The 72089-nt window shown below is 42.4% G+C and overlaps 3 protein-coding genes across 3 annotated transcripts in view; 1 reads left to right on the top strand and 2 right to left on the bottom strand.

Moving 5' to 3' along the window:
* Positions 1-21069: 21069 nt before the first annotated feature.
* On the bottom strand, positions 21070-54771 carry cd109 (CD109 molecule; the record flags this gene model as incomplete). Its single annotated transcript, XM_084314252.1, has 22 exons — positions 21070-21086; positions 22111-22213; positions 25017-25170; positions 25604-25740; positions 30225-30290; positions 30616-30771; positions 36721-36911; positions 37484-37655; positions 37831-38059; positions 38152-38233; positions 38335-38511; positions 39418-39559; positions 41485-41703; positions 42185-42298; positions 42396-42513; positions 43389-43494; positions 43579-43648; positions 44482-44634; positions 46502-46564; positions 51990-52115; positions 52760-52996; positions 54655-54771. 22 exons carry the CDS (start codon positions 54769-54771, stop codon positions 21070-21072), a joined length of 2949 nt encoding a protein of 982 aa, XP_084170378.1.
* Positions 54772-63065: 8294 nt separating this feature from the next.
* On the top strand, positions 63066-65351 carry naa20 (N-alpha-acetyltransferase 20, NatB catalytic subunit). The gene is made up of 6 exons (XM_084315216.1): positions 63066-63160; positions 63397-63421; positions 63567-63657; positions 63987-64122; positions 64612-64757; positions 64943-65351. The coding sequence occupies exons 1-6, from the start codon at positions 63108-63110 to the stop codon at positions 65026-65028; spliced, it is 537 nt and encodes a 178-aa protein (XP_084171342.1). The 5' UTR covers positions 63066-63107; the 3' UTR covers positions 65029-65351.
* Positions 65352-65552: 201 nt separating this feature from the next.
* Positions 65553-72089, bottom strand: part of crnkl1 (crooked neck pre-mRNA splicing factor 1) — a 12347-nt gene continuing 5810 nt past the window's right edge. The window contains exons 9-12 of the mRNA XM_084315217.1: positions 69056-69295; positions 67418-67519; positions 67063-67311; positions 65553-66882 (exon numbers count right to left, since the gene is read on the bottom strand). Coding sequence (XP_084171343.1) covers positions 65860-66882; positions 67063-67311; positions 67418-67519; positions 69056-69295 — 1614 coding nt within the window. The 3' untranslated portion in view covers positions 65553-65859. The remainder of the gene's footprint in view (positions 66883-67062; positions 67312-67417; positions 67520-69055; positions 69296-72089) is intronic.

Consider the following 72089-nt stretch of genomic DNA (forward strand, 5'->3'; position numbering starts at 1 on the left):
AAATGCGAATATTATTTTTGTTTGGCGAGTGATTCATGAAGAGCACTCGCCACACTGGCAAGTAGTAAACAAAACCAAAAAAATCATTCTGCAATCTGCTGATTCGCTCACTGGCACAAGCCGAACTCTGACTCCCCCCTTATGATTCCTCCCATTTGCGCCTCATAATAATCCATAACCAATGAACATCATCGTTCTAAGCTCCTCCAATGAACACTCGTTTTCTAGAAGATGCCGCCCATCTAGGGGAAGTGGATAGACAGGGGAGGAAATTAGGCCATTTTACTTGCCAAATGCCAAATGACATACATGACATATTACAGATAGACAGTACTGTTCCATCCAGACATTTATGACATACCAGATCTACAGAAATACAGCACTGTTTAAGAGTACAACGCCTGTCACATAGACCCTGGCGTTGGAAACTCTGTTTAAGAGACAGAGTTTCTAAAAAGAGTACATTTGAGGGGGAAGAAACTGTACATTGGAGGGGGTTGGGTAGGTGGGGTGGGGACTGGTGGTTACGGTAACATCAGTTTAACAAGCTAATAATCACCCATTTTGTCTCTGCAGTTTAGATGAGAAGAAAGGGCTGCCGGTGGGGGACACATACGCAATTTTTTTTGGCTGGTAAAAAATCTGTTTGGCTGGTAAAAAAAATCATCTACCGCCAGTTGGCTGGTAAGCCAAAAAGTTAGTTTCCTCCCCTGTGGACAGATAACTGCGTGCAGACCTACAGACTCCTGTCACCGGCTTGACAACATAGACAAAAACACACATCAGTGGATGAAAATAATTGCATGTAGAGTCGTCGCTTTCGGATATAAGTGCGGTCTGTCTGACATGGGGGCGAACAACAGCACGCGATGCGTCTCCTTCAAGTCGGATGAGAATGACAAGTGGGCGTGAGGCTCACTCAAGTCAACCAGCATTAGCCGGCTAGCTACCTAGCATGTAACAAGCTACCATAACGCGCGTTCAACATAGTGGACTATACTGAGCGGCTTTGCTTAAATGCAGCCGAGTGACATTTTATTATTACCGAATTATTATTTCCCCCCATATCACCACTCGCTCATATGCCCTTCACAACGGTGATGTTGTCATACTTGTCATTCTTCAGAATACACCTGCTGAACCCCTAGCGTTGTCATGAGATTAGATTCCAATGTATTGTCATCATACAGCACAAGTACAGTACAACCAGAATACGTTTGCATCCGATCCAATCAGAGTGCAAATGTAACAAGTCAAGTTCAAGTTGTTTTATTTAGCTATTACATTACAGTGAAATGCTTGGTTCTTTCACTGCCCAGCCCAGTCCAGCCCAACCCAGTCCAACCTAGACCAGCCCAACTTTCCCTGCCCAACCCAGTCCAGCCCAGCATCTTTCACTGCCCAGTTCAGCCCAACCCAGTCCAGAATAGTTCCCTCTTTCATGTTAATATGTGATATCCTAATATTTTGAAGAGTAGAGACGGTGTGATTAATATATGTTTTATGCTAATATTGTGAAGAGTAGAGACACTTATTAATGTTTTATGGTAATAAATATTTTAAAGAGTAGAGACACGGTGTGATTATTACTATGATTGAAAATCAATTTAGACGAAGACATACAAAGAAGTAATTATCACAATTAGCGATTTATTTATGGCTGGTAAAAAATCTGTTTGGCTGGTAAAAAAAAATCATATACTCGCCAGTTGGCTGGTAAGCCAAAAAGTTAGTTTCCTCCCCTGCTCAAACCTATTGTTTCCCGTATACACGAGTATACACATATACACGAGTAATTGCGATCGCCGATGGGATCACTGGGATTATTCTTTTTGGAATACCTTCTGGCTAAGGTAAGGTCTATTCTATGTCTATTTTACTGAACCTGAAACATGTTTCTGTACCAATCACAGTGTCGTATTTTACCGGACATAAACCATGCTTTTGATAACGATCGCATTTTCAGGGTAAGACTACCCCCCCCCCCCTTGATGATTTTGTGAAGACACATATGTATATGGTATATACCTTTGATTTGGAAGTATTTGGGGTTTCAGGCGAGCAACCCGAACGATTTGGGCATATTGCATATAACGTGTCATATCTCGCAATCTATGAAAAAATACTGGATTATTTTGGAAAGGGCCGATGTTTAGCATGTAATAGCGCACAAACTACAGTATGTAGAAATAAACTGGTTAGTCAGTGATGGACTATGAACAATGCCTGTCAAATGAGCCATACTATTGTCTCCATAGCTATAATACAGAACACACGATGGGTCCGCAAAACATCACTAAAATGGTCAATAACGCTAGCGCCATTGAGTAAAGATGGGAAAAGAGCGTGGCGCTCAATGAGTTAAGGGGAAGGGATGATTAGGTGGCCTTGATGTCAGAGACCTGATTGGGAATTTGGCCAGGAACGTCGAGGAACCCCCTACTCTTTACTATAGGCATCCTGGGTTCTTTTAACAACTGAATTCAGTCACTGTAACAGGGGCATTGTTACTGACAAGTCCAGAGGACAGAGTGCCCCCTGCTGGACAACAACACCACTTTCCGACAGCAGCCTTGACCGGGGCTCGAACCGGTGATCTTCTGATCATGAGTCCGGAGCTCTACTCACGTAGCCACGCTGCCAGACACAGCTAAGAAATGCAAATATATTGTAATCTGCCCTATTTCTCTGACCACGATTACGTTCCTTTTTGCCTCCACTGGCGCACAGAGTCTGACACCATTTCAAATACTCTAAATCTCTCTTGTGAATGTCAGGTTATTGCTTTTAAAGACACAAATGTAAATGCAAAAATCACTTTGCTGCCGACATGGAGCCTTGAGTTCTGCATTCCCTGCCTACCATATAGGCCCTACTCATGTCACATATAAGATTTACCTCAGCTACTGTTGGCTGCAGGAGTCCGTATGAAGGTATGTTTCCTGGAAGGGGTAAATCCTCTTCATGGAACAGGTGAGTCCTATCCCCCATATGCTGCTGAAGAGGACAGTATAGAGCCACACATGGTAAGAAGGTGATACATTGGCCAGTGGCCACATGCTTCTTTGGCGTTTACTGAAACTGTCCAGAGCCTTTTTCACTCGACAGGGGTTTGATATATAAAAAAAACATTGTCTTAGTTTGTCTCTCTCCCTTACTATTTATCATTAGCCAAACTGTTTGAACCAACCGCTGACAAAAAAACAAATCATAAAGAGCGTGATTAATACCATACTGCGGAAGGCATCGTGCCCGTCTGGATTTTTTAAAAGGTCGAAGATGTCCTTTGAAAAGGTATAGCCTTACAGTAAGTATGTGGTTTAAATGATTCCCATATTTGACATGAGGGGAAACACCTAACTCCTCATGTCAAATTGATCACAAGATAAGACCTGCCTTAATATTACGGCCCACTGCATGACATTGATAAAGTAAAATACTGTCTCTTACAGCCCACTTAAGTTTGTACATAAGCACTTGTCAAAAGACTGATAAGAGTTCACGACCACATAAATCTATAGGCTATAATAGGCATGCCTTCTCTACAGCTAGCTAGAAGCGAAATACCTACATTAAAGAATACAGGGACGGGATTCTTCAGGAACAGATGTAAGGTAGTCGCTATCAGTGGGTAATCTGTTGATATATAACGAGCATATGGAGTATGGAGCATGTTAATTGTACTTCTCCATCAAGTCTTAACATAAATCTTTAGTTGATGCGGGGAGTGAATGTGTTCATTGAAGGGGGGGGGTATGCCATCTGAAAGTGTTCTTATGCATAGGATGAGCTATGTGTTAAGTAGATTTAGCAGAATTTAAGATTCACTCTTTCCACATGACTTCATTTGTTTTAAGTAACGCTCACATGCACGGCAGATGACACGTGCCGCCGAGAATAAACGCTGCGGTCTGCTTCTCATTACTCTAATTGGTGATTGTACCAGGAGAGTGTGTGGCAGCTGTCTAAATCTGTGCATATAAACGCCAGGCTGAGCTTAAGCTAAGTATAATGAAAGCTCTTCCGATCATAATATGAATCTGGCTTGAATTGTGTCTCTCCAGTGGTTTCCATTGTCTGGCAAAAACTGTGAACTTGACAATTGTAGGTGTTAATTTTTTTCTCCCTTCCTGAAAGTAATGTCACAAAGTAATGTCACAACTCTCGCATGTGTCACTCGGAGTCCAGGTTGTATTTTACAAAACGCTCAGACTCAGGCAGTTTGAAGGGCAGGGGCGAAAAGAAAAAAAGGGCACCTACTGCACAACATGGGACCCCATCAGTGAGCAAAAAGCTATGATTCGTCATGTATGGTGAATTAGTCTTCATCCTTGATTAAGATTAACATTAGAATAACATAGACAATCCAAATTAATAGTATAACCACACCTCTATGATAAAAACACAGGGAACAATACACCTTTAAAATGTTTATTTCACCTCATTGTCATGGTGTTTGAAAAGTAGATTTATCATGGTGTTTGAAAAGTAGATTATCATGGTGTTTGAAAGGTGGATTATCATGGTGTTTGAAAGGTGGATTTATCATGGTGTTTGAAAAGTAGATTATCATGGTGTTTGAAAGGTGGATTATCATGGTGTTTGAAAGGTGGATTTATCATGGTGTTTGAAATGTGGATTTATCATCGTGTTTGAAAAGTAAATTATCATGGTGTTTGAAATGTAAATTATTATGGTGTTTGAAAGGTGGATTTATCGTGGTGTTTAAAAAGTAAATTATCATGGTGTTTGAAAAGTAAATTATCATGGTGTTTGAAAAGTAGATCATGGTTTGATTTGATTTGATTTGATTGATGGATTAAAAACACACAACAAGGATCCAAAGGATAACATGAGAGAGTAAAACCCTTATTTCCGTCATGGTCCCAGGTCTGTTAGGCCACAACAAAAACACAACAATAACACAAAACACATACATTTAAAACATTAGAAGACTAACCTATAGCTAAAATTGTATACCCCACAATAACAAAAAACTGATTGGAAACCCAAACTATTCCTCTATTCTGTCCATGAGCCACTTCCTGACGCTTCTCTTGAAGCTGTGGAGGCTCAAGCTCTGCTTGATGGGGATAGGCAGCTTGTTCCAATCCTGGGCTCCAGAGAAAGTAAGGGAGCACTGGCCCAGTTTGGATCGGAAAGAAGCAGGCTTCAGGTTTGCTATGCTTGCTCTAGTTCTGTGGTTGTGGGATTCGTTGACCGGGGTGAAGTAGTTCTGGAGGTATCTAGGGGACCTTTGGTTTATAATATTGTGCACTATGTTCACTCTGAGCTGGGTAACTCTGGCCTCCACAGGAAGCCAGTTTAGCTCCTGAAAGTGACTCCTCCCTATGTGGGTGCGTGGGCCAAGACCCATTACCACCCTTACCAGCTTATTTTGGGAAACCTGAAGCTTCTTTTTTATGGTCACTGTCAGGCCCTCGAACCAAGACACGCTACCATAGTCAAAGTGGCAGAGTACTAGGCTATTTGCTAGTAGCCTGAGGCTATCTCTGCCAAGGAGGTTGGCTTACCTAGCTAGGTACCTGGTGCGGGCGTTGACTTTGCCCAGTACTTGGGAGGCCATAGCCTCCCCATCTAGGCTCCCATCTATCATACAGCCTAGATACTTCACTTTTTTTTGTTGTTTTAGGGTTACAGCTCCTAACTGGATGTTAAACTCCCATGCTTTCCTGAGCTTGGGCTTGGAGCCCAATAGTACTGCCTCTGTCTTACCTAGGTGAAGAGAAAGCCTGTTGTCCGAAAGCCAACTGCTGACCCCTGCAAGTTCTTCTCCTAGCATCTGTTCTAGTGTGTTTTGATCCTTGTGTGAGACTAGCAGGGATGAGTCGTCTGCAAATAAAAACAAGTTACATGAGCATGCTGCTGACATGTCATTTATGTACAGTAAAAAAAGGAGCGGTCCTAGCATGCTTCCTTGTGGGACCCCATATACAATGGGCTTGGCCTCTGACATAGTGCCACTGACCTCAACCCGCTGCACCCTATCAGAAAGGTAGGAAGAGAACCATCTGACCACTGTCTCAGACATACCCAAGGCCTTAAGCTTGGAGAGCAGTAGGTCATGGTTCACTGTGTTGAAAGCCTTCTGTAGGTCTAGAAGAACTAGCCCACACAGCTTACCTGAATCTATCTCCCTCCTGATACTGTCTGTAAGATAAAGAAGACATGTTTCAGTAGAGTAGGACTTCCTAAAGCTGGATTGGAGATCGTACAGGAGGTCGTGGCTGCTTGCATATTCCTGGACTTGTTCATGGACTATCTTCTCTAGGACTTTGGATAACACACTTAAAATTGAGACTGGTCTATAATTGCTGGGGTCAGATTTGCTCCCTTTTTTATATATAGGGATGACTTTGGCATTCTTGAAGTCGGTGGGTACCTTGCCTAGGTCCAGGGAGAGGTTAATAATATGGGTTACTGATGGAGCTATAACTCTGGCTGCATCCCTCAGAAACCTGGCACTGATGCCATCTACACCTGTGGCCTTCTTGATTTTGAGCTCACCCAGCATCACAGACACTTTGACTACTGACACCTTGCTTAAGGAGAATGAGTTTGCCTTGACCCCTCGTTGGCTATAGTAGTTGGAAACAAAGTCATCACCAAACTGCTCTGTCTTGGGAGGTAGGTTAGAGACAAGCTTACCTGCTACCGATGTAAAGAAATTATTAAAGATTGTGGCTACATTCTTTTTATCAAACTCCATTCCCGTGTCTGTGGACAGGCCTATGTTGGACTCAGTAGTCCTTTGGTTGGCATCGCCCCCACAGCCTAGCTGCTTGAGGGTTTTCCACAGTTTAGTTGGGTCATTGCTGTTCTCCTTGATGGTTTCTGCAAAGTATTCTCTCTTAGCTATCCTGATCTTTTCCTGAGTCTGGTTCCTGAGTCTTTTGACGTGATCAAAGTCAGCCTGATCGTGGTGTTTGAAGGCCTAAACCATTGCTGCCAGTGGTACATTTCTCAATGCTAAAGATATCAGTGAGGAATATAAATATTTGGGAAACAGCGTTTTAATATGGTCTGGGTTGAAAAATAGTGCACCCATTCTTTAAATTTTACATTTAAATTTACAACATACGTATATTTTAAAGGATATAAAACAGTTTAACAGTTAAAGTTAATTTGAGTGCTGTTGTGCTTCTTCCTTTCTCTCTCCTAACTCTCCTTCTCTCCTCCCCTTCTCTCCTCATGTCCTCTCCTTCTCTCCTCCTGCCCTCTCATTCTGTCCTCCTATACTCTCCTTCTCTCCTCCTGTACTCCCCTTCTCTCCTCATGTCCTCTCCTTCTCTCCTCATGTCCTCTCCTCTCCTTCTCTCATCCTGTCCTCTCCTTCTCTCCTCTATCTCTCCCTCTCTCTCTCCCTCCCCCCTCTCTATCTTCCCCATTCTCTCCATTAAACTTAATAAATATATTGTACCTGGATACTGGCTGGATCAGTGGGATATTTTAACAACAGGAGAGCATTCAAGTTATTTGTTGTTGTGTCGTTTGAATCATTTCTCTCCCTATCATCATTTTCATCCCCACTTTCTTTAGCATCTCCATGACAGTCTTCGTCATCATTTCTCTCCATATAGCATCATCTGCATTTTATCTTTCCTCAACTTCTTCATAATTTCTCAGTGCAGATTGAGAAACATCAAAATGTTAGCTAGATATTAGCCCATCGGTTTCTTGCAAAAACTCAGAAAATATTTGCTAATGGCCATATAATGTGTTTAGAATATAAGCAGGGTTTAACTATTTTGCAACACCCCTAGACTGTCTACATCAAGGCACCCACTTTGGGAAAGCCTGCCCTAGTAAGCGGCATCACATTTTATCCACTAACAGAGCAGTCATTAAGACACGTTATTTAATTTTCTTGCTATGTTTTCACCACTCAATAGGGAGCTTTAGCATGACGTTTTTCAACCGTGGGGGCACATGGTCAAGTTTAGACCATTGGAGGGGCACCAATAGGGCACATCCTCTCATTTCCGCCACTCAAAATGGCATTTTAGCGTGATGTTTTCAACTGTGGGGGCACATGGTCAAATTTAGACCATTGGAAGGGCACCAATGGGCACGTCCTCTAGTTTTTTCCACTGAAAAGGGCACTTTAGGTTTAGCGCAATGTTTTCAACTGTGGGGGCACATGGTCAAGTTTAACCATTGGAAGGGCACCAATGGGCACGTCCTCTCGTTTCTGCCACTCAAAAGGGTACTTTAGCGCATTGTTTTCAACTGTGGGGGCACATGGTCAAGTTTAACCATTGGAAGGGCACCAATGGGCACGTCCTCTCGTTTCTGCCACTCAAAAGGGCACTGTAGCGCATTGTTTTCAACTGTGGGGGCACATGGTCAAGTTTAACCATTGGAAGGGCACCAATGGGCACGTCCTCTCGTTTCTGCCACTCAAAAGGGCACTGTAGCGCATTGTTTTCAACTGTGGGGGCACATGGTCAAGTTTAACCATTGGAAGGGCACCAATGGGCACATCCTCTAGTTTTTTGCCGCTCAAAAGGGCACTTTAGGTTTAACGTGATGTTTTCAACTGTGGGGGCACATGGTCAAATTTAACTATGGGAAGGGCACCAATGGGCACGTCCTCTAGTTTTTTCACTCAAAAGGGTGTTTGCATGACATTATTTAACCGTGGGGCACATGGTCAAGTTTAGACCATTGGAAGAGCACCAATGGGCACACCCTCACATTTTTTCGCCACTGAAAAAGGGCACTTTAGCGCGCGTTTTTCAACCGTGGGGGCACCCCCCCCTGAGTCCGCCAGTGGCTCAGACATGGAACAAGAAGGTAGAAGCATTATATTGCATCCACTGCATTGAGTATTAGCTCTGGAAGTGTGGCATGTGGTCCCCCCACCTACCAACACATTCGATTAGATTCAAATTTATGTACAGCACAATGTACAGTACAACGAAAAGAAGTTTGGCATCCAACCAGAGTCCGTGCACACTGCACACACACACACACATTACAAGCAGAGACGTCATATTATATTGTTATTTCTTTCTGCACAACGTCCCTCCTCAAAGTACACACACACACACACACAGGCACCCATCCCTACAGTACACTGTAATTTCCCAGCAGCCTAAATGTATCTTGAGACGCCTGCTGAGAACCATTCTCACTCCCAGAGACCATAAACTGACCTTCCTCACTGTACATGTCGGAGGATGACTTACAACAGACTGCCTGCATGGTCTGCCTGCCAATCAGCCATTTTATCCTGGTGTGAGCTTAGGGGGAGGGCCTTAAGAACCTCCCCTTTGACCTGTCGCTAAATACTTTTTTTTTGTCTTCAAAGATACTGGGGGGGGGTTACCTTGTTATAGATTACCTACTTTGCTACTTTGGCTGCATTCATAAATCACTCGCAAAACCGTGTGCATACATCACAGTTTACCACAACTGTTATCAATGAACTTCATCGAGGGTTGTGACATTTCCACATTAAAAAACACTTATTCTTCCTACCGCTGATTGTCCGTGGAGGAGTACCAACATCGTGTCTCAGACCACTTATAGCTCTTCCATCACAGCAGGGTTTGCACACCGGGTTCCCTGCGAGCGGGAGCCAGTGGAGTTGGGTTGGTACGCTTGGCCCGAGTCGAAGAGGAAGTCCAGACGGCCTTTTGTGTGAGTTTGCTGGTTTGGAGACGAGCTCTGGGTGGGAAGAGAGGCAGAGAGGGTGGAGTTCTGCCAGGCGGATTGGCAACGAGCCAGATTAAGGTCATGTTTGGTTGCAAAAAATATATAAATGACCCCCCCCCCCCCCCCCCCCCCCCCCCCGAACGGGCTATTCCAAGACAGTCACGATGACATCATCTTGGCCCCGGGCCAAACAAAAAAATCGTTCCGTGCGAGGGCATGACAGATGTGGTAGCCGTTATTATAACTTTCCTGCCTTCCTGCACACACAGCAGTGGAAGTTGGAACCGTCACTATTTAAAAATGATGAACTACTAATATGTGATGGAATTGTCGACTTTGGCCAAAGTGATGTGGCAAATAGTTTAATGTGTAATGCAACAACTGCATTTGATGGATAAATTGTTATTCTTGATCCAAGCTAGACATGAGATTGTATGTGTGTGATTTCCAAGTTTCCTACAAGGTTATTTCAAGGAGTTGCAAAAACACGGTAATAAATCTAACAAACTACTTTGGTTGGTAGGCCTACTTTGGTTGCTTATGTTTGTCACCCATGATAAACATGCCTATTGTGTACAGTAAGTGGGCATTTGGTGTAAATATTTTAATCTGTCTGTCCGCCTGTCTGTCTGTCTTATCTATTGCATGAGCAAACACAATTTCCGCTGGCATAAATTGTTCTCTTACACTATCTTTTCCTTTAAACTTGGAAGAGCAAATTTTTTCTGATACAAATCACATGTAAGTGATTTGCTGAAAGACAATGTTACATGTTATGTAAAGTTACCTCAACGTCAATGGCGTCATGACATCATATATCACATGATTAACAACAGAATCTGCGCTACAGTGAACAATAGAATAATCACAAACTGATGGGCTCTCATTTTCTCATATCAGGCCCCATGGAGCATTCTGTGAAAGCAGCATCCCAATATGTACAGTAGTAGTACCACCGCTACTGAGACACCAATAACGTCGTTCTGATTATCTATCTCTGACCTGCCCTCTGAGACGACATCAGAGCAGGCCACAGTGGGACGTCATCGCTCTGAGATGACATCAGAGCAGGCCACAGTGTGACATCATCTCTCTGAGATTACATCAGAGCAGGCCACAGTGAGATGACATCAGAGCAGGCCACAGTGAGATGACATCAGAGCAGGCCACAGTGAGATGACATCAGAGCAGGCCACAGTGAGATTACATCAGAGCAGGCCACAATGAGATGACATCAGAGCAGGCCACAGTGTGACATCATCTCTCTGAGATGACATCAGAGCAGGCCACAGTGTGACATCATCTCTCTGAGATGACATCAGAGCAGGCCACAGTGTGACATCATCTCTCTGAGATGACATCAGAGCAGGCTGTGTGCTACAGGGCTGCTGTGGCTCAGTGCTGTAACAGAACTCCCAGAGTAAACAGCCTCTGTGCCTGAGGTTATTAGTTGCTTTGTCCCGAGTCCCACCCACTCCCAGGACCACCAAACACCAATGAGTGATACAAATCACCTCCAAAAACAACTACTATTGGGTTAGACCTATTATCAATGTATTTTATATTCAGTGTGTGTTAGGGTCTACCCCAACCCCCTGGATCATATCTCCCTTTCTCTTCCCTCTCTCTCTCTCTCTCTCTCTCTCTCTCTCTCTCTCTCTCTCTCTCTCTCGCTCTTGACTCCAATCGTCGCTTTCAAGTCAATGATATTAAATTCACACTTGAGGAATGTAGCATGGCTGTGGCCTGATATAATCTCCTCCAGTCTTCTGGAGCACTGCCTCAGTTCCACGGTGTCCAACTGCAAAGCGGGTTGTAAAAAAGCAAGACTCAACTCTCCCTCTCAGCGTTCAGCTCACTCTGAGCGTTTAATCTGAACAGCACCCAGTAGGTGCCAACATTGTATTTTCAAACAGGGCAAACAAATAATTTAATCAGTTTGTCTCCCCCTGCACCACAAAACCTACAGTAAATTATATGGTGGCATGAAAGCACTTTTTAAACAGTGTCAGAGAGACGGCTCATAACAAACAATCATCTGTGTGTCTGCGTGTTGTGTGAAACTCCACAGTGATTGCGTATTTTATTCATTATTGTTTTGCATGTGGTCCAATGAGAGTATGGCAGCATTCCAGGTCCATCTGCCTTAGATTAACAGTGGTAGCCAGAGCGGCTATATTCTCACACACTTTAACTTACACAGCCAATGTGAAAGCATCTATAAAAAGTTTCCTGTTGTTACCTATTTTTATTTATTTTTTGGTCATGGAAAGCCATCATTGACTTTTCACATTCAGGGTATTTGGCCTGAGCAAGCTCGCCACCTATTGGGCTAAATGGGGCGTAGCTGCTGGAAAGATGAACCCGGCTCCGGGTTCCAGTTCCAGAGTGTCTGAATTGAAGTTGTGTTAAACTTTTGAACGATTTCCTCCTCTGCCTTAGGGGAGGAAGTGCCGTCCATCTTGGCTCCCTCGTCTGGCTTTCCTGTTCGACGTGGATCATTTAGACTGATGCATGTTCCTCCATCCTCGCTCCTCAGTACCCCGTGTTCAATGCTGCTCTGGATTCCAGCACCTCTCGCGGTCGGTTCCGTTGAGCGCACCTCGTTGATCTGAATCAAGATCACTTGGTTCTTTTGAGGTCAGCAGCGCCCGGGTCGTGGGGAAGGTCTCCAGAGCCAAAGAGTTGAAAAAGCCCAGTCAAACAAATCAGACAGCGGGTCAAGTTGGGTTTAACTACAGTCGAGAGACACAATACTTGTGACCGAAGTGAGAGACAAAATAATACTCAAATTATGTTTTCCTTGTATATGACATTTCTATCTGCTTGCATCGTCATCAACTGGCATACGTGGACAAATCTAAACCGGGAAAGAACAGTTCTACTTTGTTCTGACATCCACGGACAAAGTGACTAATGACAAATGCAGTTCAACCTTTCTCTTAAGGAAACCCTACTGTATCTAACCATTATATACACATATGATACTGCCTGACGACCGCCCCCCCCCCCCCCCCCCCCCCCCACCCAAAAAGAGGGGGGAAGTGGCCAAAGTGTCTTTTTGGCACAATAAGGAGAGAGCACTCAAACGATGCAACAGTTGCCTGCTCTTGGTCATTTCCAGCTCTGGCAAAACGTTCCCTAATGTTCTGCTGTTTGTCACCACAAGTTCCTTTCATCAGACGAAAGACTCTCTGGGTCACTGACCCACTGTCGCCTCGTTTGGCAGGACCTCGTCATTTAATTTGCCAATGACATGTTCAGTTCTAATTTTGTCCGTTGCTTCTATGAAGCCAAAGTCAATATAACTGTCTTGGTATTAATTCCTCTTTTTCTCTTTTGAGTAATTCATCATTCTCCTCTCCCTGACGCTTGGCCATCTTTCCATCAGCTCTATGTTATTAGCCGGCTTAGCTCTGTGAATACTGCTGGTGTTCACATCAACACGGCCGTTACCCTCGCAAGATCTAAAAGTGTATAGGCTTATGAATAAAGATATACACTTCTAAAATAACCCTTACATTTACTTGTTCATTAAATATAGAGATTATATGTATATTTTACATTATTTCACCCTTAAAACCAAAAGGGCTTCACAAGGGCAGTTTCTTAAGAATGTTCTTAACACTGTGTTAAGTGCCGGCCTTGTTTACCTTTTTACCCCCTTGAATGCCATCATCCACTTCAATGTTAGCGTTAAAAACGCATAATCTATGTTTTAAATTATGGCTATGTGTCTAATCTGCCCGTTGCTTATCAATGACTTGTTTGCAGTCAACATTGTCAAAGCGGATTGTTTTTTAATCGGTTCATATCCTTTTTATAGCATTTCGAAAAGCTATCGTTCTCTAAAAAATTTCCGGAAAATTTAAAGATTCCCCCATAAACGGCATTTATTGGAATATTCTCGAATACACTAGACACGTTGTCATTTGTCGGCCTATTTATGAATCGTTTTCAAATAAACGCTCGATTATCGATAGTATATGTGTACTTATGCACGCTATAGACGCGGGCTGAAAAATCTATTCTCATTTCCTCAACATCACACACACACACACACATACACACACGGCACATGCTGATATCTCAGTGAATACAGCTCTGATTATCCTAAAACTGGTAACATAGACTCCTTACCAATTCCTGATCGCCATTCCAAATATCGATCGCGTTTATTGATTGATTATTGGCTGCTGTAAATATATATTCCACGCTGCTTTCCAACTCGCGATAACTTCCTTCATCATCAGACGGCTTGCCAGCACAGTGGAGCCAGTTGGCTCCCCCCACAGGGATCCAGCAGTATAATCGAATGACCTGCAGTTACACAGGGATAGACGATAGGGGGCGGTATTTTCCCATCGGGGCTCCTAGAGGGGCTGCTGTACCAATGGGAGACTCGGTTGATGAAATATGAATTCAGATCGCTAATAAAAAAATATGACGACAAATCGCGTCGTCGGCACTCAAAGTGTTGGTGGTTTGATTTACTTTACATATGGTGCCGGTCTAATTAGTGATTAATGGTTGTAGAGGGAGGATGTGTTTGCTTGGAGCTAAATGCTCTTTAGAGCTAAATATCTTTTGTTTTTGTGGTCTTGATTATATTCTCACCAGATCTGGATGCACTCTTTTACTCTTTTGTAGTGGAGCAACAAACATGTTTGCCCAATGTGGTGCCTTTTGATTTCTGTGTTCTTTGGGATCTGTGACTGCTCTCTCCTCAGGGCTGAAAGGCTGTAGCCACAACGAGATCGATATCATACCCCGCCTTCGACAATGCAGTTCATACAATGGGCAGTATAATTTACAGTATACAGGACAATGAAACAAGGTAAGCACTCCTGGAAAGCCCAAGTGCAGTAAGAGCCATCTGGCCATGATTGCAGCGCTCACCTCGGTGTTTAACAGCTGCGTTAAATCTTCCCGACTTGCCTGTTTCCTGATTTGGCTGCTCAGGTCTCTCTGGTTGCATGGGTAATCGTCTCACAAGAATCTTCTCGCATTCAATGTGCGAAATAAAGTCCATCTCTGGTATCAAGCCAGATTATGTTCCCTGTTTTTTTTTCGAAAAATGGTTCTATGTTCCCCTGTCCGCAAAAGGGTTCTATGTTCCCCGGGTCCTATGTTCCCCGGGTCCTATGTTCCCCGGTAGCCGCAAAATGGTTCTATGTTCCCCGGGTCCTATGTTCCCCCTATGTTTCCCGGTAGCGATAAAGGTTCGCCCCAGGCTCGCCACAGCAGTGGATTTCAAAGATAGTCACTTTTATAGATAATTAATTTGTATCGCAACGGAGTCACGGATCTAGTCGGGCCACGTAGCATTATGTCGAGAAAAATCAAATACAATAAACAAGTGTAAATTAAAGAATTTAAAACGAAGTTTAGCCTATTAAATAGTTTTAAATAGCGTTCGTTCTTATTTGCGATCTGTGTGAGAAGCATCCATCTCCAGAACGTCAGCCCAGCACTCTGTCCCCACGCTGTCAGGCCCCTCAGGAATTTGGGTCACGAGACGGCCACAGGCCCGCTCAGCAGCGCCACCCACCCAATGGCTGAATTGCCAATGGCTGAATTGGAGTATTGCACTGTGCGGGATTGATTGATTGATTGAAAACTTTATTAACAGATTGCAGAATGGGTACAGTACAGTACAGCTCAATACACACAATTGTTAAGGGGATGCAGACCATCTTGTTTACATCAGGGTCCAATTCATAATGACATTTATGACATACTCAATGCGGTACTGTTACATTTGTGACATACAGTAAATATATACAAGGGGGAGGGAACTGTACATTTATGATGAATTGAAAATGGGGGACCCTGATGTAAACAAGACGGAAGTCTTTCTCTGGTCTGCATCCCCTTAACAATTGTGTGTATTGAGCTGTACTGTACTGTACCCATTCTACAATCTGTTAAATAAAGTTTAAATAAACGCATCGCGGATCTGCCCGCAGGAACGCCCTACCCAAAGCTGTAAAGGAATGTGAATCACTACCCACTTTCAAAAACACTCTCAAAGAACACCTACGGGAGACTGCAATTCGAAACTGGCCCCCACAAATGTCCTAACCCAGTTGTACAGTAAATGACCAAGTATGGCTTTGTCAGTATTCCAATGTACAGTGTACAGTGTCCCCCACCCACCCCCTAATCCGCAAATAAGAACGAACGCTTATAAAACGATTTAATAGGCTAAACTTCGTTTTAAATTCTTTAATTTACACTTGTTTATTGTATTTGATTTTTCTCAACATAATGCTACGTGGCCCGACTAGATCCGTGACTCCGTTGCGATACAAATGAATTATCTATAAAAGTGACTATCTTTGAAATCCACTGCTGTGGCGAGCCTGGGGCGAGCCTTTATCGCTACCGGGGAAACATAGGACCCGGGGAACATAGAACCCTTTTGCGGCTACCGGGGAACATAGGACCCAGGGAACATAGGACCCGGGGAACATAGAACCCTTTTGAGGACGGGGGAACATAGAACCCTTTTTTTTTTTTTAAAGGGAAAAAAACTGGGAACATAGGGGATCATCCCTATGTTCCCCGGGTCCTATGTTCCCCGGGTTCTATGTTCCCCGCTTTGATTGATTAATAGATTTAAAATTGTATAAATTTTTATAATTTTATTAATTATTAATGTCCGCCTTATTTCGAACGGTTAAGCTTAGGCCCTCTTTCGAACTGGTTAAGGTTAGAGTTTGGAATCAGGGCTGGTGGTCTAAAATGTTCAATCAATCAATCAATCAAAGCGGGGAACATAAAACCCAGGGAACATAGGACCCGGGGAACATAGACATGCTCCCGAACATAGAACCCAGGGAACATGGGACCCGGGGAACATAGGGATGACCCCAACAGGACATTAATTGATCATCACTGTGAGTATATCCTCCAGTGAGCTGAGGTCAGAGCCAGGCTAGGGGAGAGCAGGAAGTGGACCGAAGAAGAAGAAATAATAGTTTATAGCTATTTGGTGCACCGCTGAGATGGGGTCCTGCATTCATCTCATACATGCTGTGCGCAGTCAGGATGACACCTCAGGTATGCAAAGCCAGAACTCACGACTCCAGGAAAAAACACTGAATCATCTCTACAAACACGCAAGGCATCCTGTGCTGTGATTGGAGATTAATGGTGTGGAGTTAAATGTACTGTCTGGCTAACACTCGGTGACAGCGATAGTATAATGGAAACAGGCCTGGAAAAATTGCCGGTTTGAATCCCTTCAACAACTACAGTACCTTCCAAGAGACTTTTTTCACAGCGGCCATTTTGATGTGCCATAGCAGGGTAAACACAGGTGTAACTAATAACGTTAATTATGGTTCCGTTCCATTTAGGTGTGCCAGTACCAGGGCCGTGGTGTTGTGCTTGCTAGCTCACTGGAATGGCTGTGGCACACACCTAAATGGTATGCAACCATAATAGATGTTATTAGTTACACCTCTGTTTACCCTGCTATGACATGTCAAAATGGCCCCTATGAAAAAGGTCTAGTGTCCATTAGCAAACGCCTTGACTTAACCCTGAACTGCTCCAGTGGAGCTGCTCACTGTTACCATTAGAGGACTATGGTGACACTGGGCAGCTTCCTAGAGTGAATATGTGAAACTGAGAGTGTGTAGCAGGGTATTGTTGAAAAAGAGCACATGTGTTCAGCAAACCTTCCCTGAATAAATAACAGTTAACAAAAACTGCTATGGTGTGGTACAGTAAAGCCCTTAGATGAATGGTAAATGTATAACCTGAGCAGGCCCTTGGAGGAATGTAGATGAATGAATGAATGAATGAATGAATGAATGAATGAATGAATGAATGAATGAATGAATGAATGAATGAATGAATGAATGAATGAATGAATGAATGAAAACTTTATTTAACAGATTGCAGAATGGGTACAATACAGTACGGCTCAATACACACAATTGTTAAGGGGATGCAGACCTGAGAAAGACGTTAGTCTTGTTTCCATCAGGGTCCCCCATTTTCAATTCATATAGACATTTATGACATACACAACATACATGACATTTATGGCATAGGGACATATAGGTATTTAGTACTGTTATAACTGTATAACTTGAACAGGCCCTTAGAGGAATGGTAAATGTCTAACCTGACCCATTTTCAGGCTACATGTGAACTGGTTTGCCATCCTTTCACAGGAAAGTTCAAGCTTTCTATCATCCTTTGAAGTTGTGACACTATTTTTAAAGATATTGTTTAGTAGTCAATCACTTTATTTGTAGTTACGGATTCGTTACATGACTAGCACAATATAGCACTGGTATGGCGCATTGAAGCTAACGTGCACACCTGAAAGTGTGCAGATTCATGAGAAACAGTTTTGGTGTATGCTCCTGCTTGTGGTTGGATGCTCTCTTTTCACCGTAACCAGATTTGTATTCAGAAAAATACAGAATCCCTGATACCGGTAGGTACATTAACATGAAAAGTTATAAAAAATGTATGTATGTATGTAAATGTTAAGATTCCATAATGGATCATTGTATTTAAATGATTGTCATTCATGCCTCGTTGTTATGTTGACGTTGTGTGGTGGTCCAGTTGCACTGGCTCTCTGAAAGTGTATCATTTTCATGTGTTATTTCATGTGTTTCGTAAGCAAAAACAAATCTCTTGAAATCAACTGCAGGGTCAGTGTAGTGGAGAAAAAAGTTGAAAATGTCTCTGAGGCTGGAGGGTGATTAAAGGTATAAACAAACTACTGCTGTGCAGATTTCAATAAGACAGACAATTCTAAGTCAAAGGTACGTGTTTGTTTTACCCTTTAATTAATGTGCGTAATTTACAGATTTATTACCTTTGAAAGATAAAAGCAGATCCAGTCAATTTGTTGTAGGTTTGAGTGTGCCGTGTATCTTTGCCTTGCAAGGAATGTTCAAGGAGTGGTTACCATGGTTACATGCTGCCTTGCTGGAAGAAATATTCTAAATTGACAGTTGGTCAAACTACACCTCAAGTGAGAAATAGTTCCTCTACTCATAATTTGAAAACAGCAATATTAGCTCCAAAAAAACAAGTACCTTTGACTCAGAAAAATATATTACACAGAATAGTATTGCTGTATGGTGATGTTGACAGCGGACGACAGGGACAGCAGTGGTCACTAGCTAACTGGTAAATGACTTTACTGCTGGTACGTTCTACTTAATATCCCCTTAAAGGAACACGCCAACATTTTGAGAAATTAGCTTACAGTCTTCTCCAGAGAGAGACAAGAAGATAGATGCCTCTATCCTCTCTGTGCATTCAGTAGGAAGCTATCGGCTGCATGTTAGCCGTGCGTAGCACAATTAATGGAAACGGACATGGCCGGTTAGCCTTCGGGAGAGGTGTTAGTTGGACAATGCCTAGGCTAACCGGCCATGTCCGCTTCCATTCATTGTGCTAAGCTAGGCTAACGTGCAGCCAGATAGCTTTCTACTGAATGCACAGAGAGGAAACTGGTATCTATCTTCTCGTCTCTCTCTGGAGAAGACGGTAAGCTAATTTCCCAAAATGTTGGCGTGTTCTTTTAAGCGGTATGGAATTCTTGCTGGTAGGGTAGTTGATGCAATGCCATTAGCTTACTCACAGAGTCCTGTGGTCAGAGTTCTGGCCTGCTGTCTGGTTCTGAGCAAACCGGGAAGCGTCAGCGAGGCAAAAAGACAAAATGGGGTCACGAGACAAAGAGTGTTACTCTACACCATAACATGCAGACAAAAGCTTCAATCGCCAACTAGAAAAACCTGCAGGCCTCACGCTGGACCGTGTTGTATTTAGATACTCGGAACCGGGCATTGCATTGAAGCATTGAAGCTAATGGCATTGAATCAACTACACTACTAGCAAGTATTCCATACTAATTTCCAAAAAATCCAAACTATCCCTTTAACTAGAGATCCACCACTACGCTGTAGCAAAGGAGTTGTTATTTTGTTTTTCGTGTCAAGGACACACAATGAGACACACACTCATCTCTTGTTGCTGTTTTTAGATGTAATTGATCACAGAGTGGTATATTTCAGTCTAAGTAAAAGCAGGCAGATTGGAAATGGGTGATTATGTGTGTATGTGAGTATCTATGGTAACCAGTCACTGTTTAGTATTTTAGTTGTAGAGGGGTAATCACGCACTTCTACGCAGAGCTGTCTCTAAGCCTGTACATCACAGCCTGCTAAACACCTCTGCTCAAGAGAGTAAATCAGGACATCCGCGACCTGAAAATGAAGGAAAATGCGGCTCTTTGAATTGGGTGTGTATGTACAAATGATCACTAATAACCAAAAATCAACATGTATGAGGTATGCAGTGATGTAGTTATCAGAAAAGTAAACTGACTATAGTTCCGTCTTTTCTGTGTAAGGAAACCGTAGCTTTATGGCTGCGTTCATCGTAGTTTCCATGGACACAGTGAATAAACAAGGCTGCAACAGATGTTGTGAAATTACTTTACCCCCCCCCCCCCAACAAATGTTTTGTTCTTATTTGTAAAAGCGACTAAATATGGGGAGAACAATAATATAATATAATTTATTCAATATGTTAAAGGAAATAATAGTATATGAGTATAGGTGGCACCAGTTAGTTTACTTCCTATTTGGGCAGAGATGTTTGGTAGTGGAACGTCGTTCAACTCTCTGCATAGGAGAACGGTGTATAATATATCCTCAGACTTAAATGTTAGTTTATTCAACTATATTCTATGAACTGAGATTTATATAATCAAGTATTTGATGTACTTTATTTATTTTCTCTTTATCTTTCTCTCTTTATCTGTATCTTAGATGTTTTCCTTTTTATATTTTCTTATGTTCTGTATTATTACACTATATCATTTCTAAAAATGCTAATAAAGATTTTTTTTTTTCTAAATAAAGAAAATGTATGATATGAATGCCTATTCATATAGTATTTAATTTAGTTAACTTTATTTTGTTGGAGATCCGCTATGACCTCTTCAAAGGTCACAGGGGGGCCACACACACACACACACACATTTGGGAATCACTTTATCTGGAACCTAAATTATACTGTATGCAACATTATTCAGTATATAATATATATATATATATAGTATTATTATTATTTATTTATTAATTTATAATACAATACAAGGTGAAGAGCAAAATCTAAATAAAAGCAGCAAATCACAGTTTTGTACAAAATACTATTGATGCGCTAGTGACTGACTGTCCATGTTTGTATACTTTTTTACATTTACCAAGGATACAATAAGTCATTTAAATTCTATAAAAAAAATAAAAGAATCAACATTATTTACATTATTCATATTCCAGTGCATAATTTTGAAATATCTATGACAAACCAGAACAGTACCAAATCATTTAAATATCCTCATCATTGATAGATGATGCCTGTAAGGACAACATTACTCAACGTTACTCACACACCTACATGTCCTCATAGAAATGTAAAAGGTTACACCAACAAAATGCTGCATCTTATATTATTACACAACTTAAAGGATCAATAGGTGGCCACTGATTTTTGGCAACATTTTAGATTATTTTTTTATTATATATTGACAGTAATCAATAGTAAAAAGAAAATAATAAAAAAATATGTTTGACATAAAAATGAAAAGAACCCATTGTTCGGGTAAGGTGCATGGTACTGTACTAAAACAACAACATCCAATCAAACTAACAACCAAGTCAAATGATCGCTGTCTATCCAACCCTATAGTGACAAGCATGCTTGTTATGTGCAAAACGTTGCCCAACAAAGGCCTGCTGCTAACACATAGTTGCCTGCTTGCTACCTAGCAGGTTGTGGCTTTGGAGGCATCATGAAAAGCGTTCTGATTGGGAAGGGTGTTGTCGAATTCGGTTTAAGGATTTTAAAATATTTCGACTAAGTTCTGGCCAAAATCAACGGTCGCCTCTTGCTCCTTTAAAAGCTGAAGTAGCCTGCATTCATTTGTCTTTTCACACACCAGAAACCAGGAAGACAAGTATGGTATATACTAAACTGGCCATCATGTGGTGATGATTGGACAGCGGTGCCCTGGCAGAGACATACAGGTAGCTGTTCTCTGCTCGGCATTCACTGCAGTCGGCTCCACAGAACGAACACATGGACATGTTGTTTCTCCAAGCAGATCTATACGTCCTCACTGTCCTCCTCCCTAGTATAGAGAATGAAGAAGATTATAGGTTGACGGTTCGGGAACACAATTGACTTATCTCAAACCCTGCCGTCTTTTCTCCATCCTCCAATCGTTTGTCCCAGGGACAAGCAACAGTTGTGATTGGAGGATAGAGAAAGGAGGGTGGGGCTTGACATACAGAATTCCGATACCTATGTGAGGTGTTGTCACTTTAATGTCCAAACATGTTATTGTTTTCATGAAGATTATTGTCACTGTTGTTGTCTTACGGGGCTCGTAGTAGTCGTAGATGACGACAACTGCGTCTTGCACCTTGGCCACCTTGTACTCTATAACCAGGGGTATTGTTACACACGTGTTCTCTCTGGTCACCTGAGGAGAGAGAGTCAAAACAGGTATGTACAGTGAAATGACAAGAGAGTCCTGTTGCACAGTCTGATGGATTCGTTGTCATGAAACTCATAACTCATTAGAGAACATAGCGCTTCAAACCAGCAATTAAGAGTGAGGTCAGTAGACACGAAGAGAAAGCACCTTAGTAGATGACATCCAGATGGACGAGCCCACAAAAGACTTTAGGTTAGACTTTCAACTTAAATGACAATACCAGTCTTTTTGACATGCCATGCTAACCTAATTTGTGTCACTTGTTTTCTGAAAGGTTTTGCCATTGTGATATAATAGTATCTGAGGAAGAATTTATCTTTTTTCCTTTTTAGACACTATTCATTCGGTCTTCATGACGTGTTTTGCCATACAATATGGCGCCCTGCCACAGCTCATTGGCCGCGGTTGTCATTTAATGATAATTATCTGTTAATTGATTACAATCACCTGTTGAATTGGAAAAAAGATTCTTTTAAAACCAACCAAAATAAAACCATTTTACATTTTGAGTATAGGATGCTGAGATGATTGACTGACTTCTCCAGAATGTCATCAAAGTCCTTTTTAAAGTGGCTTTTCAACTATGCATACAGTATAATACTTTATTTATTTTTGTATTGTATTATTATTATTTATGTATTTATTTTTACAGTATAATATAAATTAATCTGAACTCTATATTGTCCCAGTCAAGATAGATTTTTAATGTGTCTTTCCCTCGACAGTTATGAGTTAATTCTGGGAGTGGTACATTACCACTTTAACACATTGAGCGCCACACTCTTCCCATCTTTACTCAATGGCGTCAGCGTTATTGACCATTTTAGCGATGTTTGCAGACCCATCGTGTGTTCTGTATTATAGCTATGGAGACAATAGTATGGCTCATTTGACAGGCATTGTTTATAGTCCAAGAGTGACTAACAAGTTGATTTCTACATACTGTAGTTTGTGCGCTATTACACGCTAAACATCGCCCCTTTCCTAAATAATCCAGTATTTTTTCATAGATCGCAAGATATGACGCGTTATATGCATTATGCCCAAATCGTTCTGGTTGCTCACCCGAAACCCCAAATACTTCCAAATCAAAGGTATATACCATACATAATGTGTCTTCACAAAATCATCAATGGGGGGGGGGATTAATAGATTAATAAATCCCAGTAGATCCCATGGTGATCGCAATTACTTGTGTATATTGGGCATGGCTACCATACGGGAAATAATAGCTCTGAGGCACCAAATCTTCCACTGATTGCCATGTTGTGATCCACTCCTAGGCGGAAACAGCCGGAGTGAATCACAAGACAAGTGATATCCCCAGTCCCAGTTCAAAAGGTAGGCGATACCACCACCTGGCGAGATTCGATCATCATTGCAATTTCAACGTAGGCAGATGAGCCAGGGAGACCTAGGGAGCTCCGGCTGAGTGTTTAGAACGGGGATCAAAGTAAAAAGATCAAAGGATCTAAAAACTAGTATACTCATTTTGCCGCTCAAGTGTTGGTGGCGAAACGCGAGTATACTCGTTATTGGCGCAGAATGAGTTCATGTGAGAGGCCGTGGTTCACAATCTATTTGATGCCATGGAACCCATTTACGAAAATCTTTTTTTATGAATGAAATAGTTTTGTCGTGTAAAGAGTAGAACGATCACACAACAGGAAGGAACAGCGGCCACCCGAGGAGCGACATTGATTCACTTTGATTGGTGGAAGGAGCTTCACAGGAAGAAGCTCTACAAGAATTGGGGGATCCCCCTTTGAACGGCCCTTCTAAGGTTTCTCTCCTCCACATCGCCTGTGGTGCCTTTTTCCTATTGCTAGGTTTTTAGTGAGTTTTTCCTTACCTTCGCTGGGGAATGTCTGGGAGTGTTGCATATTTGGATTTGATGGTGGATTTTGTTCTTGATTTATTGTGATGTTTCTTCTTGACTTGTTTAAAGAAGACTTATCCAGCCCATGGGGACATTACCTTGTGATTTCGGGCTTTACAAATAAGTTTGATTTGATTTGACTCTGGTCTCAAATGCTGCTACAATGCTCAGCCACTTTGCTGATAACCTCATGCATCAATATAATGTGCAATTATTTTTTACTTGTTGATTGTGTACCTCTTTTTATTTACTTATACTTAGTTGTACTTGTGTTATTGCGCATACTGCAGACAGTTTATTGTATATAAATACCCCAACCATGGACTGAGCTGATGCGGTCTGGAAAGTGATACCGCAGCCACACAGCCAGAATCAACCGGCTGAAGAACAGTTTTTCCCCCCAAGCCATCAGACTCGTCAACAGACCCCATTGACGCCCCCTATGCTAAATGTATTGTATTGCACTGCACACTTTTTAGAACTGTATATAATATCATATTTTATTTTATGCTCAAATTATTGTATTTTTATTATTGGAAGCTGCTATAGTCGAGGGACCACAATAAATCGATTTTCACTGTTCTTGCTGTAAAGTACTGAAATAAGTGACAATAAAGGAATCTGAATACCTGCTTTTTTTTTATAAATTGTTAATTGCTTTTTTTATTCCTTTGTGCAGTGGAGCAAACGGAGAGTACGAAATCCATTGTACTTGGCAAATAAAACGATCTGAATCTGAAGAACATACTGTAGTTCTGTTTGACATTTGGTTTCTAAATCTCAAGGCACACCTGAACTGAACACTAATTGTAGAGAGTGTTTCCTCCAGAGAGGATTACGTCCCATGTGTCACCAGCAGACAGCAGAGAGGAGATTAAAGAACAGTACAGTTCACAGAGAAATGCTTACAGAGTCTAAGTAGATGATGACTTTCCCCGAAGGCGTCTCCACTTGCTTTATCACGTCATCGGTCTGGATCCCTCCCTGGGCGAGGCTGAAGCCACTGAGCAAACCCACCTCCATGACTGCCATGCCGGTCTGAAGTATACTCCCCTCCACCAGCCTGCGGAGGGTTAAGTGTGACACATCTGGATTCAAACTTCTACCAGTCAGACAAAAGATGTACCTCCTGGGCCGGGGGAGATATTAGGCATAGTAAGCTTCAGGCAGGGCTAGTCCGCTACAACATCAAATTGTACATATAATCTATGTTAAATCAGTGTTTTTCTGCATGGTTTTGGACCGGGACCCGATATAATTCTGTCATGATGTCGTGACCCAGTGCAATACAATATTTCCATCTTACACATATACATCTTATAATATGTAAGATGGACACATGGCCAGTCCATGACCCAGTTTAGAAAACCTGATCTGGATGATCTCATGTACTGTAAACAAATGAGCGAAGAATGTCTCCCAATTTTTTATTTTAACCACAAGGCTCTATCAGGGTTTTACAATATTGTTTGCTATCACCGAGCCAAATCTCTCACCTTGTGCAGATGACCAGCTGGGCAAGGTACATTTCTGCATCATCAAACTCTATGTCCAGATAGAAAGGCTCGTTCTCGTGGACGTCTCTTCTCCTCCTCGACAGCTCGCTACTCTTTATGTTGTAAAATACATCCATCTGAGGGAAGATAGGGAGATGGAGGTAGAGAAAGAGAGAGAGAGAGAGATGTGATGTTGATGATAATGTAATATAATGTAAATCAAAGGCGAAAACAAAACTTTTTTCCTCCAAAATGGCAATGGACTGATATGCTGTGATGCTTCCATCAACCCTGAGAATACAGCCTGTCAGGAGCCTGAGAATACAGCCTGTCAGGAGCCTGAGAATATAGCGTATTAAGTGACAAGCAGGAGTTTATATTCCTAGGGTCTCATACTGTCATATAATAACCATTATTTATCTACTGAGCTGACACTTCAGTCAGTCATGTAGTACTGGTGACTATGCAGCTTTGCTGGATCAGTTTGGGGGTTAATGCCTCGCTTAAAGTTGCAGAAAACTTCAGAAACATTAGCAAGAGTGAGTTCATAGAGCAAGCTCTGCATCACTTTCCAAGCCCATGCAAGCCCAAAGGTTTTCCACAGACTCCCAGAGCCACAATAATAATAATAATAAATAATATTTCCCAGCCTCTGATCGGCAGGTGGTTTTGCACATTGGAACACACTTGGCCAGAAACATCTGATTGGCCAAAAACATCTGATTGGCACCAGCAACAAATCAGATGTTTTTGGCCTGGCAAGTGTGTTCCCGGCGTTGCATCAGAGAACTAATATCACCATTGCGTTCCTCGTCAAAAACTACACACAATGTGCAAAACCACTTGCCGATCAAAGGCTGAGATTTTTTCAAACATAATTTATATATATATTTATAATTTATTTCCAAAACAAACATAAAACAAAAAAAACAATGGAAGAAGTCAAAAGTAAATAAATACATTAAAAACATAAGTCTGTGGAAAACATTTGTTGCATGTGCATGGGCTTGAAAAGTGATGCAGAGCCTACTCTATTTCTGCTGGGCTGGTAAACTCACTCTCCGAAGTTGCCGATTTCTCCGAAGTTGCCTACTGCAGCTTTAAAAGCACCTACATGGTACAGTAGCTGTGGAGGGTGATGTGTCTGTTACTGTAGTGTCACAGGATTTGGACCGGAGACCTGATGAAGGCTGCCACCAGCCTAGATGACATTATGAAGGCTGCCACCAGCCTATTAGTGTAGAGGAAACTGCAGGGATGAATGATTTCCAGTTTTTCTTTGACAAAGTGTACAGTCTCTATCATGCCTCCCCCAAAAACCGCCGTGAGCTTACTGAATGTTGTGAGGAACTTGCAGCAGTGTCTGAAGTTCTGAACAATGCTGAGAATTCTCAGCACTAGATTGGCACTATAGGACCATTAAAGCTGTATGGCAACAGTACACAGCACTCCACAAGCACTTTTCTGATGGGTCAGTTGATCCTAAAAGAAGCTCAACAGAGAGATGCATGTTCAGTGGTTTAGCCCATCGCCTCTCTAATGCAAGCTTTGTCCAGAATCTTGGAGTCATGTACGATGCTATAGCTATCTGAATTCTCTCTCTCCCTTCAAGACAGAAATATGACACTCCCTAATGAATCACACTCCCATTCTTTAATATGTAGAGTGTTATCAGACATGTCTAGCCTTAGATCTTGGTATAAGGGATTTTTTTTGTTGTTGTCAATATCGGACATTCACAGTCGTATAAAATGGGTTTCTGTATTGGTTCTGTAGGTTTCTGTATTGGTTGGTTCTTCCTTAATAGTATCCCAATCTGTGTGTTTAGTGACATAGTTTCTCATTTGTAAATATCTGTATAAGTGCTATTTGTGTTTCAATTAGCATTTGATGCCCTGTTAAAAAACAAAAAATGTAATTGCAATAAAATGATGATGGATCAATATTCTTCTCATTCTTTTCCTCCTTTTTTCAGAACGGGTTATTGTTTAATTTACATAATGATTTAATTAATCACAATTAAAAATCAACCCTTTAGATACCAGTTTTGATCATATACCAGTAACTGTTTTTTTTAAATACACTATAATTCAATATTCTAGAAACACATTTGACTTTGTTGGATTGAACAAAATGGTAAATTGGGACTGTTAACCTACAAGACCATAGACTTCCATTACAACCACTTTTGACCCTAACTGTAAGAGCAGTGGTTCCTTGGCAGCCCGGGCGGGGACTGACTCCAATTCTGAGGTGCCAAACATCCATAATAACATCATACTGTACATGTTGTTTTAGAAGTTTATTATCTTTGTGCTTACAGTAATCAAAAGTTACGGTACACAGTTGGTCTCACCCTCTGTGCCATTATCAGCACAAAATATGTCCCCATATGATAAAATCCACCATCCCCATGGCTGCAGATCCGGGGGGGGCATGTCCCCCCCAAAGTAAAAAAAATATGAATTGTCCCCCCCAATAATATGTGCTATCAAGAGTAGTGTATCTACTCCCGCTCTGTAATTCTAGTTTTGAAATACTCCTAAAAGCTTCATTTGCATATTAAAATCATTCAAATGTTCTACCGGGGGACGATGCCCCCGGACCTCCCTACTCTGCGTCCCCCCCAAACTTGTCATGAGATCTGCAGCCCTGACCACCCCCCCTGTTTTTTTTTTTCATAACTCGAGTACTGATAATGTACATGTACCTTATATGTGACAAATAAAACAAAACTTGAAAAAAATCATTAATAAAAGATTAATTCATTAATACAAATAAATGTATACAGGGTGTCTGAGCCCAAGCCCTTGGCCAACTTTCCTTGGTGTCACCAACACTTTACAGACCTAGCTTGCATGCCATCCAGATCTATCTAGGTTGGCATTCAGTCTGAGACTATAGTATGAGATGTGGTTCTCAACGTGGGGTCCGGGGACATCCAGAGGTCCTTGACGAGGTTTCAGGGGGTACCCAGAAATACAGGGAATAGTTTAATTTCACAATTTCATTGACTAAAAGTTAGCCTAATGAGAGAATATAGGCTAGTGTATAAGATCGACTATTTTGATCGGGTTTCACTTTATCCACCATCATCTTGGCTACAGTAGACAGTTGTGGAATTCTGGACAACAAAGTCTCTGAGACAACGTCATCCATTTGGGGGTCCTCGACAGGAAAAGGTTTTAGAACCACTGATGTAAACAACATACCAGTATAGGTATGGTATGTTTGACAGTGATCCATGTTTTTTGTTTTAAGTTTGTCAGTGGCGATTTGAAGATGTAGACAGCTTTACTATTCTGAACCTTTTGTCGTCATGTGTTTTACCATATCAATGAGGACATGTCCTAACCAAACTGTGTGGCTCAGGGCATGGATATGGTTAGCTCTATTGATGAGCTTTGTATGCATTACATATATACAAAGCTCTAATTATTACAAATTCGCATTGTGTTTTTAAAGGGATCAACAGAAAGCTCAGACAGTCTCACATTAAGACTCTCGACAAAGGCCGGTGAGGTGAAAACACAAGCCGCTGCTGAACTACAGTATATATATACTATACAATGACCCATTTCTCTCCAATGTCTGCTTTCAAATCCTCCAGCCGAGATGTTCTTCTGTGGTTTTCTGGGAAAGCTTGACGAACGCTCAGTGCTGCCACTGGTCTCCAATAAATCACATTACTATCACTATTAACCAGTCAGGTCAAGGTGCTGATCTTATTGGTGACCAGTGGTGGCAGCACCAAGCGTTCGTCGACTGGAGGATTTGAAAGGAGACTTGGGAGAGAAAAGGGTCATTTTATATTGTATTTCAGCCGCGGCTTGTGTTTTCACTCCACTGGCCTTTGTTGAGACTCTTTGAGCTTTCTGTGGATGCCTTCAAAAACACAATGCAAACTGCAATAATTAGTTAGGACGTTATATAACTTATATATGACAATACATACAAATCTTGTCAATAGAGCTAGGATATGATGATGAGATGTAACATGCCAGGTTTATTCAGAACTGTGCTGCTAGGATCCTGATGAGAGTGCGTAAATATGAACACATCACACCCATCCTCCATTCCCTACACTGGCTCCCCGTCTCCTTCAGGTTTGAATACAAGGTCTCCCTCCTCACCCATCAGTGCAATTGCATCCACAGCAACGCCCCCTCCTATCTAAAGGAACTCATCGCTCCCCCGACCTCCACCTGCTCCCTCCGTCCGGGATACTCAAACACACTCCAACCCATACACAAAACCCTCTGAGAGCATCTGAGAGCACCACAGTCCGTTGAGGCTTTTAAAAGGGGACTTAAAACACTTTTTAACAAGGCATTTGCCTAAATGGACCGACCAATGCCTTGTGTGTTTTTATTTTAATTTTATTTAATATAATTTTTTTTTATTTTGATCTGAATGTTTCTTCCATTTCATTGGTTGTACTTGTTTTATTAATTTTAATTGTTTTTATTAATACGTTTTTTTATCTTTACCTCCTTTCACGTAGCACTTTGAGATTGTCACAAATATAAAGTGCGTTACAAATTTTATTTATTATTATTATTATTCCAGAAAGTGACTAACTAATTTAACAAATGTCCAAAACTGACTTTGATAGCAGTACCTGAAACAGTGCAATTCCTTGACCCTCTGCGGTGACCTGTAGGTGCAACGACTTTGCCGCGTGGATCTGAAATAAACAAGGACACACACACTGTCACATAGAATAGATATGAAGTATTCTCACATAGATTGAACTGCTCTTACACATAGTGCCATGCCTGTGACCCGCCACTAGGGGCAGAGTGGCTAAGTGAGAGTAACACATCTGGCAGAAGCTGTTATCATTAACCACCAGGGATGGGTCATCCACAGGGGTCATCTGGGTAGCTAGTTTTTCCTCAAAGACAATCGCTAAACCCGAAATGCACCTTGCAAAGTAGGGCCTCGAGAGAAATCCACTCACAATTTTCCTGGCGAATAAGCCCTGTTCAGGCTAAAGACATAACATGTACCTCTTGGCGCTGATATAGCAGGTAGTTGACATTGTCAATATGAAAGTCAGCCACTGTGCTGGAAGGGCTGGTGTTCACTCGGATCCTTAAATCCATAGCCTGGTCCCGACCGAAGGCTGCGTACTTAGACATGGCCTGCAGAGCCATCACCGTGTCCTGAGGAAAGAAAAACACATTCAGAGTGAGCGAGTGAGTGAGTGAGTGAGTGAGTGAGTGAGTGAGTGAGTGAGTGAGTGAGTGAGTGAGTGAGTGAGTGAGTGAGTGAGTGAGTGAGTGAGTGAGTGAGTGAGTGAGTGAGTGAGTGAGTGAGTGAGTGAGTGAGTGAGTGAGTGAGTGAGTGAGTGAGTGAGTCCATGTGCACCAAAGAGTTCTAATAGACTGTATATCGAAGTGGACACGTGAACACACGCTCACCAAGAGTAATTACCCTTTAGTCATCAGATGCCTAGACAGCCACAACCCCCCTCCCCTGGTGTGCCACAGACCACAAACAGAACACATGGTTCTCCTCTTAAAAACCATTGCTATTCTTTTATTCTAAGCTCCTAAAGCAACATGGGGTTTGAATATTAAAATGCTAAAGGTTAAATGTCGAAATTCCTATCGCCGAAGAGGGCCTGCTGTGGTTGAAACAATGGTTCCGTTAAATCAACGGTATCGATTCGTCGTCAGGTTGTCGTATTCAGTGTGCCTGCTCTTTTAAATTTTTACCATGATCTGTAACAGATTTCTGATTTCCTCTTTGGGATTGGAAGCCTGTGGAGGGATTTAGTTATAAAACCAAAGGAAATCTTGTGACTTTCCTTGTGAAGCTTGATGGTCTTCATTTGATGAAGTGTGATGGACGGAGAACAGGCTTTCACTTTTCATTTGAGACACGACTGCTCTTAAACTTCTATAGGTCTGCATATGCTCCATGCAAAATTCACGATGCATATATCGACTGTGAATGGGTCTGACGTTGAGAGAGTTACAGAATACAAATATCTTGGCATCTGGCGTCGATGAGAAATGCAGCGGCCCGCCTGATCTCAAACCTACCGAAGTCGGCCCATGTCACCCCACTTCTTAGGGACCTGCACTGGCTCCCCATTGCTGCACGAATCCGCTTCAAGGCCCTCGACCTAGCATACCGTGCGGCAAAGGGAACTGCTCCCGCCTACCTCCAGTCAATGGTCTCTAACTACACACCCTCAAGACCCCTACGCTCTGCATCTTCTGGCCGCCTCAGACCTACTCCTATCCAAGCTCCGGGAGGGTCATCAAAGAGAAGTCGCCTATTCTCAGTCCTTGCCCCACAATGGTGGAATGAACTACCCACCCCAGTTAGGACAGCCGAAACACGTCCAATCTTTCGCCGTCGACTAAAGACGCACTTCTTCAACCATTATCTGAATTAAAAAAAGAAAAAAAGAAAATCTAACCCTAACTAACCATACTGTCATGCACTTGTCCTAATAAACTAACCTACACTGTAGCACTCAACACTTTGATGAACATTGTTACTCAGCTGATAGAGTTGTGCCCTTCCTGATGACTTGTCATACAGAACTTGTACGTCGCTTTGGATAAAAGCGTCAGCTAAATGACTAAATGTAAATGTAAATGTAAATGTACATTTAAATACCATAGACAATCCTGCCAGTAAACTGCAGCAAAGAAAATGTCTTCTTGTACGGGAACAGAACCGGCTTCCCGATGATTAGCAGGAAGAGGGTCGTTGATGCTGGTTTTCTATCTGTCTTGGATTATGATGATGCGATTTATAGACATGCTACTGCTTCCGTTCTTAAGCCCTTGGATTTTGTATATCACTCAGCCCACAGATTTATCACCAATGATAGTTATAATACTAACCATTGCATCCTGTACAATAAGGTTGGGTGGTCCACTCTGGCAGAGAGACACGATTTGCACTGGTATCCGTTTCTATATGAAGCCATTGTTGGAGATCTTCCCCCATATATCACTTCATTATTGGTCTGGTCCTCTGGACCTCATCATACTCGCTCCAATGATTAGCTTACACTTCAAACCCCCAGACTTTGGACTGAACTTGGGTAACCTGCTTTTAGCTTCTGTGCCCCCGACATGTGGAACATCTTGCAATATACATTACAACTCAATACTTTAGTATTCTTTGGACAGGTTAAATCTTTAATGACCAACCATTTCATCCCAGTCTGTGTAACGTTTGGGGTTTTGCTCTCATCTGGGAGCAAAAGCCCTAGCGCTACCCGATGGTAATGTCCTGTCTATCTGCCCTGATTGCTCTATTGGTACCGGGTCTGTTACTAGTCAGGTTGTCAGTTGTTCACTGAACATTACCGTGAGTAGTCCTGTGTATTCTTGTGAAAGCGTTATCGCTCCTTGCCACGGAGGATAACCTTGTTTCGCTATTTTGTCTGAGTCGCCATGTCATTATGATTGCCGTTTATTGCATTCATTATTTAAAGTGTTTCCTACTGTGAGTATCTGCAGCACCGTCGTGTGACGTGTTTATTATTTAGTGCGTTTTTGGAGACTTGCTTTCTCCCCTTTTCCCCTTTATTGTATAGTTTACAGTGTTCATTATTATATGCATTTAGCATGTTTTGGAGAATTGCTCTCTCCATTTGATTTTTGGTCCACAAGTACTCGAATTAAAGGAGCAGTGCTCAAATTCGAGAACAAACAACTCTCTCGTTGTGTCTGTTCTACATTGTACCTGGGTCCAACACACCTATCCAAACCGTAGCAAGTCTGCAGTTGTTTTTGATTGATTCACTTTGTGTTTTTTTTTTATCTTTTTCATTTATTGTGTACTGTATTTCTCAACATCATCTGAAATCAGAGTTGAACTCTCGGATTTTCTAGACTAAAGTTTGAATGAATTCATGATCCATTTTCAGATCATGTAAAAATGTTCACAATACATTTGTATAAAGCCATTTATTTTTTAAGAAGTCAATCTGATTCCCCATGGACTGGAAGCTATAGCCTATAGAGATATTGGAAGCAGAAAATGTCTGCAATTCTATTGAAACTGGATTGGGTCCCATGGCATGTCTCTGGTCAAACCAAAAAAACAACCATCAAACAGTTTGGAAGGCGTCTGGAAGTTGCTGCATTTGATTTTTCAAAAACGGGCTATGGGACTCCATTCTCCTCCACTACAATTGCTAACAAATGTTTATACATTTCTGCTTTTGATATCTCAAATGTAAAGCTAAAGTAGGCAACAGTGAGTTTACCTGCCCAGCTGAAATAGAGCACGCTCTGCATCACTTTTCATGCGCGTGCAGTCGTGCACCAAAGGTTTTCTACAGACTCCCAGAGGCCGCAACAGCAGCTTTAAGCTGAATGCAAAAATTTTTAATAAATAAAATATATTTCCCAGCCTCTGATTGGCCATTTGGTTTTGCAGTGTGTGTACTTTTTGACGAAGAACGAGATGGTGGTCTTCGTTTTCCAATGTGACTCCAGGAACACCCCTTGGCAGGCCAAAGACCTCTGATTGGTTGCTGATGCAGGGAGCTGATGTTTTTGGCCAATCTGGTCTGTTGTGTTCTCGGGGTCGCATCCAAAAACTGAGACCCGCATCACATTCCTTGTCAAAAAGTACATGTAATGTGCAAACCACCTGCCATCAGAGGCTGGAAAATTATTTAAATCTTTTAAATTGTATGCAGCTTATAGCTGCTGGTGCATCTCTGAGAGTCTGTGGGAAACCTTTTGTTGCATGGGCTTGAATGAATGAATGAATGAAAACTTTATTTAACAGATTGCAGAATGGGTACAATACAGTACGGCTCAATACATACAATTGTTAAGGGGATGCAGACCTGAGAAAGACGTTTGTCTTGTTTCCATCAGGGTCCCCCATTTTCAATTCATATAGACATTTATGACATACACAACATACATGACATTTATGGCATAGGGACATATAGGTATTTAGTACTGATACATTTGTGACATAAACGGTATTCAAATATACAGTACTGTTACCCCTAGATCCTGACAGAGTATATACATATGATGGGGAGGGGACTGTACATTAGGAGGGGGTGGGTGGGTGGGAGAGAAATATACATACGGCGGGGAGGGAATATATACATGCGGTGGGGAGGAGGTGGTGGGGGTTTTGGGCATTTACGGTGGCCAGTTTCGAATTGCAGCCTCCCGTAGGTGCTCTTTAAGAGCGGGTTTGAATGTGGGTAGGGATTCACATTCCTTTACAGCTTTGGGTAGGGCGTTCCACATTGTTGTGGCATAATTGCGAAACGTATTTAGTCCCTTGTTTGAGCCGAATCTGGGTTTAACATGATTTGTTGAGCTTCCTCTGGTGTAGTGGTTGTGGTATTCACTGACCTTTGGGAAGTATTTTGACATGTACATGGGTACCCCGGTCGTATAGTGTATCTTGTAGACCAGGCCCATTGCAAGTTGCTGTACTCTGTCGTCTACTCTAAGCCATCCTAGGTTGTCAAAGTGGGCAGGGGTGAGGTGGGTTCTGGGGTTCAGGTCAAGTAGTAGTCTGACCAGTTTGTTTTGTGATGTTTGTAATTTTGTTTTAAGCGCCTTAACCCTTACACTACCAAATGTTTACCCCTTTCACAGCGACAATACACAAGGTTAGCCACATGACAACCGTCTGTAGTGTGGTATAGTGAAAGGTTAACTTTCTGTAGTCTGGTAGTGAAAGGGCTTAAAAAGTGATGCAGAGCTTGCTCTACGTCTGCTGGGCAGGTCAATTCACTTTAGCTAATTTCTCCGAAGTTACCTATTGCAGCTTTAAGCTTCTTAAAAAGGTGAGCTAGCCTATAGACCGTTTCAGTGGATTTCCATTGCTAGGCAACAGCATGGGCCCAAGTTTATTTCCTGTCAGCTATTGATATTAGCAAATACATTAGGAAATGCATGTCGGGCCATTTAGAATGTATGTTGTCAAAGGTGACCTGTAAACCCACAATTATCTCTATTTCTCATATTTTCTAATTGTTCAAGTAACAAAAAGGTCCATGCAACACCACTCTGCAAACACAATGTTTGGAGTTTTTGTTACTTTAACTTGTGGATTTTCTTCTCCCTTTGCACCTGTAGTTATAGAGTTTGTTATAGAATTGATTTCAAGGTCCTGCTGTTCGCTTTCAAAGCCCGGAACCAATTGGCACCCTCCTATATCACAGATTTCTTAAGCCCTTGCACTACCTCTGTCCGTCCTACTCTCAAAACTCGAAGGCAACCGTGCTTTCGCAGTTAGAGCCCCCTAGAGTATTGAATAGCCTTCCCTCCTTACTTATCTTGTCTAGCACAGTCTCTGGAGCGTAACAGTAAGAAGCATTTTGTATAAAAGTATTCTGTACTTCTGTATGACAACTATTAAAGAAACTTGAGAAACTTGAAACTCCTCCGTCAGACTCGCCCCATCTGTCCATTCTTTCAAGTCTCGGCTTAAAACATACTTCTATTCACTAGTGTTTGAATCTTCTTAATGGGTTTTGTGCTGCTTACTGTATATATAGTGTATATATCTCTTCTATGTACTGATCTTTGTATGCCTGCCTGCTTTACCGTATTTTTAAAGCCTTGGTCAACTCTGTTGTTTTTAAACATGCTTTATAAATACATTTGACTTGACTTGAAGTATATTTTGGTCCGGTGTGCAGATTTCCCTTTTACCACTGGTCATATTTTCTAATTCCCATCTGTGTTGGAAGTAATATTACATTGTCTTGAAATCTCTGTGTGGCTTTAAAGTAACATGCCAACATTTGGGGACATTATCTTACCGTCTTCTCCAGAGAGAGACAAGAAGATAGATACCAGTTTCCTCTCTGTGTGTTCAGTAGAAAGCTATCTGGCTGAACTTTAGCCTAGCTTAGCACAATGAATGGAAGCGGACAGTGCCGGTTAGCCTTCGGGAGAGGTATTAGTTGGACAATACCTAGGCTAACCGGCACTGTCTGCTTCCATTCATTGTGCTAAGCTAGGCTAACGTGCAGCCAGATAGCTTTCTACTGAACGCACAGAGAGGAAACTGGTATCTATCTTCTTGTCTCTCTCTGGAGAAGACGGTTGTGTGTTCCTTTAACTGTGCCTAAATGACCTGTTTGCTCTGACCTGTGTTGAGCCAAATCCTCCGTTAGAGTTCCTCTTCTCGCTGAGCCACTTGAGGAGCGGGACGCCCTGCGCCACCTGTCCCAGCCTGTGCAGAGCGAGCAGCACGTAGGCGGCCATCTCTATATCTGTAGAGCGGGGCTGCCATGAGGCAGACAGGCCTGTGTCTGAGGAGCTCCAGCACGGCACACCATCTGCATACAGAGAGGAGACAACTAATGTGTGAAACACAATGTACCACATAGCAACACCTCGGGGCAATTATCACCTGAGGATCAGTATGATGTAAACAGAAGGATTTGAGGGGTTGGGGTGCAAGGATGTGACATCCCCCTGTTAGGGTGAGGGTTAGTACATCCCCTCCATTTTAGGCAAAATAATAACTTCCTGGGCGCCTGTTTGTGACTGCCCCACTGCTCATAGGTGGTTAGGATGGGTCAAATGCAGAGGAATAATTTCCCCCAATAATAAATGAACTGAACTGAAGTGAACTTAACTAAAATGTCTGCCACCCTCCTTGGTGCCCACTGAAGACAGACAATTCATAGTATTCCATCGCACACAACTTCAGCGATTGTAATCAAACAAGAGGTTATTAACATTAAACGACACCTGCGGCCAATGAGCTGTGGCATTGCACCATTTCCGTTGCCATGGAAGATAATGAGAATACTACGAATATAGTGTCGGTCAGTGAAGTTACTGGTTCGAGAGACTGAAGAAATTCAAAAGAGACATGAGGCGCATTCCAGTCCCAGTGCATTACCTCTCATCTGTGCCCGTGTCATCAGCTCAGCCATTGCTGTGTATGCGCTCTCGCTGCCGGCCAGAGCCAGAGTGTAGGTCACCAGGCAGAGGCTGTAGTTACTGGAGATCCCCAAGGCGAGCCGGGTCTCCAGGTACATCAGGGCTGCAGCCACCTGGCTCCCATACTGGACCTGAACTCAAAACAAGGGAAGATGAGATTCAGCAACATCCAGATGGCATGTAAAATCAATAGTCCTGGGGTGTTTCTCAATAGTGCTTTTCTTCCTCTCCTCTTCTCTCCTCTTTTCAGTGAAACAATGCCTGCAGTGTGTAAGTATAAGTATAGTCATTCTCCATGATTCCCACCTTGACGACATCATCCTCCAGCAGAGCCATGAGGACATAGGCAGTGAGGGAGAGCGGGCTGTCCAGCCCTCCTTGGAGCTCAGTGTGGATGACACGGCCGGGCTCCTCAAACCTCCCATCAGCCCCTTCTTGGAGTCCAAGCCAGTCTGCGGTTCTGGAGAGCACCCTCTGGTCGATGTCGATGAAGGGCCTGGCCTGCAGGAAGCACCTCAGCACAAAGGCGGAGAGCCTTGCAGGCAGAGAGAGGAGACAGGTTTTAACCCACCAGACAAAACACCAAACACTACATTAGGACCAGATGAAGGAGAACCGTTTTCATACCATGTGCTCCCAGATGAGTCACGATCTCCAAAAGCACTGAAGGAACCATCCTCCCTCTGGTAGGAGAGCTCTCGCTCATAGCCTGCATGGATAAGTAGCCAACCAAAGTTATTTTGCCGGTTAAGTGATGACAGCCGGTTCAATGCGGTCGTATTTCCAGTATGAAGTTAGTGATCAAAATACCTTTCAACATGTAGGATGTAGCTTTCGTTACAATGTCTTCATTGGTTTGTCCAGTAACCGTGAGATACTGGATGACGTAAATGTTTGGTGCAAAGTTAATCATATTCTGCTCCCCGCAGCCGTAAGGCAACTGGATGAGAGACTCCAGACCTTTGATAGATGGACCAAGGATGTCACCTAGATAACCCAAGGAAGGAAATGTGCAGAACAAGACAAAAGACACCATGAGAAAATAGAAATAGATAGATAGATAGATAGATAGATAGATAGATAGATAGATAGATAGATAGATAGATAGATAGATAGATAGATAGATAGATAGATAGATAGATAGATAGATAGATAGATAGATAGATAGATAGATAGATAGATAGATAGATAGATAGATAGATAGATAGATAGATAGATAGATAGATAGATAGATAGATAGATAGATAGATAGATAGATAGATAGATAGATAGATAGATAGATAGATACAGACAGACAGACAGACAGACAGACAGACAGACAGACAGACAGACAGACAGACAGACAGACAGACAGACAGACAGACAGACAGACAGACAGACAGACAGACAGACAGACAGACAGACAGACAGACAGATAGAGACAGATAGAGACAGACAGACAGACGGACAGACGGACAGACGGACGGACGGACGGACGGACGGACGGACGGACGGACCTAGACGACAGGCATGTTTGCATAACAAACACAAGCAACAATAGTAGTTTGTTAGGTTGATTAGCGTGACAGACAGACCACACTTTTATGGCCCATAATGTTCCAAAGGGTAAGAAAGCAAACAAACAGCTGTGGATCATAAAACAGCTTTCACCAGCCTGTTATTGATTTCCATTTTGCGCAGAAATGTATGAATCGATGTGTGTCGGAGGCACTGCTCTTACGTCTCTGCTGGTGTTTCCCATTACTTTTTTCCAAATATTTTATAGGGGGGCCTTAGGGTGATCAAAAGGGAATGATAATGTAATAATAACACAAATACGTGCTATATAAGTCTGAAGGAATGTGGTTCGTCCTTTGCCAGCGTGTGATTCACGTCCTGTGTTTGTTTACATACCGATGGCAGTCACTTGGGCTCTCTCGCTGCCTTCCACAACATCTGTGGGGAAGGTGAACGTGATGTTTCTGGAAAGGCTTGCTTCAGAGGGAGCTAGCTCCAGGAACAAAGCTGTTGAATATGACTCTTCAATTCCTTCAGACTGCAAAAACCAGCAGCGATGGAAAAAGAAAATGAACATATGCAAAGTAGATGAGTGAATTAATACTTCTGGGAAAAGGCCGTTTTAAAAACAACATTGTGATTAACTGGGTCAGAACTGACTGGCAGAAGCAGGTACAAGTACATGAAATTGAATCCCTTATATGGTTATTAGGGGTGTGAAGTACTTGAGTAATTGTACTTCGTTACAATACTTAAGTACTGTTTTGGGGGATTTGTACTATTATTATTAGGTTTGTATACTTGTACTTTTACTCAATTACATTTCAGAGAAAAAAAAACATACTTTTTACTCCTTACATTTCAAATGCAGACCTACAAAGTACAAATCTCGCAGGTCCAACCATTTTAATTAGTATATTTGTTTCTCTGGCCGAACTAACGTTAACATTATTAATCCTGCGGCCGCACTTTATTTAAAAACAGCCAATCAAATCCCCATCAATGGAAAATTAACCCGCCCATACCCATGCTGATTGTCCTTGTGCAAGACTAGAAAGCGGGAATCTTTGATTAAACAATCCCCCCACAGCCCACCCCTCAGTCACATCGAATCCTGCATTACCGAACTCCAAACTTGGATGACTCACAACTTCCTCAAATTGAACAGTGACAAGACGGAACTTCTCATTATTGGCACCAAAACCACCCTCACCAGATCCGGACCCATCACACTCACCATCAACGACTCCACCATCATCCCCTCCCCCCTAGTCCGAAACCTTGGTGTTCTCCTTGACCCCACCCTCTCATTTGACCCCCACGTCCGCTCCATCGTAAAAATATCTTACTTTCACCTCCGCAACATTGCAAAAGTCCGTCACTGCCTCTCCCCCCCTGCTGCTGAATCCCTCATTCACGCCTTCATCTCCTCCCGCCTGGACTATTGCAACTTCCTCCTCACTGGTATCACCTCCCGCTCCCTCCATAAACTGCAAATGGTCCAAAATTCAGCCGCCCGCCTCCTCACTAACACCCAGTCCCGTGAACACATCACTCCTGTCCTCCACTCTCTCCACTGGCTCCCGATCAAACACTGCATAAACTTTAAAACACTACTCCTCACCTTCAAAGCCCTCCACAGCCTGGCCCCCCCCTACCTGACTGATCTCCTTCTTCCCTACCGCCCCACCCACTCCCTCCGGTCCTCCTCCACTGCCTCCCTCACTGTCCCGACATCCAAACTCAAAAACTTTAGAGATCGGGCCTTCTCTCGTACTGCATCCCGACTCTAGAACTCCCTCCCCCAGTCCATCAGAGACTCTCCTACACTCTCCACCTTCAAAGCTCGCCTCAAAACCCACCTGTTCTCCCTTGCCTTCACCCCCCCCCCCACCAATAACCCCCCCCCCTCCAACCTGATTGATGTCTGTCTCCAGTCTTTTTGTGCTATCATGCTGTCTTCCCTGTTCCCCCCATGGTCTCATGTTCCTTTTGTTTTTGTTTCTTTGTTGTTTCTTTGTTTTTGTTTCTTTGCTTTTGTTTCTTTGTTTTTACTTTTGCTCCCGACTATTGTCAGCGACTTCGGGTTATTGAGAAGCGCTATATAAATCAAATGAATTATTATTATTATTATTATTAAACACCTGCTATCAGAAGAATAGACAATCAGAGTGACAAGCTACAGAAGATGGCCACAAACGATAGTACGAGTGATGAATAGAACAAAACGGAACATTTCATTGCCCCGGAATAATTTTTTTTTTTTACTTTTTTTTTTTTTTAAAGTAGAAACTTTTTTACTTTTACTTAAGTGAGTTTTTAGCCAGATACTCTGACTTTTACTTGAGTACGATTTTGAGACGGTAGCCATACTTTCACTTAAGTATAATTTCTTGGTACTTTTTACACCTGAGTACATGAAATTGAATCCCTTATATGGTTATTATGGCATCACGGTTATACCTTGACTAGAACCGTTTTGTAGATGGCATCGTTTGCCACGGCGGAGGTGGCTTTGACAGAGATGGGAATCTCTCCGAGGACCAAGGGCTTGATGGGAAATGGGATGGAGATTCCCTGCTGGCTCCCAACCAATACATGGCGCACACTGGCCATGGTGAGCTCTTCATTGTCCGGGAAGACGAACTCAAAGGACTCACTTTCTGCGACAATCACCATGACCTGACGGCAGAAAACGAATCCACCCATCCCGGACCACATTGTTAGGGATTTGCAAAGCCACGAGGAAACAGGAGCCGTTTGTTTTTCTACACAGATATGACAGGAATATAGGAATCCCATCATCTCGACAATATAACGGATCGTATAAGGGTGATGATCCCCAAGAGGATTTTCTCAGATCCTGCTTTCACAATGGAAGTCCTGAGGGAGGCGCATGATTAGCAGCCTAGTGTTTCATTCCTTTGTCACTGTGGCTCCAGAAGAGAGTGAGTGGATTGTTATAACAAAGGTTGATGCTAAGACCCTTGATGGTTAATCAAAGTAATACAACATCTCACATGCCCCGCTATTGTATCAACAAGGCAGGTTTTTATCATACACAACCCCTCAGCGCTGCAACGGCACTGTGGAACATGGGAAAAGTGTGACTTCGACAACAGCTGCATTCGCGGCCAGGGATTGTCTGAGGCGGGCGACTCACCTCCAGGTCTTGTGGGAGGTAGTTGAACAGGAAGACCTCCACCACCAGCTGCTCTCCCCGGACAATATAGGCAGGCAGATTCAAGGACACGAAGAAATCCTGGAACACTGTGAGCTGACAACACAATCAGGAGTAAGGCTGTGTGGGAATGAACAACCCCAGCTTGCAAGGTGTAATACGGTGTAAAATGATACAGCCTGAAGCGTAGTACCTCCACAGGCGTCTCCATGATCCCCAGGCCCAGACTCTCTGACATGACAAAGGCGGTGGCTATCCATGTTGTGATGCTGTCTGGCACAGTGAGAGTCACCTCTCCAGTGGTAGAATCCCTGCAGTGAATGCAAATATGAAACCGTTGCTATAGTTACACAGTTGAGATAAATGCATAAGTGGAATGTCTCCATCATAGATACGATAGATTCAAGTAAAAGAACAATTTAAAAAGTGGATGATACATATAGTATATTGAAATTACGCACTACTGATATTTCTCCATTATAACTCCAAGGGGTCTTTGCATCATATGTCATTCACACACAAAATCTCTTAGACCATGTGTGACCCAAATTACATTTAGTTTGATACAGGCTCATTAAAACATACTATACTATTGTCATGTGGGGGACCCCCTGGAAGCAGGTCCACAACCAAGTTTGGGTCCCGACCCCTATGTTAACCCTCTGATGCACAAAATTGGTCAAAAGTGATCAGAGCAAATTATTTTATAATATTTAATGAATTCCTCAGCTTGTTTTTTGTAGGAGTCACTGTTTACAACGACCCGGACCCACCCCGCCAGCTTTCCCACCCTCTAATACTGCCAATTGTATTAGTGTGAACGGCCAGCCAAGCTGGTGACAACGCCGGGAGCTGGATTCGAACAGGCGAATCCAGCGTCTCCGGCGTTGGTGACGAACGCAATCTCCGCTACGCCACCTGACCGCCCTTCCTCAGCTTGTTTTTAACATAATTTTTTTTTCGTTAATTAACAAGAATCTTTGTTGTTTTATTTGTGCATACATTTTTTTTATCACTACCCCAGAAATGCACAACATGGGTCAGAAATCGGTGTGTATCCCGTATGTATTCTCATTCGAAAATGGTAATTTTTGACCCATTTAGTGCATTGAAAGGTTTTGAATATGTTGTGTAGCAGAACCCGTGCTTTAGGCCCTGGTGCTGTGACATGTTACTGGTCCTTCACCCTGTGTTGATGTCCAGCCACAGCCATGTCTCTGGGAAGTTCCGGCGCACCCTTGGCAACTCCTGCTTGTCCACCGGTGCATAGTGGATATGCATTTCCTCCCCTGCTGTGGGGTGCATGAACGATTGTGATATAAAGTCAAACACACACGTATGTGACAGATACAGTATGTGTACATCTTAAAACTTACGAAATTCCGGGTTCCCTGGAGATCTCGTCTTGTACACATTGGCATCCGTCAACACCACAAGGTCGCATATCTGGGAGGATGTCACAAAAGACAAAATGTATAATGCATGATGTTTCTCCCCTTAATGGTAAATGGCTGCATTTATATTAGTGTTCTTATCCAAAGTGCTTTACAATTTGTTCCAATTTTTTTTTACCCATTCACTCACACACCGATGGCAAAGGCAACCATGCAAGGTGCCAACCTGCTCATCGGGAGCAATTAAGGGTTAAGTGTCTTGCTCACGGACACTTCGACATGCCTGGGAGGAGCAGGAATCAAACCGGGTACCTCCGGATTACCAGACGACTGCTCTACCTCCCGAGCCACTGTCGCCCACAGTATTAACACAGTAAAGTGATAGGGTACATGTCTGATACAATCTAGATAGTATCTGATATGTGTCTTGAGGTCAGGGTTACCATAAAAGTGGAATATGGATCTCCCATTTCCATAACTGTAGAACTGTCTGCCTTGTCCGCGCCGTATTTCGCCATCTCCTCCAGAACCTGTGAAAGGAACACAGCCATCCCCCGATGTCCCCTAAGGTTACTACGATCCACAAAGCCAAACAAAACAGCTCAAGACACAAAAGGCACGTATTGTTAAAACCTGTTGGCCGAGTTGTGGCTCTCATAGTGCCTTTCTGTACGACAGATACTGGGGTGTGAGGGGAGCATGGGGTTGTGTTTCATAGGTGCCTGCAGGAGGGTATCCTATCATGAATAACAGTGCTGTATTCACAGTTGGAAAATAGTAACCCCCGAGATAATTATTAACTGAAGAATGCCCTGGATGGTCATGGCGGTTTCGTCACGTGGATCTCATCATCAGCAAGCAGCTGAACCCAGTAGCCTTTCTCACCATGTCCTTGGTGATGCCGTTGTCTGAGGCGCCCAGGAGCGTAGCCTTGTCCACGACGAGAAGCCCCACTAGTGATCCAGGCTCGGCCACAGACACGCTCAGAGACACCTCATCAGCCGGCTCCGCACGGCCCACGTTCCAGCTCCCAGACACCTGCCAGGTGACACGGCATTGCACAGTGTTGTAGTGCATCGCAGTCAAAGACAATTAATCGCATTCTTCTTACTAGGGCTAGGCGATGACTCGAGTTTCAATTTCAATTACGATTTTGGCTTCACACTCATGAAAACAAGATCATCGAGATAAAACGATATATTGCTGTGTTGCTCTCATTTTGGCTTGTGTTGTAAACGCAGAACACCCTTCCAAGAAAACTCAAGTAATATATTGCCACTTATCTCAGATATAGGTATGGCCTATATCCATTTATATTTCAACAAGAATAGATGGATAGAACTTTTAAATAAATATTAAGATTCCATTAAATCGGATGTATTCAGTTCAAATGGACATAGACAAATAAAACTAAGTAAACAGGCTCAATAAAAGGTATTTCATGTTGCTTGTTCCTAAAGCTCAAACTCAAGGAGGAGGGGGGATCTAATGGAGAGAGCAAGTGCTCATGAAGCACTGGTTGGGGTGCCTGCCTTTACCACACAAGTGTAAAGGTGTGAAAACCTGTTAATAATCATTTGTCTAGTGGAGATCAAATAAATAAATAAATAAAATAGCCAGGGACTAGCCACCTTGTTTATTAGGACTGGGGTGGTGATAACTTGCACCGCATCATTGACGACCTCTCCATCTGGATGTACACAGTAGACTATGATGCAGGCCATAGGTACCCAGGAAGCCTCAGGGGTCAGAGAAAGAGGGACAGAACCGGTCCCAGCAGACACTATCTGCCCTTTGGACTTTACCTGCACACACAAACAAAAGTATTTATATTATATATATATACTGTTGTATGGCCAAATAAGAAGCAAGAAATTAATGAATAAATGAATGAATGAATACATAAATTACAATAAAATACAATAAAATAAAATAAAGGTTAAATCAAATATCATCAAACCTTTATTTAACCAGAAAATAAAAACCCATTGAGACCGAGGTCTCTTTTTCAATGGTGATCTAGCCAAGAAGGCAAGCACAAAATTATGACAAAACATACATAACAAGACACAATACACATACGTAGACTACCATACAACCGATATTTTAAATGAAAAGTCAAATTCAGTTTAAAAAAAAATACAAGCACAATAAAACAATAGCAATCAACCAAAATGTTTTATTCAACATCAAAGCAGGAGCAGCAGGTGGAAAGGATTTATGATATGTTTTGTTTAAAACAATACAAGGAGATTGGAGAGGCCAATTTGAGACGTGTCTGGAGGTCATTCCAGGACCAAGGACCAAAATAAAATAGGCTTCTTTTACTCGCCTCAGTCCACACGGGCGGTATTTTAAAGCGCATCCGGTTGCTGGATCTGTGGTTGAGTTTTTTAATTAATTCAAGCTTGGAACTGATGTACCATGGAAGTTTAATAAATAAATAAATAAAACAAAGATTGGCAGATATGATATTTACCTGGTCAGCATACTAAGGCACTTACAAACAACATCAACCAAAATAATGTATATACTGTATGGCCTCATATGAGAAGTAAAAGATATATGAAAAAAATAAATACATACATTTCAAATAAAATAAAATACAATTAAAACAACATAAAATAAAGGTTAAATAAATAAAAAGATGGGCGCCCCAGTGGCGAACCACATAACGCGCTGAGTCGCGGCACGGCCGACCCGGGTTCGATTCCCGGACCCCGTCATTATTTGCCGAATGTCTTCCCCCCACTCTGTCTCCCGTTCCTCCTCTCTCTCTCTCTCTCTCTCTCTCTACTGGACTGCCCAGTAGTAAAAAGCAATAAACGCTAAAAAAAAAAAATCTTAAAAAAAAAAAAGATGAGCAGATATGATCTTTACCTGGTCAGCATACTAAGACACTTACCATGTAGTGAACCTCAGACATCTGGAAATTGCTCTGAATGGGCAACAGGAGGGGGACACCAACCTGGGGAGAATGAAGCTCATATCAATGTCTGAGCATGTCTTTCAGGGTTCTAGTTCAGTTCATCATCATTCCACTGAGGGAAAGATGGATTTACAGTCAGCTCACCTGCGGAGACAGAAGAGGTCTCTGAATCTGGAGGTAGGAACTACTGGGGGACGAATAGTGACGACGGAGATGTAGCATGTTATGAGCATCCTCAAATGAAGCCTGAAAATGCATACAACAAATATATAAACTATACAACATAAACATAAACAATCATATATATTTGTCTTTCTGGTTTTGTATATATATATATATATATATATATATATATATATATATGATAGTTCTTTATTGTCTGTTGATAGATACATTTGTTTTGTGTCGGAACACACAATATTGCGTTACAAAAAAGAAGAACATAGGATAACCATGTTACAGCAAAGACAGACAGGACATCAGAGAGACAACCATGTTACAGCAGAGACAGACATACAGACAGGACATCAGAGAGACAACCACGTTACAGCAGAGACAGACATACAGACAAGACATCAGAGAGACAACCATGTTACAGCAGAGACAGACATACAGACAAGACATCAGAGAGACAACCACGTTACAGCAGAGACAGACATACAGACAAGACATCAGAGAGACAACCACGTTACAGCAGAGACAGACATACAGACAGGACATCAGAGAGACAACCACGTTACAGCAGAGACAGACATACAGACAGGACATCAGAGAGACAACCATGTTACAGCAGAGACAGACATACAGACAGGACATCAGAGAGACAACATATATATATATATATATATATATATATATATATATATATATATATATATATATATATATATATATATATATATATATATATATATATATATATATATATATATATATATATATGAAACCAGAAAGACAGATATACAAAGACAAATACATTAAGAAACAGGAGACACTAAAACGTGACAGAATTTGTATCCTGCTTTTGTTTCAATTATGTCAGTAGGCCAGTGTTCCAGAGCTCTCCTTACATCTATGGTGAGTGTGTGAGCGTCATCTGACAGTTCAATTGAAAGTGGTATGACTCCGTCAGCAGGGACAGGGATCTCCATGTCCCGGGCCGGTGGGTCCTCTGGCATGGGGTTCAGTGAGGTGGTGATATCAGACCAGTTTTGTTTGCGGAGCATTAATTCACGATCCGCATCCTCCCACGTCAGTTTCCACGGACTGTTCCTAAGTTGTGTTATTGAAACCGCCACTGTCTTTTGCTGGTCCTCCGTGGTCAAAGGTCGGCCGTCGAATGTGGATATTTTTATCTGCAAAATCAAAACGATAACGTTGTCATTAGGGGCGGGGTGGGGGTATCGACCCCTGTATAGACCTGGAGAGTGAGGTTCCACCTGTGATTTTCCCTCATTGTTGCCACCCGTTTAAGATCAAAACTATTACAGCCAAACCGTATTGTGTAGGTTCATAATCTTTGACAGGTAGATATTATTTAATGATTATATGGTTACTACCAATAAAGGTAAATGTTTTAACTTAATCTTTGGGAAAATGTGTTATATATCATAATATTTTCTTGTTTCCATGGTAACTACTACAGTACCCATATGCCTCGCCAATCTTCTATCAATCACAATAGCACATACTACTCTGACATGGCATCCCTTGACATTCTATAGGTTATCAATGTCCAATGTGTTGTTTTGACTGTTTGGTCTCCTAACGTTATTCTCTCAGAGCGGCAGCGTTCGCGCCAGACTGGTCGTCAAATGGAAAGATGTAGTTTTGCATTCGGTACACAGTCTTGTACCCATTACGTTTTTCAAAATGTTCTCAAATGTAAAAACGCAGATCTAATTTAATTACGCTCAACTCTGCTCCCGTCTAATATCAGACTAATTGAATAAGTGGGAACCTTATAAACCCTCTACCTTCGGAAACGCCCTATGGTAAAAAAAAGAAAATAACACATATAGGCAAAAATGTGTCCAGAACGCCGGAACCAGGCTGGGTCTTAAAACTATCACATGACCTCCCTCGACCTATTGAGGTATTGTGATGGTATTGTATTATTGTCTATCTGGTTATTCAACTCCTCTTTACTTCCTCTTTACTCATATTTCACTGTTCATACTTTTTGCACATTATTTCTCAATTGCACAGCCCTGCTAAATATTCCATCCGACCCACTGTATTGATATTTTTATATTTGTATTCTAATTAGTGTATATACCTGACCACACTGTGCACAATTGTACAGCCCTGGCCTATTTTTATCCTATTTTTATTTTATAATTATATTATAGTCTATTGTGCTTCTATTTTAATTTAGTTTATTCCATTTTATTTTATTCCACCTTTTTACTTTGTCTGTCCATTAATGTCGCACCAAAAACGACCAAATCAAATTCCTTGTATGTGAAAACTACTTGGCAATAAAGACCTTTCTGATTCTGATTCTGATTTACCCGTCATTCTGAAAGGCACTATCTGCCTTTAGTAGTGAGGTATATGGCACACGACTGAGTTAACTATGGCACAGACAGGATTATTAACACTCCCCGAAATGCTCTGACACTGATCTTAGTCACGGTGGAACTCTGATATGCCTCACTATTGTACCTGTATCTGTGTGTAGTGGCGCTGCAGAAAACGGGGGGAAATACAAGACGTAAGAGAAGGGTGACCTGACCTACTTTACTAAAGCTCTTCACATTCAAAGGACTTATTATCTGATAATGTCCAAGCCTCCCGCAGAAACGGTGGTGTCTCCAGATTATTAACCTCATCTCAAACCCTGCCCTCCTTTCTTGATCCTCCAATCACAATGGTTGCTTCAGGCTGGGTTTGAGAAAGGTCAATTGTCTCCCATGTATAGAAAATGCTTCATGATTCTAGGACCAAGCCAGATGATTGATTATAAATTGTAAGAAGTAAAGATTGCATGAACAGCGAACCAATTATTATTTCTTCATGAATAAGCAGATTTTGTTTTGTTGGAGATGAGGTGTCTGCAGGACTCACATTACAGAATTACAGTCCATGTTGTTGCTTTCCTTACCTTGGCAGTAAAGTTCAAAGATGGCTTCAATTGTGGGAAATAATCCTCAAATGTAAGCATATATATGCTCTTGGTCAAAGACACCTTTGCAGAGCTGTCATATTTCAAACCTGAAAAACAAACGACACTGTCTCATTAGCATACAGGGTGAACCATTTGCACAACTGAATTGAATGATTAGATTTACCACTTCAGTATCTGGGGAATCACAAGGCAATCGAATGCTTCTTGATTGCTATTTTGTGATATGAATAGTGATTACCTGTTAGGTACTCTGTGACATGAACCACAATATTTACATACTCCTCGTCATCATTAGCGTAGTCATATTCGAAGTAGTCAGAAGATCGTTTTTCACGGTAGTCAGGCACATCAAACGTAAAATCTGTGGTGCCATCAATCTGTTTCAAAGCAGTATTAATTATGCACATGTGGCTGTAAACATTTAACATGAAAGGCATGAAACAATATAAAATTCATACACATTCATAACTATCTACCAAATCAAGGCTAGGGCTCCGAATATGGTTCACATACCTCTTTGGACTCATCATAGGACACTGCCATGCCATGAAATTGATGTATGTATGTTATGTTCATGTATCCCTTGACAGGCTTCTTGTAATTGTATCTACAGATCAAGAAGAAAAATCGTATATCATATGAAATGAACTACTTAAAATTAATTAAGAGTAGTCACCAGATGCAGTGCAGCGTCCTACTCACTTAGCAGTGACAGATCCCTGGATACTGTCCTCGTGATAAATGGCAGTTGGTACCTTTATCAGCACCTCAAACTTAGGAAGCACTATGACCAAACAAAGGAGACACAGATTTTAAAGCACATTCTTACACCAAAATGAGGTTTCTAATTGTGGTTCAGATGTCAGAATAAATAAATGCCAGAATAAATAAACCTCATTTGGGTGTCAAGAGATCAAACAAACATTGGTCTGACAAAAGAGATCAAATCATTGATCAGCCCCAGATTTTACATCCCAGTTACACGCCTCAGATACAGATTGGAGGGTCTCTCTCTCTGATTTGTAGCCTTAGAAGAGAGTGATGCATGTTCACAAATACTGGCTCAGCTGGGGCACAGGAAGAAGATTACGTGAATTCTTCAAATGGGTCACGTTCCCCTTTAACACAATTCTTCAATAATGTTTTTGATGCTTTTGATTATTTGATTGATCCCGAACACGTACGTCTGTAACATCTACTAGCTAGGACATAGGCTTAAAACAAAACATAACGTGAAAGCATGAATTACGACTTTAAAAAGGCATGTGAAATAACTCTGAGTTGCCATTTTGAAAGAAGAATTCTATTTGGCCATTAAATCATCAATATACAAAATATGCAGGTAGAAGGTGGAATATATACAGCTAAATATCCAATACTGAGGTCAAGTAAAACATACTTACCATAATGATCCACATTAAAATGCTTTTCACTGTCAACTCCCTGCAAAACAGAGACTTATTTTATAATATGACCCCATTTCTGTTGGTTGGAAATAAATAAATTGAATGTATTAGCTATATATAATACTGTAAATATATATTCTATGGACCAGACCTTAGGGTTATATATAGTGTATAAAATAATGATATGGACCAGACCTTATGGCTAGGGTTATATATACTGTGTATATATAATTATATGGACCAGGCCATATATTCACTATGTGGAAACTTCAGCAATTTTCATGGAGGTGTTCTTTTTAGTTGAAGCTGCAATAATACCTAGAAATGCTCATTTTGAGCATATACTAACCATTGTTAAAAATACTTAATAATGATAACAGTTTGGTTGGGTTAAGCAACTTATTGTGGTTACCGTACTTTCATCAATACGTACAGATTTTGAGAAGCACAGGCAAGCACACGCATTCTTCTAAGACCACTAAGGACAATGAATGAAGAATTAAACAATTATCACTATGGCATCGATAGACTTTGTGTGAAGCCATATAGCCATTTGACAGACTGTGTTGGCTGTGGCAGACTTACACTAACTGATGTCACGATGGTCCATTTGACAGACTGTGTTGGCTGTGGCAGACTTACACTAACTAATGTCACAATGGTCCATTTGACAGACTGTGTTGGCTGTGGCAGACTTACACTAACTAATGTCACAATGGTCCATTTGACAGACTGTGTTGGCTGTGGCAGACTTACACTAACTAATGTCACAATGGTCCATTTGACAGACTGTGTTGGCTGTGGCAGACTTACACTAACTGATGTCACGGTGGTCCATTTGACAGACTGTTTTGGCTGTGGCAGACTTACACTAACTGATGTCACGATGATCCCATTTGACAGACTGTTTTGGCTGTAGCAGACTTACACTAAATGATGTCACGATGGTCCATTTGCCGAGGGGTGGATTTTCAGACAACTGGAACTCTTTGGACACAACGCCCAGAACGCTGTCCAGAGACAGCCACTGTCTGAGCATGTTCCCCCTGGGGTCCTGGACACAGCGTGGGCACAGGGAGATGTGTATGGAAACAGTATGGATACAGGGAGACGTGTATGGAAACAGCATGGACACAGGATACAGGGAAGCGTATAGAAACAGCATGGACACAGGGAAACATGTATGGAAACAGTATGGATACAGGATACAGGGAAGCGTATGGAAACAGCATGGACACAGGGAAACATGTATGGAAACAGTATGGATACAGGATACAGGGAAGCGTATGGAAACAGCATGGACACAGGGAAAACATGTATGGAAACAGTATGGATGCAAGGAGAACAGTGATCAAATCACAGTCTGAGTTTCCATGTTATTCATGCAAAATTACATTAATTTAATTCACCAATGTCATGGTTCTTGTTGCAGAAAAGACAATTGAATACAATAAATCTAAATAGTTTTTTTCCCCTCTTTTTTCCCCCTTCAAAATATGAAGATGGTAGGGCTGGGCAATTAATCGAGTTTCAATTTAAATTATGATTATCATGAAAACAAGATGATCAAGATAAATCGATTATTGTGCCACATGACGTGTTGCTCTGATTTTGTCTTGTGTTGTAAATGCAGCGCACCCTTCCTTCACAGCAGTGCACTCCCCCCTAATCTAATCTGATCAATAAAAACACACCCACCTTGATAATAATATCTATCTGGCTCTTGTATGGCCTTCCATCTGGGCGGATGGAAATGGCCCGAATTTTCACTGACTGCCCAGGTAGATAGTTCGGTTTGTCTGTCTGAATGAAGGTTGACGATCCTTTAGGGTTGAAGTCCAAATATGTTGAATTGGTGAACACCACGTCGTTCCCCACGTAGCCCTGGACCACCAGCTTGTAGCGGTGCCAGTAGCTTGACTCTCCGTGAGGGATCTGAGAGGCAGAACACAGAGAAACAAGGAGCTTTAAAGTGGGTCAGACTCAGGAGGCTATAACTCAAATGCTCTGGCAGAAGAGAAGAGGCTGGACTAGACGTTAATACGGGCAGCGGACCAATTGTTCGCTCAGGCACAATGGTTGACTCCAAAACCTACTAATGTGACTGACCTTACATTGTTTGCCACAAGTGTGTTTTCTATGCTACTGATCCACCTTATCGTAGCCTACTCAAGTGTCCACGCAGACAAAAGAATGGGCTGGGAAGCTAAGGCATATCTGCAGACTGGATGACTCCCAAATCCAATACTTTATTAGGCACCATTTCAACCCAGTGTTTCAAGTTTCAAGTTTCAAGTTTCAAGTTTCTTTAATAGTTGTCATACAGAAGTACAGAATACTTTCATACTAAATGCTTCTTACTGTTACGCTCCAGAGACTGTGCTATAGACAAGATAGTATCAAATAACATAGTATAGCATGTAATTTAGAAGTAGAAAATGAGGTCACAGTGTTCAGTATAGACATATGTACAATGTTCGATGCAGAATAGACGTAACTGAGTTACCATATAATATACAATACTATGCAGTGTACTAATGTACAATACTATATAGACTATAGTGGGGCCTACTCTAGGGCAATATGGGCGGTATGCTCAAAATATCATATTGCAATATTTTTCTTATTTTTTATGGTATAAGGATATTTGACTGTACAGTATATTGTTTGTCCAGTGCATGATGCTTTTTCATTGTTTTCATCCAAATCGTTATAATACTGATGCAAGAAAAACATTATTTAGATTAACTAAAAGATACATGTATAATTTACAATTTCTGCATATTGTTGATGATGGTATTGTAAAAGAAATCCATACTTTTGCACGGATCTACGGTTTATCTTAATATTCTTTATACCCCCGTAGCTCAGATATGAGGCCTCTAATGTTTACATCCCTAAGCATACAAAGGCCTATAGATGTGACCTCCTCCTTCTTGCATTCATTGTACTGAATACTGTGTAGTTTGAAAATGTATTAAGATTCACTTACAGGCGGGAAAACCAGCAACTCAGTGGAACCTTTGAATGGATAAATTAATAAAGACATTAAAATTAGTTTCGAGTGAAATCAATCACACCGTCAAGTTCCAGTTTCCAGAAAAGAATGTTCCTCAAACCTGAGGAAGAGATTCAGTGTTTTTGGTTTGTTTAAAAAAGATTTATGACCAAAACATTTACCTTCATCAATTGTTGCATTTGTGGTTACACTATTGTTGCCACTTATAATCTCAGCAAAAACATCAACTGATGAGCCAGTCAGGAGAGTAACTGAAATTGTCGTTGGGACACCTGGCCGAAGCACTTTTGGAGCCAAAATCATATAAGTCGGCTGAGTGATGGGGCTAGAAAAGTGAAAAGGAGAATAAAGAGCTTTTGTACACAACTTGTTACACACATTTACAACCAGTGTTTCAAACAAAACTGAGATTAGAAAGTATCATTCACAAAAAAAAGATTAAGAGAAGAATACTCTGTCTAACTAGATTCCTGAATTGTTCCATACCTTGATGTGGTGGTCTGAACTCTGGTGGAAATAAAGAATCCGAAGAATCCTAACACTTGGAGCCACCCCATTTGCATGAGCTACACACCAAGGTGTTCTCCTCGTCACTGGGACCAGGTAGTGCGGTGGTAGGTAGGTGATACCTGTCGGGACATAACTCCACCTGCACACAGTCCCCAGGGAATACATCCTGCGCACAAGCCATTTCTACTCTGATAAAAAATCCCTGTGCTACAGTGTAGGCCACACACCCATTTGTAAAAGAAAGCCTAAAATAAACCACTAAAGCATCACACAAATTAAATAAAAACCCAATCATAGAACACAAACGTTATTAAAGAATATCACAGACAGAAATTATATATCTGGGCATATAGTAGGCTAAATGAGGTTAAATACAGAGGTTTGCATGGTGTTTATTAAATGAATGACGTTTTCAAAGCATGCCTCTTCTTATTTTTTTCTTTTGCAATGTAGTGTCACCTTTACATGTTAAGGAGTGGGGGTTGTGTGTTATTTGATTGTATGAGTGACACTGGTTGGTTTGGGTGGGATGTAGGTCAGACAGATCAGTGAATACTACGACCACAACACCAGAGGGAGTTCCACAAATCATGTTCAACCCAGATTCGGCACAAACAAGGGTCTAAACACGTTTCGCACTCAAAGAGCACCTATGGGAGGCTGCAATTCGAAACTGGCCCCCGTAAATGTCCAAACCCTCCCTCCCACCCCCTCCTAATGTAGTTTCCTCCCCCTCGTATGTACCGGTATATATTATCTGTTAGGATCTCTGTTTAACAGTACTGTATATTGGCATATCTTGTATGTCACAAATGTAACAGTACTGTATACCTGTATGTCATGTATTGTCATAAATGTCATGATATATATCTGTATGGCCCCCGTAAATGCACACTGAAATACTGACCGCTATGAAAGCCAGAGACAAAAAATGCTCTGAATTTCATAAAAGTCAGTCAAAGCTTACCAAAAGCACGAGCAGTGAACTCCAAGCCCACGTGACTGAACTCAAACTAGAAAGAAACAGACTAAGAAATGACGTAAACTCCATGATAAAAACTGCAAAAAAAAATTCATCAATGACAAAACTGAGGGAAACAAAAATAAACCATGTGAACTTTGGAAATTACTCAATAATCAACTAGGCTGCAGTAAAAAACTTAAAACCAGGTTCTCAAACATAAACATAAAGACGGACAACACGCTCATCACAGACAAACTGGATGTAGCCAATTACTTAACACTTTCTTCACAAACATAGCCACAACACTGGTAAACAAACTACCCTCCCACTCAGGGCAGTATGGGGTAGAACACATAGTAGCATACTACAAGAACCTAGGCGTCCACAAAGACGATTTCAAACTGGAAATGGTAACAACAGATGAGGTACTCAAAAAACTGAGCGCCCTCCAACCGAACAAGGCCACTGGCCATGACAACATCCCCTCCAAATTCCTCAGAGACTCAGCAGCCGCCATCACCCCAGTCATCAAACACATAATAAACCTCTCCATAAAACAGGGACACGTCCCCAAGGACTTCAAAATAGCGAGAGTAACACCCCTGCACAAAAAGGGCAGCAAATTAGACCCAGGCAACTACCGCCCTGTTTCTATCCTTACATCCATCTCGAAAGTCATGGAAAAAATAGTATACGAACAGGTCGAAAAGTACCTTACGGATAAAAATCTAATCTACGAATTCCAATCTGGCTTCAGAACATCCCACTCCACTGACACATGCCTTCTCTATTTGAACGACCACATCAAACAAGAGGTGGACGCGGGCAAATACTGCGGCATGGTCATGCTAGACCTACAAAAGGCCTTCGACACTGTCAATCACTCCATTCTGATTCACAAGCTAAAAGCAATTGGTTTTGATAGTTTATCAGTGAGCTGGATACAATCCTACCTGGAGGGGAGAGAACAGATGGTGGAGGTAAACGGTACCCTATCCCCCCCCCTCACAGTGAACTGTGGTGTTCCACAAGGAAGCATACTAGGACCACTACTGTTCCTAATTTATGCAAATGACATGTCGTCAGCTTGTGACTGCAACTTGTTCCTGTTTGCGGACGACTCAGCCCTGCTGGTCTCTGACAAGAACAAGTTACAGGTTGAAAAAACCCTCAGCTCGGAACTAGGCAAAATCTGCATATGGCTCGCCGACAACAAACTATCATTACACATGGGCAAAACAGAGTCCATTCCCTTCGGTTCAAATAACAAACTCAGCAAAACCGACGGCTTCTCAGTTACAGTGGGTGACAATATTGTCACAAGGAAAGATGAAATTACCTACCTGGGTTCCATCCTAGAGGCAAATCTTTCCTGTGACAAAATGGCATCCAATGTAATAAAAAAAGTCAATCAACGAACTCGATTCTTGTACCGGATCTCCTCCCTGGTAAACAAGAATACCCTGAAGACTCTGGCAGGAGCACTCATTCAAGGGTACTACGACTATGCTTGCACCTCATGGTACCAAAGCACCTCAAAGGCACTAAAAACCAAATTACAAACATCTCAAAACAAACTAGTCAGACTACTGCTTGACCTGACTCCTAGAACCCACCTCACCCCTGCACACTTTGCCAACCTAGGATGGCTTAGAGTAGACGACAGAGTACAGCAACTTGCAATGGGCCTGGTCTACAAGATACACTACACGACCAAGGTACCCATGTACATGTCAAAATACTTCCCAAAGGTCAGTGAATACCACGATCACAACACCAGAGGGAGCTCCACAAATCATGTAAAACCCAGATTCGGCTCAAACAAGGGACTAAACACGTTTCGCAATTATGCCACAACAATGTGGAACGCCCTACCCAAAGCTGTAAAGGAATGTGAATCACTACCCACCTTCAAAAGCACTCTCAAAGAACACCTACAGGAGACTGCAACTCGAAACTGGCCCCTGTAAATGTCCGAACACAACCCCCTCCAATGTACAGTAAATTACCAAGTATGGTCTTGTCAATAATCCAATGTACAGTGTTGTTTGTACAGTTGTACAGTGTCCCCCACCCACCCCTCCTACCCAACCCCCCCCCCCACTCCTACCCAACCCCCCCCCCCCCCCCCCCACCCAACCACCTCCAATGTACAGTCCCCACCCACCCCTCCTACCCAACCCCCCCCCCCCACTCCTACCCAACCCCCCCCCCCACTCCTACCCAACCCCCCCCCCCCCCCCCCCCCCACCCAACCACCTCCAATGTACAGTCCCCCCCCACCCCCACCTACCCAATCCAATGTACAGTTTCTACACCTAATACTTTTCTTTCTGGACTCTTTTTGTATCACAAACAGTACTGTAATTGCAAATCTGGTATGTCATAAATGTATAGATGTAGCAGTACTGTCTATCTGTATGTCATGTATGTCATATTATATGTTACGATGAATTGAAAATGGGGGACCCTGATGTAAACAAGACGAAAGTCTTTCTCTGGTCTGCATCCCCTTAACAATTGTATGTATTGAGCTGTACTGTACTGTACCCATTCTGCAATCTGTTAATAAAGTTTTCATTCATTCATTCATTCACTCCAAACCACCCCTTGCCTGTCAAAAAAAAGAAAAAAAAATTATAATAAAAATTTTTTTTTAATAAAAATTATATTCTTGCACCCCCACTTTCAACTATAACTAGGCGGCCATGTGAGCTGTACTGTACTGTACCCATTCTGCAATCTGTTAATAAACTTTTCAATCAATCAATCAATCAAAAGGATTACCAGCCCTGACTGTCACTGACTCTAACCTTAAAGGGGAACTCCACTTTTTTTGGAAATTAGCTTATTTAACATCTTCCCTGGAGTTAGACAAGAAGATGCATACCTTTTTTGTCTCTGTGCGTGCATTTTAGCTTTGGGAATAGACGCTCCGTTAGCATAGCTTAGCTTCATCACTGGAAGTGAGGCAGGACAGTAGCCTTACAAAAACAAAAAAAAAATTATAATAAAAATTTTTTTTTAATAAAAATTATATTCTTGCACCCCCACTTTCAACTATAACTAGGCGGCCATGTGAGCTGTACTGTACTGTACCCATTCTGCAATCTGTTAATAAACTTTTCAATCAATCAATCAATCAAAAGGATTACCAGCCCTGACTGTCACTGACTCTAACCTTAAAGGGGAACTCCACTTTTTTTGGAAATTAGCTTATTTAACATCTTCCCTGGAGTTAGACAAGAAGATGCATACCTTTTTTGTCTCTGTGCGTGCATTTTAGCTTTGGGAATAGACGCTCCGTTAGCATAGCTTAGCTTCATCACTGGAAGTGAGGCAGGACAGTAGCCTTACAGTGCCTTACAGTGTATTGCAAGGTCTGACATTGACCAAACTTGATATGCATGACCTTGGTGGGCTCTAGGTCAACTCCTGAAAAGGGGGTCAATGTCAGACTTTGCAATCAAAAGTTAGGGGGCTAATAACCCTTGCCATAATTTCAGTGCGCCCCCTAACTTTTGATTGCAAGGTCTGACATTGACCCCCTTTTCAGGAGTTGACCTAGAGCCCACCAAGGTCATGCATATCAAGTTTGGTCAATGTCAGACCTTGCAATACACTGTAAGGCACTGTAAGGCTACTGTCCTGCCTCACTTCCAGTGATGAAGCTAAGCTATGCTAACGGAGCGTCTATTCAAGTTCAAGTTCTTTAATAGTTGTCATACAGAAGTACAGAATACTTTCATACAAAATGCTTCTTACTGTTACGCTCCAGAGACTGTGCTAGACAAGATAGTATCAAATAACATAATAACATAATATAGCATGAATTTAGAAGAAGAATGAGGTCACAGTTGTTCGGTATAGACATATGTACAATGTTCTGAGTTACCATATAATATACAATACACAATACTATGCAGTGTACTAATGTACAGTACTATCTAGTGCAAAGCAGAAATGGGATGAGGTACAATTTTAGGTACAATTTACAGTAAGGTGTACGAGTTGTAGTGCAATCCTTCATCCATAAATATAAAGTGTGGGGAGTGGGTGCTACAGTGTGTTTGTTTAAAGTGGGTGTGTGCTATAAAGTGTGTGTAGTGGGTGCTACAGTGTGTTTGTTTAAAGTGAGTGTGTGCGTGTGGATGTGTGTGCTATGTGTGTTTGGTGGTTGTTGTTGTGTAGTGTTCATTCATTGTTCGTTTAGCAGCCTGATGGCCTGGGGATAGAAGCTACTTCTGAGTCTTTCTGTGCTCGCCTTGAGACTCCTGTGTCGCTTGCCTGACGGCAGCAGTTCAAAGAGGCAGTTGTTCGGGTGGCTCGAGTCCTTAATAATTCTCTTAGCCTTCCCCTTGCAACGCTTGTTGTAAATGTTCTGGAGAGTGGGGAGCCCCCCTCCAATTGTGCGTTCGGCTGAACGTGTCACTCTTTGTAGTCTGCTTTGGTCTTTTGCAGTGCTATTCCCAAACCAGGAGGTGATGTTGCCGGTCAAGATGCTCTCTATTGTACATGAGTAGAAGTTCTTAAGGATCTTCTGGCTGACTTGGAACTTCCTTAGGCGCCTGAGGAAGTAGAGGCGTTGTCGTGCCTTCTTCACCACACTGTTAATGTGTATGGTCCATTTCAAGTCCTCGGATATGTGGGCTCCGAGGTACTTGAAGCTGTTGACTCTCTCAACCGGTGCCCCGTCGATGCTGAGGGGGCTGTAGTCCTTGACCCCCGACCTCCTGAAGTCCACAATCATCTCCTTTGTTTTGCTGACGTTCAGGGAGAGGCTGTTTTCCTGGCACCATCCCGCCAGGACCTTGACCTCTTCCAGGTAGGCCCTCTCGTCGTTGGCAGAGATCAGGCCCACCACCACTGTGTCGTCAGCAAATTTGACGATTGTATTGCTACTCCGCTGAGCCACACAGTCGTGTGTGTACAGGGAGTAGAGGAGGGGACTCAGAACACAGCCCTGGGGGGCCCCTATGTTGAGGGTGATGGATGAGGAGGTGCAGTTGCCTGCTCTCACCACCTGGGGTCTGCCAGTCAGGAAGTCCAAGACCCACTGGCAGAGGTCATAGCCCAAGCCCAGGTCCCTGAGCTTGGCTATGAGTATGGAGGGGACTATGGTATTGAATGCCGAGCTGTAGTCGATGAATAGCATTCTCACATAGTTCCCCTGCCTCTTGTCCAGGTGTGATGCTGCTGTGTGCAGCACATGGGATATGGCGTCCTCCGTGGACCTGTTGGGGCGGTATGCAAATTGCAGGGGGTCCATGTTGATGGGGAGGGAGGAGCAGATGTAGCCCTTTACTAGCTTCTCAAAGCACTTCATGGCTATGGAGGTGAGAGCTACAGGGCGGTAGTCGTTGAGGCAAGCAGGCTTGGATTTTTTGGGTACAGGGATAATAGTGGACTTCTTCAGGCAGGTGGGGATGACAGCCTGTTCTAAGGACAGGTTAAATATGTCAGTGAATACTGGGGCCAGTTGGTCGGCACAGACTTTTAGGACGCGGCCGGGGATGCCGTCCGGACCTGCTGCCTTCCTGGTATTCACTTTTTTAAAGGTCCGCCTCACCTCATGCTCTGTTACCCTGAACACTGCGCCTCCATCAGCAGCCGACCCCCCCCCCCCCATTGCCGAGGCTTGTGAGCTGGTGTTGTTATTACCAGCATCAAACCTCGCATAGAAGGTATTGAGGTCGTTTGCTAAGGAGATGTCATTGTTCAGTTTGAGGGAGGCGCCTTTGTAGTCTGTCATCGTTTTGAGCCCCTGCCACATAGCTCTAGAGTCAGCTTGTTCAAACTGGAGTTCAATTTTATCCCTGTAGCGCCGTTTGGCCTCTGACACTGTCCTCCTTACGTTGTGTTGCGCCACCTTGTGGTCATTCATGTTGCCTGCCACTAGGCCGTCATTGTATGCTTTGGTGCGCTCTCTCAGAGCTTCACGGACGGATTTGTCTACCCAGGGTTTTTGATTTGGGTAAACTTTCATTTTGGTAGTGGGGATTGTTTCTTTCACCCTAGTACAGACATAGTCCAGCACTGTCTCCGTGTAGGCATTAATGTTATCTGTGTCGCGGAATATAATCCAGTCTGTGTTGTGGAACACTGACCGGATCGTATCCTCTGACGTCACATCCCATTTCTGCACCTCTCGCGAGACTACGGGAGTACTTTTAATTCTTTGTCTGTACTTTGGTGTAAGGAAAATGGATGCGTGATCTGACTTGCCAAAGCCACTATCAGAATGAGCCTTGTAGCCACCTTTAAATTGCGTGTAACAGTGATCTAGGATGTTACCGCCTCTGGTGTTGCAAGTCACATGCTGGTAGAAATCAGGCAATACCTTTCTCAGATTGGCGCTATTGAAATCTCCCAGTACTAAAATGGCGGCGTTAACGTTCGTCGCTTGTATATTATTTACCTCGTCGTGAAGTCTGGAGAGCGCGGCGTTGTTGTTGGCTTGCGGTGGAATATACACTCCGACCAGGACGATCGCCGTTAACTCCCTCGGGAGGAAGAAAGGACGACACTTGATGGTTATATATTCCAGTTCTGGGGAGCAGTAGTTGGATAATTCCTTCACATTCGTTGGATCACTCCAATTTTTGTTAAACATGAAGGCAATACCTCCACCACGTTGTTTACCGGACTCTGATTATTCCCAAAGCTAAAATGCACGCACAGAGACAAAAAAGGTATGCATCTTCTTGTCTAACTCCAGGGAAGATGTTAAATAAGCTAATTTCCAAAAAAAGTGGAGTTCCCCTTTAACCTCTCAGCCTGATGAGGGCCTAAACCTAACCAGTGTGTTGCGTTGCTGATATCAAAACTGGTTGCACGCACGCTAACGCGTGCTCCCGTTACCTAACCCTTAAGAGAAACTTCCGCTCTCTGTGGCTGCCACGGCGTCTACTAGTGTGGGGCTCGCTCCGCGGTTGCAGCTGGAGGCTATTGGATTCTGCCGAGTTCTGAGCTCAGGGTTTTTTCAACCTGTAATTTGTTCTTGTCAGAGACCAGCAGGGCTGAGTCGTCAGCGAACAGGAACAAGTTGCAGTCACAAGCTGATGACTGCTATCAATGTTATTACGTCCTTGAATAGTTTTTTACAAACATTGCCGATGTAAACAAACCTTTTACAGTCAGTAAATACAACATAGAACATTTTGAAATGCACATTTAACATTAGAATACCTGTGGTCTCTAGTCAAGTGTAGTCATTGTATCAAGATCATTGTTTTTGTGGTGGGGCTACCTACCCATTTATTTACATTTGGACCACGGATTGGGTCTTTAAAATTCCTGAGAACTTTTGTCTTGACTTGAGACGGGGCGTCCACCAGGTGATGGGGGTTAAAAATGCAAACGTACAGCGTCAACGGTTTCTCTGCTGGATGCACCACATCTTATCCAACAGCAGATGGCAGTTATTTAGCCGCTTAAGTAGGAAATTCCCCTCCTCGGCGTTAGAGGGCGCCAGTTTCATTAATCATCTGACTAAATATTTGTGTTGACAGTGGTGTGTGGTTGAAAGGTCACTGCGTGTGCATCAGGCGAAGATGACAACATTACGAGCGTTTACTTGCGATGATTTGTTTAAATTCAACAACATGTGAGTCCTTGTCTAAATTACCTTTAGGTACAATCTGTTGTCATTTAAGCGTGCTTCTATATAACGACACTCTGGACGGGTTTTAGCTGCAGCCAGAGCTAATAGCTCTGTCTGCAGCGGTTGTGTCATCTAACATTAACCAGCTAACTGGCTAGCCAGTGGGCACACATGGGTTTTGTGAAGAATTCAATTGTGTGCAGGCCACGGCTAACATCTCCCCCTCTCTCTCCCAACAGCAACCTGGATCCCCTGACAGAAACTGTATCCTTCCTTGCCAATCCATATATAACGTTAGCTAACTATACATAGCCAATCTATCTCTCTAATCTCTATCCATCTGCCTAGACATGGAATCATGTCAATTTTGTAAATCTTGTGAAACATTTCCTTAACCCATAGGTTACAGTATGGAATACCATTTTACTTACAGTATCTAGCCCACTGGCCTGAGTACTTCATAGTAGCTGAGGCTCCTGGTGGTGAATTGATGGGTTACAGTAAGTATCTGTCCATTTGCGACACTGGAGGATTGTAGGCAATAATGTCACTAAAAAGTCACACTGATCTTTGTTTTTACGTGGCGTTTTCTGTAAATTGTCCCAAGTTCTAGTCTGTCTGTTATTTTGACAGCACTGTTTCATTACCTGTATTTACATGTAACATGCGATGTCATATGTTATGAATTGAAAATGGGGGACCCTGATGTAAACTAGACGAAATTCTTTCTCTGGTCTGCATCCCCTTAACAATTGTATGTATTGAGCTGAACTGTACTGTACCCATTCTGCAATCTGTTAATAAAGTTTTCAATCAATTTCTTCTTTAGTCATGGGAAAGGCAGAGGGGTCTGTGGCAAGAGAAGAGTGGCATGGGCACGTCACAGCTCTCTCAGTGGCCCCGGAGTTCAGACGGCTCGGCCTGGCAGCGAAGCTCATGGAGATGTTGGAGGAGATCTCAGAAAGGTGTGTAAAACGAATTCAGTCATCATATGATGTTCTCAAATCAATGAGTGTTTAAAATATCAATCAAAACAATCGTGATTATGATTTTGGCCATAATTGAGCAGCCCTAGTGTTGTCAACACTTTGATCATGATATGGTGGGTTAGTTACATCTGGGACATAATCTCCTCCTCACTCCCCATGCTAGTTAGTGTGGTCTTGAGATATTCATAAAACATCCACATTAGTGCAATACAAAACATACATCTTACAGCACAATAGGGGTAGGGGATCAAGATTCTATCTTATATAATAAATGTAAAATCTAGTCAACAAGCTTGGCAACACGGCTAATAGCAATCTAGAATCTAATCATCAATTGCTAATATTTATAAAGATCCCCAAACCTACAGCACAAACACTGCATTACACAGCAGAGAAAAAGCATCCTGTACCTAATCATAATTTGACATTTAATTGTGTTTTTCTATTGTTTAATTTGTCATTTAGGAAAGGCGGGTTCTTCGTCGATCTCTTTGTACGCGTCTCCAACCAAGTGGCGGTGAACATGTACAAACAGTTGGGCTACAGCGTCTACAGGACTGTGATAGAGTACTACTCCGCTAGCAACGGAGAACCTGACGAGGACGCCTATGGTAAGCTGGGCTCCACTTGATCCTCCAATCACAGCTGTTGCTTCCCTCTGACAAATACGTTTGTCTGAGGGAAGCAACAGTTGTCATTGGAGGATCAGGGTTTGGTCAATTGTCAACATAAGTGCCATTTTTTTTTATGATTGGCTGCATTGACTTTGATTCACTATTAAATCTTTTCTTTTCAGATATGAGGAAGGCTTTGTCCAGAGACACGGAGAAGAAATCCATCATTCCTCTGCCACACCCAGTCAGACCAGAGGACATAGAATAACACTAGCTTGTGGCTCTCTGATTCTTTCAAACAAAATGTGAAATATGTAATTACCGTACAAAGGTTTCTTTTTTTAAGGATAGTATATTGTACATATCACAAAGGATCTAATAGACTAGATGTAACCTTTACAAAAAGGAGGATCTTACTTCAATGCCAACTTGTCAGAGAGCCACTCTTTTGCTGTATTTTTTATAATGTGAATTTATTCAGTACAAATACACAAGGCAATCATTTATTGTATATTTCAATTCAACAAATCACGATACACACAATAATATCTGTTCAAGTGATGTATTTACAATGGCATACGAAGACATGGAATAAAGACTGCCCATGAACAAAATATCGTTTCTTGTAAAAAAAAAAAAAAAAAAAAGTAATAAGTGTAATCCATGAAGCCCACCCAGTTGTCCCTGTTCCCAAGACATGAAGCAGAGTTCATCTTTCTCCTAGTCACTACTCTTTATGAAGCGTAGTTAATCTTTCTCCTCATCACTATTTATGAAGCAGAGTTCATCTTTCTCCTCGTCACTACTCTTTATGAAGCAGAGTTCATCTTTCTCCTCAGCACTACTCTTTATGAAGCAGAGTTAATCTCTCCTCATCACTACTCTTTATGAAGCAGTTAATATTTCTCATCACTACTCTTTATGAAGCGTAGTTAATCGCTCTCATCACTAGCGTAGTTAATCTTTCTCATCACTATTTATGAAACAGTTAATTGTTCTCATCACTACTCTTTATGAAGCGTAGTTAATATTTCTCCTCATCACTACTCTTTATGAAGCGTAGTTAATCGTTCTCATCACTACTCTTTATGAAGCGTAGTTAATCTTTCTCATGGTCACCATTCTTCACAAAGCGGTCTTTCTCACGGTCACCACTCCTCACAAAGCGGTCTTTCTCCTCACGGTCACCACTCCTCACAAAGCGGTCTTTCTCCTCACGGTCACCACTCCTCACAAAGCGGTCTCTCTCCTCACGGTCACCACTCCTCACAAAGCGGTCTCTCTCCTCACGGGCACCACTCCTCACAAAGCGGTCTCTCTCCTCACGGTCACCACTCCTCACAAAGCGGTCTCTCTCATCACGGTCACCACTCCTCACAAAGCGGTCTTTCTCATCACGGTCACCACTCCTCACAAATCGGTCTCTCTCACGGTCACTACTCTTCACGATGCGGTCTTTCTCCTCATGGTCACTACTCTTCACGATGCAGCCTTTCTCACGGTCACTACTCTTCACAATGCAGTCTTTCTCATGGTCACTACTTTTCACGATGCGGTCTTTCTCGCGGCCACTACTCTTCTTGGGCGGTTTCTTAGCAGTATCGTCCTCACTGTCGCTCCCGCTGCTGTCAGTACTGGTGCTGCTGCTACCGCTGCTACTACTGCTGCTACTGCTGGCATCATCCTTGTCATCATCCTTCTTATCATCCTTCTTATCATCATCCTTATCATCCTTCTTATCATCCTTCTTATCATCCTTGTCATCATCCTTCTTATCATCCTTATCATCCTTCTTATCATCCTTGTCATCATCCTTATCATCCTTGTCATTATCCTTGTCATCGTGATTGTTCTTCGGTGGCTCTTCAGGAACAGGGTCACTTCCTGTGGGTTTCTCGGAAGGTGACGCTGATGTCACTGTGTCCTCCTCCTCCATGACCGTTTCTTTGTCTTTAACCACCTCCTCCTCCTCCTCCCCCCCCTCCTCTTCCTCCTCTTCCTCCTCCTCCACTTGCTGTTTCCTCTTCCACATCTTGGCCATGGCGAGCAGCTTGAGGTTGGGCTGGTTGGCTGCATCCTCTGGGAAGATGTAATCGTAGTACTCCTCCCATCCGGCGTCGGACTGAAAAAAAATTGGCCATTAGTGTGAGATTGACACATATTTTGAGATTAAATCCAGCTCACCGCGGATAAGATTATGAATGTGGCCACAGAGACTCTGCCACAGGAAGGTGATGTGACCATCTATACGTGGCTACATCTGCACCGTTAGAGCCCCACATCATCCAATCCCAGCGCTTACCCCGTCCTCAGCGGTGAGCTTCCTCCTCTTCTTCACCTTCTCAGGCTGGAGATCCCTCACCCGCTCCCTGCAGCTCTCCGAGCCGAAGTCCCTCTCAAAGTCCCTCCACGACTCCAGCAGCATCAGGCGCTCCTCCTTCTCCTCGCAGCTGAGCAGACTCTTGTTGGCCTCCTCGTAGATCTGCCTGCTCCTCTGCATCCGGTCGGGGGTGTCGATGGACAGCTCAAACTGACCGTAGCTGATCCATACCTGCGGGAGGCCAAGAGGGACGGACACGACGTGGTGGTCAGCTAGTGTTTAGTGGATCGCCATGAAACCACTGTGAAACAAATCCATTTGCCCCTTTCGTTCTCACCTTGACGTGCTGAGTGCGTTGCAGCAGCCTTTTGTAAAGGTCTCTGGTGTGGTCATATTCCTCCTGTTCAATTTCAAAGTCGATGTAGGACTTCCACAGCACCTGAGAGGGTAACACTGAGCAATTAAGTCTGTGACCTCTAAGGAAGCCTTTGTCAACACATTGACAAGTATGTTATCCATGACATGTGTGTTGTGTGTATGTTTTTAAACCGTTGTATAATGTGTACTGATAATCGTGCCTTAACCCTTTCACTGCTGCACTACCAAACGGTTAAAGGAAAACTCCAACATTTTGGGAAATTAGCTTATTTAACATCTTCCCTGGAGTTAGACAAGAAGATGCATACCTTTTTTGTCTCTGTGCATGCATTAGGCTTAGGGAACAGTCGCTCCGTTAGCATAGCTTAGCTTCATCACTGGAAGTGAGTAGGGGCCGGAGCCTGGCGTTCCCACACAGTGTATAGTTTGATTGATTGATTGAAAAGTGTATTAACAGATTGCAGAATACACTCCAAATACAACTCCAAAACGTTCATGTAAACATGTTGTGACCTGTGTATTCACCACGTGGAGAAATAAAAAATAATTGAATTAGACAATTACGTTTTATAAGCAAATATACTTGCCCAACCACTACTGTATGAGCGCAGCCAGTGATTTCAACGTGACGGCGTGTTTGTTTACATTCTCATTCATTCAAAAGATCCGAACCGATTGAAGTTTATAGATACCTAAGTTAGTTTAGGTTCGTGTTAATGTTAGATAATGTACAAAATAAACATTTTCCGCTGCTATAGACGTCGCTCTTTTATTTTGAAACCCCCCAGAAAGGAAGTCATTGCTCTCGTTATCTGCTTGAGTGTCCGGTTGCTGGTTAGCTCCGAGCGTTAGTAGTATATTATCAATACCAGCCATTGGATTACTGTTTTCTAAATTGGGGAGGCTTTTAATCGTCAAGGTAAGAGGATTTCAAGTCATGGTATCTATAAACTTCAATCGGTTCGGATCTTTTGAATGAATGAGAATGTAAACAAACACGCCGTCACGTTGAAATCACTGGCTGCGCTCATACAGTAGTGGTTGGGCAAGTATATTTGCTTATAAAACGTAATTGTCTAATTCAATTTTTTATTTCTCCACGTGGTGAATACACAGGTCACAACATGTTTACATGAACGTTTTGGAGTTGTATTTGGAGTGTATTCTGCAATCTGTTAATAAACTTTTCAATCAATCAATCAAACTATACACTGTTGGAACGCCAGGCTCCGGCCCCTACTCACTTCCAGTGATGAAGCTAAGCTATGCTAACGGAGCGACTGTTCCCTAAGCCTAATGCATGCACAGAGACAAAAAAGGTATGCATCTTCTTGTCTAACTCCAGGGAAGATGTTAAATAAGCTAATTTCCCAAAATGTTGGAGTTTTCCTTTAACCCTTTCACTGCGACAATACACAGAAGGTTAACCATTTCACTGCCACACAACAGCAGGTTAAACTTAACCATTGGTAGTGTGATAGTAAAGGGTTAACCTTCTGTAGTGTGGCAGTGAAAGGGTTAAGATGAGTAATGCAATAATACTCCAACTTTGGTTCGACTAGTAAATCTGTTGGTTCTGAACAAATGCCAGTGTTACCTCCGGCATGTCGAGGCGTGGCTGTCCGATGGCAAGCTCAAAGATGGCGCGAGCTCTTTCTGTGTCTCCGAGGATGGTCTCCAGCTCTGCGAATTTGATCCACGTGGTGCAATTCTCTGGGCCAAACTGCAGGTACTTCTCGTACAGTTTCCTGCATCTGTCGAATTCACGCAATTGCAGCTCGAGCTCAATGTAGCCCTTGAACAGCTTGTTCTTGGGACTTTTACCTATGGCGGTGCCCTGCAGAGCACAAGGTTCACAATGAGGAGAACATATCTTAGGAAAAGCAAAAGATAGTGGGACTAGGGCTGCTGCAATAATCAAATCATCAAGTGATTACAATTATATGAGCCAACCATCTTAACCTCTTCCATATCAACTCAAATGAAAGCAAATAATGTTCGGCCAAATTACCTGGTCAAAATGTATATCCTGTCAGTAGCACCATTTAATAGTGGTCGACCGATATGGGGTTTTCAATGGCTGATACTGATATTTAGAGAGCAGGGCGGCCGATATATAACAAGTTAGCTTGTTGTATTGAAGCTACTATTTCTCATTAAACACTGTGCCAAGTTAGCTTGGTGTATTGAAGCTACTATCTTTCATTAAACACTGTGCCAAGTTAGCTTGGTGTATTGAAGCTACTATCTCATTAAACACTGTGCCAATTTAGCTTGGTGTATTGAAGCTACTATCTCTCATTAAACACTGTGCCAAGTTAGCTTGGTATTGAAGCTACTATCTCATTAAACACTGTGCCAATTTATCTTGGTGTATTGAAGCTGCTATTTCTCATTAAACACTGTGCCAAGTTAGCTTGGTGTATTGAAGCTACTATCTCATTAAACACTGTGCCAAGTTAGCTTGGTGTGTTGAAGCTACTATCTCACACTGTGCCAAGTTAGCTTGGTGTGTTGAAGCTACTATCTCTCATTAAACACTGTGCCAAGTTAGCTTGGTGTGTTGAAGCTACTATCTCACACTGTGCCAAGTTAGCTTGGTGTATTGAAGCTACTATCTCTCATTAAACACTGTGCCAAGTTAGCTTGGTGTATTGAAGCTACTATCTCTCATTAAACACTGTGCCAAGTTAGCTTGGTGTGTTGAAGCTACTATCTCTCATTAAACACTGTGCCAAGTTAGCTTGGTGTGTTGAAGCTACTATCTCACACTGTGCCAAGTTAGCTTGGTGTGTTGAAGCTACCATCTCTCATTAAACACTGTGCCAAGTTAGCTTGGTGTATTGAAGCTACTATCTCTCATTAAACACTGTGCCAAGTTAGCTTGGTGTGTTGAAGCTACTATCTCTCATTAAACACTGTGCCAAGTTAGCTTGGTGTATTGAAGCTACTATCTCTCATTAAACACTGTGCCAAGTTAGCTTGGTGTATTGAAGCTAGTGATGTGACGTTTGAAGCGAGGCATCGATGCTTGTGTCGAGTAATCCAGGCACATTTAAGTGGAGCGTGTATCGAGGCGTGTATCAGGTGACGTATGTAATGACGTCCGAAGCCTCGCTCCGCGGCCACTGATTCAGGAAATGGCTTCGGGGTTGGTGCGCAACACAATGGACATTTCCTATCCCTTCACATTTGTGTCGACATAGGAATTCATTACGAGTTTCTTTGCGTTGGAGAATCCCGTGGAGTACTGGGAAAGACAAATAAATGTGTATCCTAATAATCCTAACGTATATCAGGGGCGGAGCTTCCTACAGGCGATATAGGCGGTTGCCTAGAGCGCACAAAATAAAAAGAAATTTTTTTTGCTCTGCGCAGTTTTGGCGCCCCCCTCTATATAGGCAACCATTATTTTTACATACAAAAAATTCTAACATAAGGGGAAATGAGCCAAAAATCTAAAACGGTCGGTCGGTCTGAGCCTCAGCTTTAGGTGTTCAGTCAGAACATGCTAGAGCGCTGTGCATTGATGGGTATCGGTCAAGTGTTTATAGAATTGAGCGTTGAGGAAAGAAAGACTAACTTTAGAGAACTATGAAGAGGCAAAAGCCATCCGGCCATCCAGTATAAAAAGAGAAGAAAAGAAGAAGATGAGAAACGTGCCAAGGTGAAAGGTATGCAATTTTGTACAACTTCCAAGACCTGCCACACCAAGAGCTGATGAAGCAAGCAGAGGCACTTGTACACACCTTAAACCATGGAGGGCAATCTGATTTGGATGGGAAGGAGTTGGCTCAGGAGTTGGAAAATTTGATGTGATTGATGACTTTGCAGCGACGAAGGCCAGAAGGATTGCACTGTAAATGGAAACCAGTAGGAGCTACAGGCTAACCTTGAAGTGTGATGATAGGGAGTGGAATGTAAATCATTCTTTAGACAAAGTGAATTTGTAATTTTTATTTATGCGTTTGTTTATTTAGCATATTATATTTTGATAATATATGTGTAACATTTTACAATACATTTTTTTTAAATTTCTCTTTCTCCGATTTTCTGTTTTTCTCCCCATCCAATTTAGTGGCCGTGCCAATTCACCCCTCCCCTACCTGGCTGCTGTATGCATGTTCTCCTACGAGTCGGTACAAGGGCGTCCCGAAGCAGACCGCACGCTCCCTCCGATGCGTGCAGCGACTGCCAGTGACGTCTTTTCACTTGGCAGCGAGGACTCTCATTGGTGAAGTGTAACGCGTGGGAGGGCACGCTATCTCCACCAACTCCTGCCCTCGCTGAGCAAGCGCCGAGACCTGAGCTGCTGTCCACAACGCCAGATTCCCACCCACCAGCTTCCCACCCACCAGCTTCCCACCCCCTAATACTGCCAATTGTATTAGTATGAACGACCAGCCAAGCTGGTAGCAACGGCGAGAGCTGGGCTCGAACCCAGCATCTCCTGCGTTGGTGACGAGTGCAATCTCCGCTACGCCACCTGACCGCCTACATCATTTTCTTTTAAAGCAAATTTGCACGTTATTTTATTGTTTTGTTATTATTGTTATTAGTGTGTGTTAGCTAAGTTTATTTGTTTTAATTCTTTAGTGTGCACTTTACATTTATTCTTAGCTCTTGTTCTT

This window comes from Notolepis coatsorum (genome assembly GCF_963971535.1).
Source record: "Notolepis coatsorum genome assembly, chromosome: 5".
NCBI lineage: Eukaryota > Metazoa > Chordata > Actinopteri > Aulopiformes > Paralepididae > Notolepis > Notolepis coatsorum.

What these genes read in the sequence shown, in the direction of transcription:
- naa20 (XM_084315216.1), top strand. Translation starts at nt 63,108, where the DNA reads ATGACAACATTACGAGCGTTTACTTGCGATGATTTGTTTAAATTCAAC. An exon ending in TTGTTTAAATTCAACAACAT is followed by an intron (nt 63,161 to 63,396) that starts GTGAGTCCTTGT and finishes CTCTCCCAACAG; the next exon opens with CAACCTGGATCCCCTGACAG. An exon ending in TGGATCCCCTGACAGAAACT is followed by an intron (nt 63,422 to 63,566) that starts GTATCCTTCCTT and finishes CATAGGTTACAG; the next exon opens with TATGGAATACCATTTTACTT.